This window comes from Ursus americanus, chromosome X (assembly GCF_024610735.1).
Source record: "Ursus americanus isolate L20-20 chromosome X, mUrsAme1.1.p, whole genome shotgun sequence".
NCBI classification, from domain to species: Eukaryota; Metazoa; Chordata; class Mammalia; order Carnivora; family Ursidae; genus Ursus; species Ursus americanus.
Window position 1 is genome coordinate 91,088,273 of NC_142164.1, and position 64,646 is coordinate 91,152,918.

General features: G+C 42.3%; 1 protein-coding gene across 1 annotated transcript; it reads right to left on the reverse strand.

The window, feature by feature from the left end:
• Positions 1-18,360: 18,360 nt before the first annotated feature.
• XK (X-linked Kx blood group antigen, Kell and VPS13A binding protein) lies at positions 18,361-60,558 on the reverse strand. Its single transcript, XM_045790467.2, has 3 exons — positions 59,617-60,558; positions 52,445-52,707; positions 18,361-22,248 (listed from the first exon to the last, which is right to left on the reverse strand). The coding sequence occupies exons 1-3, from the start codon at positions 59,859-59,861 to the stop codon at positions 21,422-21,424; spliced, it is 1,335 nt and encodes a 444-aa protein (XP_045646423.2). The 5' UTR covers positions 59,862-60,558; the 3' UTR covers positions 18,361-21,421.
• Between the last annotated feature and the right edge of the window lie 4,088 nt (positions 60,559-64,646).

The window sequence follows — 64,646 nt, forward strand, 5'->3', positions numbered from 1 at the left end:
TAGGTATAATACAGACCAGTGAGTGACCCCAGATTTAGCAACAAGTGTAAGTTATCAGTGACCTCAGTAAGAGGTTTCAATAGAGAGCGTGACCAGTAGACAGAGGTGATCTCAGGGGAGCCAGATGTTAACGGGCTCAGATGAAGGATCGGAGTCACCTGAAAATGGCTGGCTTTGATAGGGAAGAGAGAGCATGGCTGGAATCAGGAAGAAATGTGGACACCAGAGAGATCTGGTTTTCATTTTGTTTTTAATTAAGAGCTCGTAAGTGTTGTTGAGAACGAGCTAGGACAACGGGAAGGAGCTACACACGGAGGATCATTGATAGAACAAGTTTCCTGAGTACTTGGAAGGAAGGAAATGGAAGGAGCCTTAGGCAGGAAGGGGAGGGGTTCTTCTCTTGTAAAAGGAGGTGCAGATGCAAAAAGGTCTGTAGGGCTGGTGGCAGGGGCTCAAGGGACTTCCTCTTTGTGGTTTCCATTTTCTTTGTGAAAGAACAGGAAGGGTTTTCTGTTGAAAATGAAGTGGTTAATGGACATATCAGGAAAATGAAGAAAGCTTTCAAGTTTTGTGTCTGCTGTTCAGACGTAGGGCTCGGCTGCAGAGGAGAAACTGATTCAAGACAGAGTTAAGAACCCAGCTGGCCCTGATATCAGCAGTGCTATGAATCTGGGGTAATTTTCGTAGCTCTCCTTCCCAACTTATGTGCAAGTGTAGAGGAAGAAGGCGGTTGAGGCGATCTTGGTTGGGTTTTGCCTGACAGGGGGTACAGAAGGACAGTGTGTGAGGGAGTTCAGGACGTGTGCAAGAGAACACTGAAGTGATGGATGATAGAGTCTAAGATGGGTAGAACACCAGGAAGTGAACACACAGGAGGGAGGCAAAGTCAAAGAATCAAAGAGAAACCAAAGGTTTTGATGAGGTTGAGATAGTCACCTCGGGTGTGAGTGAATGAAGAAGAGAGAGAAGCAGAAAGTGGTGATCCAAGGGGTCATGTCCGAGATGGAAACTTTAGAGGTGGCATACCTCTGAGAGATGACCAGGCTCAGAGCATGGCTATGAGACAGGGTGGGTGAAGTGGGGGGGGGATGAAGATTTCTGAATGAGGAGGCAAAGGAAGAGTGAGGCAGGGTTCTGAATCCAGTGAGTCACCCAGAATGAAGGCCCTCCTCTAGTAGCAAAGGGGTTAATGAAATTGCATAGACTTCGTTTGAATCCAGACCCTCTATGTAAAGCTGTATGACCTCAGTCAACCTATTTCACCTTTCTTACTCTCTGCTTCCTCATCTGAAAAATGGAAGAGGGGTATTAATACCCACTTCATTGGTTGAGGGGATAAAAAAGGGCAACAATGCACACAGCACAGTGCTCAACGATGCATGCATTTGACCTCCCTTATAAATGTGGTGCACAGAACTGAGAAAAATGTTCTAGGCCTCGTCTGACTAGTCAAGGGTGAAGGGGGATCTTGACTTCCTATGTTTTAAAGATAGCATGTCTGTGGTGCAATCTCTGGCCAATTGTGCTACCCTTTTAAAGACTTGCCTCACATTATTGGCTCACACAGAAATGTGCAATCAATTTCAACCACCAGACCATTTTAATAGAAACTGCAACAATTGAGGTATGGGATAAAAAATTTTAGGTCGAGTATGTATAAACTGTGAAGCCTCATGGGAGGAAGGGCTGTTGTATTAGGTGGCCATAACAAAATACCACAGACTGGGGGCTTAGATAACAGTGATGTACTGTCTCACAGTTCTGGAGGCTAGAAGTCCAAGGTCAAAGTGCTGGCAGAGTCCGTTTCATTCTGAAGCCTCTTTCCTTGGCTTATGGGTCGCCATCATTTCCTTTGTCTTCACAGCCTCTTCCCTCCATGCGTCCCTGTGTTCTAGTCTCTTCTTATAACGACACCAGTCATACTAGACTGGGGCCCACCCTAATGGCTTAATTTTAACTTAATTGCCTCATTAAAGACTTTATCTCCAAATGCTGTCACATTCTGAGGTCCTGGGGGTTAGCACTTCAACACAGGAATTTGGAGAGGGACACAATTCATCCCATATCATTAGTAAATGAGAATTCTATTTTAAAACACTACGAATTTGTCAAGGCTTCTGGTCATATTTTAAGACACGTTAGAAACCCACAAAAGTAAAAATGTTGAGACGATATGAACTAAGTTTCAGTAACATGTACTACTACTACTAATATAATATTCATACCAAAAGGGGAAAACCTTGAAAAATTATTCACTGAGGGAAGAAATAAATAATGCATCCTGCTCCATACAGATAAAATTTATAAACTGTTGAGTCTAAAAAACAAAACAAAACAAGACAAAACAAAACAAATCACGTGAGCCGGTGGTCTCTCTCTCTGCATTTAAGATCTGGGCTGGTGTTTGAACACATTTCTTCTTGGAAACGTGGGTAGACATGTTTCTTTGGAGTTGGAGCTCTGAAAGAAGTTCTGCCAAAGAGCTTCAATGATGGTGCTGCTGCCCTCCAAGGAGGGTGCTAAGAACGGCTGTCAGAGGTGAGAAGTCGATTGCACCACATTATCTGAATTCTCTCACCCACTCCTTATTTGAAGGTCACACAATTTCAAGATGGCCACATAGATGTGGGAAGGAAAACAACACTGCTTGACCATCAACTACTGGCAGGGTCTGTGATAGGTGGTCTACATTCATTAATTCAATACAGTGCTCACGTCAAGATTAAGAAGCAAAGAAGAAGTCAAACTGTCTCTCTTCACAGATGACATGATACTCTATATGGAAAACCCAAAAGAATCCACTCCCAAACTATTAGAAGTTATAGAGCAATTCAGTAATGTGGCAGGGTACAAAATCAATGCTCAGAAATCAGTTGCATTTCTATACACGAATAATGAGACTGAAGAAAGAGAAATTAGGGAATCCATCCCATTTACAACAGCACCAAAAACCATACGTTACCTTGGAATTAACTTAACCAGAGACGTAAAGGGTCTATATTCTAGAAACTATAAATCACTCTTGAAAGACATTGAGGAAGACACAAAACGATGGAAAAATATTCCATGCTCATGGATCGGAAGAATTAACATAGTTAAAATGTCCATGCTACCCAGAGCAATCTACACTTTCAATGCTATCCCAATCAAAATACCAATGACATTTTTCAAGGAACTGGAACAAATAGTCCTTAAGTTTGTATGGAACCAGAAAAGGCCCCGAATCTCCAAGGAACTGTTGAAAAGGAAAAACAAAGCTGGGGGCATCACAATGCCGGATTTCGAGCTGTACTACAAAGCTGTGATCACAAAGACAGCATGGTACTGGCACAAAAAATAGACACATAGACCAATGGAACAGAATAGAGAACCCAGAAATGGACCCTTGGCTCTTTGGGCAACTAATCTTTGATAAAGCAGGAAAAAACATCCGGTGGAAAAAAGACAGTCTCTTCAATAAATGGTGCTGGGAAAATTGGACAGCTACATGCAAAAGAATGAAACTTGACCACTCTCTCACACCATACACAAAGATAAACTCCAAATGGATGAAAGACCTCAATGTGAGACAGGAATCCATCAAAATTCTAGAGGAGAACATAGGCAGCAACCTCTATGACATTGGCCAAAGCAACCTTTTTCATGACACATCTCCAAAGGCAAGAGAAACAAAAGTTAAAATGAACATGTGGGACTTCATCAAAATAAAAAGCTTCTGCACAGCCAAGGAAACAATAAAAAAAACTAAGAGGCAGCCCACGGAATGGGAGAATATATTTGCAAATGATGCTACAGATAAAAGACTGGTATCCAAGATCTACAAAGAACTTCTCAAACTCAATACGCGAGAAACAAATAAACAAATCATAAAATGGGCAGAAGATATGAACAGGCACTTTTCCAATGAGGACATACAAATGGCTAACAGACACATGAAAAAATGTTCAAAATCATTAGCCATCAGGGAAATTCAAATCAAAACCACACTAAGATACCACCTTACGCCAGTTAGAATGGCAAAAATAAACAAGGCAGGAAACAGCAATTGCTGGAGAGGATGTGGAGAAAGGGGATCCCTCCTACATTGTTGGTGGGAATGCAGGTTGGTGCAGCCACTCTGGAAAACAGTGTGGAGGTCCCTTAAAAAGTTAAAAATTGAGCTACCCTATGACCCAGCCATTGCACTACTGGGTATTTACCCCAAAGATACAGACGTAGTGAAGAGAAGGGCCATATGCACCCCAATGTTCATAGCAGCATTGTCCACAATAGCTAAATCGTGGAAGGAGCCAAGATGCCCTTCAACAGATGACTGGATTAAGAAGCTGTGGTCCATATATACAATGGAATATTACTCAGCTATCAGAAAGAACGAGTTCTCAACATTTGCTGCAACATGGACGGCACTGGAGGAGATAATGCTAAGTGAAATAAGTCAAGCAGAGAAAGGCAATTATCATATGATTTCTCTCATCTATGGAACATAAGAACTAGGAAGATCGGTAGGGGAAGAAAGAGATAAAGAAAGGGGGGTAATCAGAAGGGGGAATGAAGCATGAGAGACTATGTACTCTGAGAAACAAACTGAGGGCTTCAGAGGGGAGGGGGGTGGGGGAATGGGATAGGCTGGTGATGGGTAGTAAGGAGGGCATGTATTGCATGGTGCACTGCGTGTTATACACAACTAATGAATCATCGAACCTTGCATCAGAAACCAGGGATGTACTGTATGGTGACTAACATAATGTAATAAAAAAAAAGAAGTATTTCTTCTCATTCCCATTCTACAAATCAGTGTGTTGAGGATTAGAAAAATGTGGTACCTCATCTAAAGTCTCATGATGGTAGTCAAAGAGGTAGGATTCAAATTTAGGGTGGTCTAAAGACAAAGCATTAGTACTTCCGGTAATACCAAGCAAAGGGGTCTAGACCAGTACTGCCCAATATGGTAGCCACTGGCCACATGTGGGTCTTTGGATTTAAAACAATTAAATTTAAATAAAATTTAAAATTGGATCTCTCAGTGGCACTAGCCAGATTTCAGGTGCTCAATAGCTATACGTAGTTAGTGGTTTCCGTATTGGGGAGTACGGTTGTAGAACACCTCCATTATCGCTGACATTTCTATTGGACGACACTAATGGGCCCTGGCATAATTTAACTGTATCATTGCTTCTGTGAACCTTTCACTGACAAGATGTTTTACAGAAACTAATGAAAATGTAGATTTTGAAGGTACCAATTTGATCATTTTTGAAAATCTCTTTAAAAATCATGAAAGATGCATATCTGGAAGTGCATATAACATCAATGTACAGGGGCTCCTGGGCGACTCAGTCGGTTAGGTGTCTGCCTTTGGCTCAGGTCATGATCTCAGGGTCCTGGGATCGAGCCCCTCATTGGGCTTCTCTCTGCCCTCCTGCCCCTCTCCCTCTGCCCCCTCCCCACTTGTGCTTTCTCTCTCAATTAAATAAATAAAATCTTTTAAAAAATCAATGTACAATTTAACTAATAATTTTGAAGTGAACACCCATGTAAGCACCACCAGGTTTAAGAAATGGAACATCATCAGTACTCTGGTAACCCTCACTTGGTCTATCCCTTCCTGATTCAAGTCTAACTGTCTTCCCTTCAGAGGTAACCAGGTGCCTGACTTCATGCAATTATCATTTTCCTTCATGCTTTTACCACCTATGGGTTAAGTCACAGAGTTTAATTTTGCCTTTTAAAAATTTCACATAAACTGAATCGTAAAGTAGGCATTGTCTCATGTTTTTATGTTCAAAAGAACATTAGTAAGATTCATCCATTTTGTTACAGATAGCTATAGTTCATTCGCTTTCTTTGCTGTATATATAAAATTCCCTTTGTATAATTACACAATTTATTTTTCTTTTCTAGCATTGGTGGCTATTTGAGTTGTGTCCAGTGTCTGACTATTACAAATACTATCCTTCTCTGAAAAAAAGGAGGATTTTCCACTCTGTCAAGGTGAGACTTGGGTTAAGAGATTTACAAACATTTCTGACCACAGTCACAATAAGAACACATTTTATGTTGCGACTCAGTATACTCATAAATGTATAGAATGGAAACAAAAATTCCCCAAGAGAGTAATTGACGTGATATGTGCAATGCACTTTTCTATTTTCCTGTGTATTCAATTCTAATCTATTTCCCTTTTTTTAAAAAAAATTCTGACTGTGGTCCCCTCTAAATTGATTTGGGGATCCCTTGGTGGTTTGCAAGCCACAGGTAAAAGAAGTCTGGAATGTAAGTTACAAAAGATATGGATGGCAACACTAGGCTAGTGGGCCCTTCCAGAACAAGCCTTCCACTACTCATTTTTCAGGCCAATAAAGCACCATGCAGTGAACCAGCACTAGCATGGCAACCTGTTTCTTCCCGTCTTCTTCATCAGAACGGGGAGGTAAATGCAGCACAAGACTACAGCAGCAGGCATGCGGAATCCGTCGCCAACCTTCGTCCAAGGCATCATGTCTCAGAAATGGTGTGTCAACCTACCTCACCCAGGCTATGGAAGGGCTGACCCCTTCCCTCACCTCAGCAGCCACTTGGAGGATAATTTCTTTATTTCTTTATGGGCCGTTTCAGGAGCTAGCCCTTCCCCAGGGTGTGGGGGAATGACTGGCTTACTCAGAGAGGCCAAACCCTAGCCCTGAATTGGCATGCCTCCTTGCAAGCCGCCCTTTATGTTTTCCCCATATTTCCAAGTTCACCTGGCCTCCTTCCGCACTGCAGATCGTGAGTGTCACCTCCCTCACCTTATGCCCAACCACCTGTTGCCATTGTGTTAACTTGCCTATGTGCGGATTATAGGGACTCTTTCCCAGCTTGCTGGAGATGGGACCCCAGGGTAAAGGAGCACAGCCTTTCCGGAGTGGCAGGCCAAGTTGCCAACTCTGATTTTTCTGCAGAGCTGTGAGCCACGGGTGGTGAGGGAGAGTGACATCTGGCAAGTGTGGGTGTGGGGTGGGCACAAGGGTGATGGCAGGCATTGTTCTACTTTTGGCCGCGGAAGCAAGAACATGTGATGTGTTGGAGGCCCTCAAGGGAGTGGGAGGTTAAGAGCAAGGGTTTTCAAGTCAGATGGCCTGAACTCAACTCTGGCTCTTCCACTTCCTGGCTGCATGACTTAGGCAAATTTTTTAAAAGATTTATTTTATTTATTTGGGGGGAGAGGGGCAGAGGAAGAGGGAGAGAGAGTCCCAAGCAGACTCCCTGCTGAGTACGGAACCTGAAAAGGGGCTAGATCCCATGACCCTGAGATCATGACGTGAGCCGAAATCAAGAGTCAGACACTTAACCCACTGAGCCACCCAGACGCCCCTTAGACCGATCGTTTAACCTCAACCATGGTTTCCACATGTGTAGCTGCTACTTCTCAGCCCTGTTTTGAAGATGAAATGAGATGACGCATGTGACTCACTTAATGCCTTGCACAGAGAATGGGCTCATTGGTGATCATTGCTGTTACGAATGCTTTGCTATTGTTCTCATATTGGGAAAGAGAAATGGAACATCATTTGGAGAGGTCTAGGCAGAGGCCCTAAGGGCAGGATGTAATGCCTGGGAACTGCACGTATACACCCTCAAACCCAGAAACTTGCCCTACCTAGGACGGCAAACGTGGGTTTGTCCTGCTGGCCTGTTGTGTACTGGAAACTTCCTGGAGAGCTGTGCTGACAAGGACCCTGAAGTCATGGCAAGTGTCAGGATGACAACAGATGTCATGATTGGCCATCTTAGCCTGCTGTGGGCTTGGAATGGAGGGCTGAGTTTGGAGTGGAGAGACCGGCTGAGCATTTGCCTTTCCTGCCCCTTTACTGATTGAATATTTGATGACTTACTATTGAATTTTCCAGAATTTTCAAAAGCAGCTCTTTTTGAAAGCATTATTTCTGGTAGGCACCTTGCTAGCTGGTATGCCAGCCTCAACCATGTCTCTTCACGGCCACCGTCTACAAGGTGCATATTTGAGGAGGTGGTTAGATGTAGAACACAGGCGGGTCAAGCAGTCCAAGGGAAAAGAAGCAGAAGGAAAGGAACAGCCCATCACAGGACACGGAGGGAGAAAAATTAGGTGTGTGACTTCCAAAAGAGAAGGCTAAGCTCAGGCTGGGCTCCAGTGTTAAGAGGACTGCCATCGCTTTGTACCTGGCTGAACAAACACCGCCACCTGGTGGCCAAGGTGCATGTGTCAGCCGAGGAGTCCGTTCGGAAATGTGAGGAATCGGGTGAATGAATAGAAACCGTAAAATATTCAAAATACCGTGTTTCACCACGGGAGGGTAGATGCGGGGTCTAGAAACCCGAGGCTGGCAGAAGTGGCATTAAAAAGTAAATGAAGAAAATGCATCTATTTTTGTACAGCGAACATGTATTGCATATTCACAACACGCCAGGCGCTAGTCTAAGGTTGAATGTCAACCTTATGACATAGTACAACTGTATCCTGATTTTACAGGTGTGGAAACCGAGGCACAGAGGGATGAATGCGGGCAGCGCTAACACTTCAACCCTAGCAGTTCAGCACAGAGCCCACTGCATATATTTGAAATACAAAGGAACCCAGAGATGGCACGTGACTTTCAAAGATGTTAAGAGTAAGCAAGCAGGGAAAGGAGCTGAAATAACAACGAAGTCACAGAGATAATTTACCTTTTTGCAAGTGAATCACTCCGCAAATTTACTGAACTAGTACTCCGCACTTCCTACATTGCGGGGAGGGGGGGCTGCGAGTCTGATGTAGAACGCCCCCCCCCAGGAGTTCCCAGTCAAGGTGAGGAAGTAAACTGCGCATGGAGGACGCAACCAGAAAGCAACATATAATCGCATCAAAACATGTTGTAAATTGTGTAGGGCCAAGTATCGGTGATGGCCGGGAGAAATCAGAAGGCGGTAAGGAGTGAGTTCCCAGAGTGGGGACGGGAGCGTTGCATAATAAACAACTCTAGGTTAATGGAAGTGTCTGGAATTCAAAAGGGCCTGAAGCAAAGGATTCAGAGACAGATTAAATACTGTGGGGAGGGGGCGCTTTACTGGTTGATAGCAAATACAGTTGAAGTTGCCTTCCCAAGCGTTCATTTCCTTTTCAAATATTGTACTCCAACTCCTCCCAGGAGGCATTTCAGTAGAGAGCTCTCTCGGGTCTCCCATGTGGAAAGAATGCTTCCTCGCAGTTTGTCACCTTTGTGTCTCCCAAGAAGAGAAATGAAGAGCCGCAGAGGGGAAGGGGTCGGTGGAGGGAAAGAAGAGCTAGGGTGGTTAAGAGCATGGACTCTGGAGCCAGCCTAGACTCAAATCCCTGGTTGACCTTGCCAGCTGTGCGACTTTGGGCAAGTTACTTAACCTCTCTGTGCCTGTTTCCTCATTAAGTTGTCACCAGGATTAAGATGATTCTGATTCGTGTAAAGCCCATAGAAGAGGGCCTGGCACTTAGTAAGCTGTTCCTATATAATTGTGGTAAGAATAATAACTATATCTTGAGATGCATATTAATGGACTTTTCCATTTTGCATTCCAGGCGGCTGACCCTGTCCCTAGTCACCCTGAGGCAGCATCTGCTTGGGATGGGGGGATTAAGGGATGTAATATGGGCTAGAACTGGGGAGAGGAAGGCAGAGTGTTTCCGTTTGAACTTGGCAAAAAAGATTTTTTGAGTCGAAGATATGATCTTGAAAGTCAGGCTTTGTTGTGAGAGACAACCGTTTTCTAAGTTCCTTTGGCTCTCACTGAGCACGTCAAAAGCAAATCCTAGAGGGCGGGGGCCACCCTGCTCTTGGAGAGCACAGAGGACACTCTTTCAGCGTGGGGCAGGTAGAATGGGAGAATGCTGCCCCAGAGAAGGGAACAGCCCAGTGCCTGGGCCCAAAGGAGGGAATGGTATGGGCTCTGGCGTCTGCAGCTCACAGCGAGCCAAGGAAGGCCGAGGAAGCAAACAGAGGACAGCCCCCCGCCCCCCGCAGCTGCAGACTCCAGCAGAATGTGTAGGACCCAGGTGTGAGCTAACACTGGCTGACCTGGCCTCAAGACCAGCCTCAGACCACAGGGTCCTCTGCCATGAAGTCACACAGTCTTTCTCCCACACACATGGGTGCTGCCATCTTAGTAAAGGAGGAGGGCAGGGCGGGCATTCTGAAAGAGAGCATTTTAAGTCTAACATGTGCAGCTAGTTCAAAGAAACTTTAATTTAGCAGAGAAGCCAAGCTTAGCAAGGTTTTGTGGGTAGTGTGTGTGTGTGTGTGTGTCTGTGTGCCAAATGGGGATTGGGAATCATGAGGAAGTTCAGATCCATTCTATTAAAAAGATACATTTTATTCGGACATCTGAGCACAGTGTGGGGAAATCAGTGATTTCGCTACCTTTAGACACATATATCTAATGAAAGATTCACCTGTTTAAGCCCCAGACACCTACCTCTGCTTATAAAGTAAGATTTCTGGAATACTGGAGAGCCCAGGTACATTGTAATCACCTAGGGAATGGAGAAAAAAAAAAAAAAAACAACCCTGATCTCTGGGTCCCACTCCCAGACATTACCATTTAATTAGTCTGGGTGTAGCCTGACTTCGGAATTTTTAAAAGCCCCCCAGGTGATGCTAATGGACAGCCAAGTTTGAGAACTGCTCTATAGAAAAACATTTTCCCCATTGCTCAGGGCACTCTCTTTGAATACAGAAATAATAGTGAGGAGTACCTGTTCTTACTGTAAATACAATTTTACTCACACAGGGGAGGAAAATGCCAACCAAGGAGCAGACCTGGCTGATCCGGCATTTTTCTGGTGCGCTTAGCATTCATCGTAGAAAAGCAGGTCTTCAATGTATCTATCCAAATGTCCACAGCAACATTGTCCAATATAACACGAACCACAAGTGCCAGCCACATATGACATTGAAAATTTCATAATAGACACATCCTAAAAATAACTAGAAAGAGATGAAATCAATTTTAAGACATTTTATTTAGCCCAATATATCCAAAAATGCTATCATCTCAGCATGTAACAAAATATAAAAATTATTAATAAGATATTTTCCATTCTTCTTTGTACTAAGTCTTGGAAATCTGATGTGTCTCCCTTATACTTAGGACAAATCTCAGTTCAGACTAGGAACATTTTCAGCGCTCAGTAGTTACACCTAGCTAGAGGCTGCTAATCCTGGTCAATGCTGGTGTAGACATCGGGTGGCCACGAGCATTGGATGCCTTATCAGAGTGCTATCTAAGGAGATGACATTTTAGCATAAAGTGTATTTCCCTTTGGAAACTTGTCAACGATATCGGGGCCCGAGAACGTAATGTTTGTTTCCTCCTATAATCCCAGGTACCCCTGTCAGGTACAGATCCCACCTTGCCTTTAGTAGTTCTTTGGGACCTAGTAGAAACCTTGCTCATCCCTTCCCTTCAGAATCAGTTCTCCAGAGGAAGCAGAGAATGAATTCAGGTGGGAGAGGAATGTAAAGCAATCCCAAGGAGTTTCGAGACCTAAGAAGTGATGTCAGCGTTCAGGCAGGAGAATTAGGATCTTTTTCTCCCCTGCCCTGTAACCCATGGTACTAGAGATACGTCAGCCCGGCCGCTGAAGACCACTCTGCCTCCTTCGGCAGCGCCTGGGAGCCACTCTGTAATTTAAGATGTCCAGAGCCAATTGGTCAGATTTCTGGGCCAGGATTCGCGCACATGAAATGCTTTACAGGTGATTGAGCTGTTCGGCCTTGTAATTCTAAGAGTTGAGTATTGGCAGTGAGAGGAAATACACGGCCTGCGGTTAAACATTGCAGCTACTTAAAACGTTTCTACTGTGGGAAGAAGGATCTTTCCAGATGTGTCAGAGCAGCTAACTAGAGTTCCGCATCAGGGTTGGAGGAGATAATGAAATGTCTTCCTTTCTTCTCCCGGGAAACACTGTCCTCGGGGACTTTGAAGAAAGAGGTGAATGGTCTGGGTAGAAGTTGAAGTATTTCTTGTTCCCTGGCCTGACACCATCAAATGCCATGGAACTATGACCCCTTGATCCAACTGCCTTCCGCCGCAATGCAAGCACTTAATAGTCTCCCTCCTAAAATATCAGATTGAAAAACTTTTTTTCTAATCGATCTATTTAAATAGTGGTAACCTTTTTGGTTCCAAAGAACAAAGAACCAAGACTTGATAAACCAGGTTCTAGGCTCAGGTGTGCTCTAATTCATCAGCTGGACTTCGGTATGTCCTATCTGTTTTTCCAGGAAAAGAGGAGTGGCCCTGAGCACGAATATTGTAGAAGAATGGGATTTCAACCCCAGAGTTCTTTCCTCTGGGACCCTCATGATTCCAGGCCAGTGACCCCCTCATGGCCCTTCAGAGCACAGCTCCAGTGCTGGGATCTGTGGAGGGCATCCTGGCAGGAGCAAGTCCTCCCTACTAAGTAAGGGCTGCCGTACACGTGTTCCTGCTCCTTTCGTACCAGGATATCCCAGGAAACGCCAGCAGGCTTGCTTCTTCCCTCAGTCTCTGCCATCTGCCAGACCTAACCACATCTACAAATTGGGCACAATTTAGGAGCCACGAGAGTGTAGGAATTAAACACTTGGGCTTTGGCACCAGACCTGGTTGGGCTTGAACCCCAATCCTGCTAATTTCTGTGCTATCAGAGGAAAGTTCCTTTAGCTCACTAGTCTCAGCTTTCTCTTCTACAGAACGGACATCACTGTAGTAACTGCTGCATCGGAGGGTGACGAATAGAAGTGACCATGTGCACAGGACACTTAGCGTAGGCCTGGCTCATGTCAACACTATCTTCCCTTCTGCCGCTCACCTCTCTCCTATGTCCCAGCAACACAGACCTATGGCTGTTTTGCTGCTTATAAATGTCCTTTGTACTGATACCAGGCTTTTCCATGTGATGTCCCTTTTACCAGGAACATTCTTTCCAGTGCCTTCATCAGGCAAATGCCTCCTCGTGATTCAGATCTCAAGCAGGGCAGATCCAAATTTTATGGTGCCCAAAACAGATGATTTGGTCTGGGGAGAGGCTTTGAAAAACAATCAAAAAAAAGCACGAAAAAAGATTAATTTCAAATTTGGTACAACATGAAAGAACATTCAGAATGAAACAGGAATCACAGCAAATTACTTGGAGATTCAGGTCCCTTCCTTCTGTGCTCTCTTCAGACAATGTGGCAGAAATGCTTAGTAGATATGCTTTTCCATTGCTCCCTGACTTCTCCTGCCCACCCAGAACATGCTACACCTCCCAGCATTCACTGGGGGGCCTGAGGCTTAAGCTTTATAGACTTCAGGGTAAATTTACCCCTGGTCTGAGATTTTATGTCACTCTCTCTTTGTACCTCGTCTGAACCTCCAAGACCAGATCTGGACTCCTCATCTCTGCCCCTAGGACCTCCCAGGTACACCGCTATCATAACTCTGACCTCCGTGCATTGAAATCATCAGGTTGGATATCGGTCTCTTCAAATAGACAGTGAGTTCTGAAAACCAGATGAGTTTCTTGCTCACCGGTCCACACTCAGTGCCTAGGGCAGTGTCCGGCACACAGGAGCACTCCATATATGTTGCAACTAATGAATGAATATCTGGCTCTCCTCACTGAACCCCTGGGGTTCCTGATTCTCCCAAGCTGAGGAGAGGTTTTCTTCCTACTCCTTCTAGAGGCCCACAGCTCCATGATTTCAATCTTATGACACTGAGACAACCCCACTAGTAGGCACCCTCACGGAATAACCGGGTGTATTCGTCACTATTTATTCAATACATGACTTCTCCCAGAGAGCTTCTTAACCAGGGACACATAATGTAAGAGGAGATAAGTACAGGATTTTTCTTTTTGGAAAGAGGGGATAGGGAGCTTTTGCATTCTTCCCCAATTCATCAGCGTAGCTGAGTCTCAATTTTCAAAAATGTCAACGAGAACTTACACAACTGAACACCAAAAAAAAAAATCCAATTAAAAAATGGGCAAGGACTGGAATAGACATTTTTCCAAAGAAGACATACACGTGGCCAACAGACACATGAAAAGATGCACAACATCGCTCATCACCAGGGAAATGCAAATCAAAACCACAATGAGATACCACCTCACACCTGTCAGAATGATCAGAATCGAAAAGACAAGAAATAACAAGTGATGGTGAGGATGTGGAGGAAAAAGAACACTTGTGCACTGTTAGTGGGGCTGTAAATTGGTGCAGCCACTGGGAAAAACAGCGTGGAGATTGCTCAGAAATTTAAAATAGAAATACCATATGACCCAGTAATTCCACTCCTGCATATTTACCCAAAGAAAATGAAAGCACTAATTCTAAAAGATATCTGTACCCATATATATTGCAGCATTATTTACAATAGCCAAGATATGGAAGCGACCCGAGTGACCACTGATAGATGAATGGATAAAGAAGATGTGGCATATATACAATGAAATAGTACCTGGCCATAAAAAGAGTGAGATCTTGCCATTTGTGACAACATGGATGGACCTAGAAGGCATTATACCAAGTGGAATAAATTAGAGAAAGACAAATACCATATGATTTCACTTATACATGGGACCTAAAAAACAAAACAAATGAACAAGCAAGCGGAAACAGACTGTCAAATACAGAGAACAAACTGGTGGTTGCCAGAGGAGAGGCGGGTGGGGGGATGGGAGAAATAAAGGGGATTAGGAGGTACAAACATCCAGTTATAAAATCAAGTCATGTAGATGAAGAGTACAGCGCAGGGAATACAGTCAATACTATTGCACGGTGACAGATCGTGAGTAGTATTGAGCGTTGAACAGAATTGTTGAATCCATGTGTTGTAACCGTGAAACTACTATAACGTTTCATGCTAATTATACTTCAATTTAAAAAGAGCCACTGCAGGTTGCCCAGCAAATGGCTATTTCCCCCACTTGCTGTTGTTAGCAGAACCCTGTTTTTATGGGTATTCGTCCTCCCAAAAGCTAATGGGTGGTGGCCCCTTTGCAAGCCTCCGGGGGTGAATGCAGAGTGCGTGCGGTGGTCTAGGAAAGCGTGGCAATTGCACTCTCCTCGCCGGAGAAAGCTTTAGAGGTGGGGATGTGACTCAAGCCCAGCCAGGAAGAAATGGGGGAAGTTCTGCTGTAGGTGCTGGGGGGCTTCTAGGAAAGTTTTTTCTCCAGAACTAATAGAGCTGCCCAAAGGGAAATCCCCTTTCTACTTCTGGACTCGGTTGTGTGAATGTGAAGCCTGCGACTCAGGTTGCCGTCTTGCAATGAAGGAGGCAAGCGTGAAGGTGAAGTGACAAGTTGCAGACAGCAGAAGGGAAGCTGGAAAGCCTCTGGGGCCTGAGGCTGTTGGGCCCATTGGAATCTAGAACCACCTCTCTCCAAACTTCTTGTTAGGTCAGATATCAAAATCCTATTGTTTAAAAACCATTTTTAATCAGGTGTTCTACAAATTGTAGCTGAAGGTACCTTGATATAATTCCTAATAAGTCCAAGGAGGTGACTTGGGAGGTGAAACTGAAGAACGCACAGAAATCAGTCCATCATTGTGATGATTATTCTGCTAACATATACACCTATTAGTGCTTTGAAAGTGTAAACACATTTCACCTTGATAACATACTTTGTGTGAAGGTGGATAATTTGTGAAGGTAGAACATTCACATTACATTTTAAAACTAAAACTATTTTCTCATCTCCTGAATCAAGCTGCAAATGAGAGAAGCCAAGTGATCTGCATGTGAACAAGCTTCATTTCCAAAAGAAAAGAGCATAAGTATACTTGAGAAAATATTCCAGCAGAGCAAAACCAAACCAAACCAAACCAAAACAACAACAACAAAAAACCCCAAACAACTTTCTAGGGTAGTAATTCCCGACATTTCCAGTTACAAAGGAGGTCTTTTAAGGTCACCTCCCACAGGACAGTGAATTTTTAATACCTGTTCATGGTAGTGGCTGGGGGGATGATGACAAAGTTACTTTAAATACAGCAACACATTTAATCAGCCCTGTGCTATCACTGCCAACAGCAGCCCCAATGGTTTGAAAATTAACCACACAAGTGTGTGCCAGACATCTCTAGTTAGCGTGCAAACATCTCTCATTAGTGTAGAGGAGGGCAATGCCTGCCCAATTCTTAAAGGTCTGCAGCCCTACGGCTGGGCACGTTGTGCTAGAAAATTCTGCCACTCCGCTTACTTACAGTCACCTTGTTACAAGAAGGTGACACCAGGAAACCATGGTCCTCTGCACGGGGTGCTGGCAGGGATGGTTTTTCAGCACCGCTCCAAAATAGGCTTTCCTAAATCCTGTTGGGTTTCTTGAGTGCTATCGCTCCTGAAAACCTGACTCATGAACTGTACAGCGTAGGTAATTAAAACAGGAAGCTGACTGATAGGAAACGAAACCAGTATGCATAATGCAGATGTCTAAGAGGGATGATATTCCCAGGGCTCGAGGAAGCAGGCTAATCAGGTTTCAATCAGGAACCCATCATTCAGAGAGAAAGAATTAATTCAGGATGGGAGGCAGGGAGGGAGCAGAAGCACAGGCAGAATCTCAAGATCTAACTGGATGAATCTGTCCTTGGGAGGAGGCAGACCGTGTCACGCGGGGGTGCAGGCTGCAGGGGAGTCCAGCTGGGAGGGTTCCGGATAGCCCGCTGCAGGAAAGTGCTGTGGCATATACCGCTATATATTCCACAGACGCTCTGGCTCCTGAAACCCCCGAAACCGACACTGCTTTGCCCGCCCCAGCCTTATCACATCCAGAGAAACAACCATGCAAAGGGGGTGACAGGAGGAGAGGGGCATTCCCTAGGGCAGGCTTTTGCAACAGACACACCTTCTTAGCAGGGTAAGCGCCTAGCCTGATAGGGTTTGTTGTGTGCAGGGAATGACAGGATTGGGGATGTTTCTGAAATCCCAGCTCTGTATAAATCTCTGCTGCTATGAAGTGCCTCTTTCTGGGGGGAAAAAAAAAGGTTCAAAATGTCACTCGTTTAATTACAGTTTAGAGTTGACATTTCTGAGCTCTTTACCATTTGGAATGATATGCATAGAGCATATAGTCTCCTGGAAGGGGGGCACCCAGAGGAATATGGCCCTAGAGGAATCACATTTATTTCCCTCATCTCCTTCCTCATCTTTACAAACTTGGGCCTAAACACTGTAAAACAGAACTATCACGGTGGGGTGGGGGAGGGGAATAAACTACAGGCTCACATACTAAGCAGCAAAACTTGATGCCTAACATGGACACATCCCTGAAAAAATTACTCAGTTTAACAGTAAACATCCCAAATGTATGGTTTTAAGCTATTCATCAGTACTGATAACACGTCCCAGTGTTCACAGAGAAGTTAAAACTTACTCATAACTTTAAATAAAGAGACCCCCCCCCCAGAAGAGGACTGCGTAGATTCACATCACTGGGGAAGCTTTGTGAAAACAAACGAAGTGATTGGCACCATTGTTAAATGGACTGTGGACGCCAGATTAGGTAACTAGTATTGTGTCCGTGCTAAATTTCCTAACTTCGGTCATTGTACTATGCCTTTGCTCTTAGGAAACACACATTGAAGTATTTCAGAAAAAAAGGGCAAAGTTAATAGGTGGATCTAGGGACAAATATAAAGGAATCCCTTGCAGTGTTCTTGAGGCTTTTCTCTTAGTTTGAAATCATTTCAAAATGACACATTTACAAACACCAAATAAAGTAATTTTAGGTTGACCTACTTAAACACTATACTTGTTGACATTCTAGTTTTCTCAAGGGGTTGACTGAACGCCAAGAGCTCTCTTTGAAAAGATTTAACCTACAGCTAAGTCTTTCCAAATTGCAGGCCATCTTCAGAAGAAAAGGAATTACTCAATCCACATCTGTCTCACGCTCTGAAATGACCCCTTCAATAACTGATAGTTTTTCTACCGAAACTATCAATGGATAGTTTGTAAATGGATTGTCATTTACATTTGATTATTTATGTTAAGTCACCCGTTTGTATTTCTGAATCAGTATACCTTTTGTGTTTGTCTAGAAGAGATTTGTATTGCCTCTCTTTTTTTGGTATCACACACAGCAATCAACAGACAGCTGAGCAGAATCTTAGTATCCAGCAGTGCAGCTTCAACAGATGGAATAAATGCTTATAAAACAGAGAGGGTTCCATGAACTGTTGGTGTCTTGGAAGTCACGGTCCTAGCACTCTCAAATTTCCCAGCCTGCAGAAGGAATTTCCAGGTGAGGTGACAAAACCATAACTAATCACGATGAAACCATTTTCAAATTTCTGTTTTTAAAATAGTCCCTGACATCAAAAAGCCAGGAAAGGACTGTATAAGGAATGAAACACAAGGGGAAACTGAAAAATTAATTTATTATACGAAGAAACATAAACAGTATTTATTAGAGTTAATGGCTGCATAGCAGCAGCCTGCAAAAGCTCACATCCACAGTTTATTGACTGAGAAGTACTGACACAGAACACTCATAACTACAGCTCTAGTGTTCTAAGCTGGTTGCCAAGGAAATGCTGTATTTGACAATTTTAATGTTTATTTTCCCATTTACAAGACTGAAAAGATTAAACCCACATTCAATTAAAGTCTAACAAGATCAGGCATTCAACTTGTAAAGCACAACAGTCAAAAGACACTAGCTACTATGTCCTTCATGAAAGATGAAAGATACAAAAATGATAAACTCATGATCACCAAAAGCAATTTCTCAGATTTCAATGGGTTTTCTTCCTCCAAGTATCATGTGTTTGGGTGCTAATTTTTGTAAGCAACCGATGGCAAGACAAAGGGCAACTGCTGAGTTCTCTCCAAGAATAAAGACCATTTACACTTGCCCTTCCCTAAGGTCAAAGGCCAATGTATTCACTCAAGACATGCCTGTGGATGATACTGCTTGTTTCTTTTCTAACAGTAAACACATAGTAACAACCAGTTTATGGACTTGAATAACTATGCTAACAACTCCTTAAATATGCATGGCACTTTAAAATATTTTCACAGCATTTTCACATCTATTATTTAATTTGATCTTTCAACCAACAACCTTGTGAGGTAGGCCGGACAAGTATATCATCCAAATTTGGTGGGTGAAGAAACTGAGGCATACAACAATTAACTAACTTGTGGGGCTACACGGGGAGGTGCCAGTCTCTACACTGTGCTGTCTCCAGTAATGAAGAGACAAAGCCTAAATGTGTTTGATGATCTTATTTCAACATATTTTGATGAAATACTTCACCTCCATTGAGTTAAATGATCAGGATTCCGTTGGAGCAGCTGTCATGACAAGTTACGGCATGCAATTAATTAGACAAAGCACGGAGAGTTTTAAAAATTGGAATTATCAGGAAAAACACTTTAACTCTCAACACATGAGGGAATTTGCTTGTTTGCTTGTCTTTAGGGCAACCTAGCTCTGCAGTCTGAACTATCACTTTATCATTTCAGAGGTATAATATAAATAATTTTAAAACAAAAATTCTCAGAGTTCACCATGACTTAAATTTTTACCATACAGAAAAACAACCAGTGGTTTCTCTCTCTCAAAGTGAATGGACACACAGGGTCCCAGAGCAGGGATATCTGTCTATCAAGGGTTAAAAATGACAAAATGTCCAATTCAGTTAGCAAACCCCTTTGTCCTTATAAATGTGGCTTATAATTGGGTTATGGGAGCCTGACAGACCATCACTGTTAGTTTGGTTTGGGGTCATTTAAGATGCTTAGCTATCTTCTATATTAAAATGATTTAAAATACATTTGAAGGCTCAGATTTCGTAACGGTTCTTGAGACAGGCTTCCAAGCCAAGGTTGGATGTATCCGTTCCTCCATCCCTGTCGAATTCCGACCACGGTTCCTGCTCAGACTCACCATGTGTAACCTGTCTCCTAACAGACTGCCTATTAGAAAATGGGTGGGTCAGAAAGTCCAGCCATCAGGGGTCCTTAGACCATCAACCCTGACTGCCCTGCAATGTCCAGCCTAGTCAGTGACAGGTCACCTATTTCCAGATATTTCATTATCAAGGTTTTTATGGTAGACATAATGGCACTAGACCCAGACATTTTTCCGAGACAACTGAGGATATGCTATACAATTCTTTAATGAAACGAATATGGTTCCAGATTAAAGGAGAAATTATACTGGAGACAGGAGAGCATAGGAGCATAAAATTGGACATACCATTTAAAAAACTCATAATCATGCCAAATCAAAGTACATTCAGTTAAAAACAAAAATCCTCTGGTCATTTCATCTCTTTGTATAATTTAAAAGTTTCTGAAGTCAATATCTAACTTGGGAGAGGAGACCCTTTTCCTTCAAATAACGAAAAGTAAAATGCCCTATATAGTTAGGCCTGGTTGAGAGATTTCTGAGGAGTTTTCTAGAAAAACTTAACCAATGTAACTCTTGTCTAAAACTTCTCTGACAGGCAAGGAAGAAGAGGGGAAGAGAAGACTATGAGTTTTATTTTCTTCTTTGTTAAGAAGGCAAATCCTAGCAAATTCAACTAGAGTTCCCAGAATTGTAGGATGGGACTGAACCTTGAAGAGGTTTAAACCTACCTTCCAGCAGATTCATCTATCTTCAACCACCCCAAGAAGGTAAGATTTCTGCTTATAAAAGTCTACATCATTTTGATATTTTAACAACCCTCTCAATCCAGAATTTCTTGAACACACTGAAAGAACACAACTTTCCTAAAATTCTAGGGCTTCCATAGCCAAATTCAGAATTCAATTTTGCATCCATGGATCCTTGGAAATAAAGTTTCCAAGTCTAGACTTTCGAACCAGTCAGAGATAGCAGGCCAAGGTGGCTACAGCTGGTTATGTACAAAGAGCCCTAATGAGAGAAAGTGGAATACCTGTCTATTCAAAAAGCAAACTTGAACAGCCCTCTCTGAAAACTCTGACAGGAATGATATTGCTGATGACAAAACCGCAGTAACCTTCTATGGTCATGAGGACAGCTCTTGGATGAAAGCTATGCTCCGACACACACACAAAAAAAAAACAAAAAAACCCAAGAGGCTACCTACACCAGCAGTTCAAAAAAACCTAGAAAACAAGAAAGGTCCTATCTGCATTCTACCTGATGGATCTAACCAGCCCAACTCAGATATCATGGGGACCTTGTCAGTGAAAAGGCCAGTAATGCCTGGGAGAACAAGGTCAACTACAAACGGTGGTACTTTGGGTTCCCCTCCAACGCTCAGGGGTTTCCTTGGCTTCTCTCCATAGTTGCCACGTGCCCAAGAGCTCTCTAAAGGGGAGCAACTCACAAGGAGTTGGGAGCTAACTTCCCTCTCTGTTAACTGTGCAGGGCCCATCACTTGTATAAAGAACAAGGATCAACCCAGAAACCAGTATGTCTGAACGCTGAGAGACTCAGGTCCTATTAAGCAGAGCAGAGCTCATCAGTATTCAAAATCTGGCTGGGCAAAGAACTTATTTTACTACTAGAAGGTGTCTCATCTCTGTCTTCGCTTGACCTTAGATCCGTCTTGCCTGCAGACTCACGGGATTTCTGCTGCCTGCAGTCACAGCAAACACACTTCAGCCACTCTTGAAAGCCTTCAGAAACACTGGAGGAAAAGAGCTTTTTGCAAGGGTGGAAGAACTGATAGAACACAAGCATGAACAGGATGGCCGTGCAGTAGCCAATGAGCAACTGCAGGATCAACAGAGGCGCGCACACGTACATATAGATGTCGGTCTTGTAAAGATACCACATGAGCAGGAGGAAGGCGTTCTCAATGAATCTCAGCATGTAGTACACCAGGAGCCGGTACCAGTTCTGGGACTTGCTGATGAGGTCAGGGTTGTTGATTTTCAGCTGCACAGCCGACCAGCAGAACATATTGATCCCGGCATAGAGTAAGGTGAGGAAGCACAGCACAATGGTGGTGCCCACCCGACTGAGGGCCTTCTCGATGTTCTCGGGGAATGGGGAGCCACTGCACCAGAAGAGGATCCAGGGATAGAGGAAGAAGCTGAAGAAGTTGATGAGGACAACCATTACCACCCAGGCCTTCAGGACGGAGGTAAAGAGGACCAGGACAATGACTCGAGTGGCAATCTCGAAGCTCCTCCAGAGGAAGATACACACATAGGCCAGAGGCTTCACTTTGACATCGTATTCATCGTACTTGATCTTGATGGCTAGGATGTTGCAGCGCAGGGCTCCGTACACAATGGACAACAGGGATAGGACCATGAAGAGACCTGGGGAGAGGAGAGAAAGAGCACTGTCGAGTCTCACCTGCACCAAGAATCCGGCTCTCACAGACAATCTGGCGTTCCTTACCCCTCTTCCTTGGACCGCTCTCTTTTCTGTTCACAGGCTGACTTCCAGCAGTCCGTATCCGCCCACTGTGCCTCAGGGCTTTTTCTAGGGCTTCGCAAGGCTGCTGCGCCCAGGGGCGGGGGAGGCTTACGGGCCAGAGAATCCGTATCCCTTGGAGAGCCCTCCATACCCTAGTCTAGCCCTGATAAGAGCGAGAACAGAACTACCCTGGCTCCCCGACACCTTGGGCAGCATAACTCCAAGGCGTGTGTCCTCTCCTATTTACCAGTGTTTCCTCGCAGGGCTACTTTCCAGTCACCCGTGCTGACGGCCGTCCAATCACGCACCCTCTGTTGGCTGCCTTGCCTGCCTTGTCTTAGTCCCTCCTCCCGGGCTCCTTACACCCTCCTCTAAACACAAGCACTCAAAGCCTTGTCTCAGTCTGCTTCAGGGTCAGCTCAGATTGAAACGCCTTCCTAATGCCATCTTGCTCTGTCGGAATACGTAAGGTCCTTCACATGGTGTGTTCTGTTTCCTCACTTAGCTTAAAAGCTCCTGCGGAGTCGAGAATGACCAAGTCTGATGTTCTGTCTTGGTGCCTCTCCACGTATGCCAGCGGTAGGTACACAAACAGGTCTCGATAGCAAATTGCTCACCGCGTTCCTCTATATCTGCGTGACCTTTGCAACTTGTATCCCAACTACGGAACGCTCCCTTTCCTTTACTCTTAGTTACACTTAAGCCGATACTGCGGACTGCTGAAGAAACGAGAACCTCACCATTAATGACAATCCTGTCTTGGGCTGAAAGGCCTTGGTGTTTCAAGAAGTCTCAACTCGAGCTGCTTATTTCTTAAAATGACCTATGGTTAATGGGTTTATTCAATTTATACCAAGCAGAAGTTTGGCGTGGGGGAGGGACAAGATACGGCTCATTTAAAATGGGACATGGTGGGGCGCCTGGGTGGCTCAGTCGGTGAAGCGTCTGCCTTTGGCTCAGGTCATGATTTCAGGGTCCTGGGCTGGGGATGATTTGGGCTCTCTGCTCAGCGGGGAGTCTGTTTCTCCGTCTCACCCTCCCTCTGTTCTCTCTCTGTCTCTCTCAAATAAATAATAAAATCTCAAAAAAAATAATAAATGGGACATGGTACCGTGTACGAGAGCACAACACTGTGGCTGTGAGCTACTATCTCAGAAATGTGCCGCCAAGCCATGAATACAAGCTGTGTGGTCGAAACTGAAATACAATCCCTTACAACAGGCCGGCACCACCTCCAAATACTGGAGCAAGGAGAGACTGGAGGCAGGGCTTGGGGTTAGGAACCAAGAGTCTGGCTCTGGTTTTAGTCTTATCCCACCAGGCCACACTAGGGAAATGGTGATCTCTTTGGGTTCTCTTTTCTCACCCATAAAACTGAGACGTTAATACCTTCCATGTCTGCTTCATAAGGTGCAATGTCCATATAACATAATTGTTGCTACCGAAATGTATGACTTAAAATGCATGGGAATAAAGGGTTTTTTCCTTATTTAAGTTCTAAATCAATCAATGGAAAAACATCTATATTTGGTGGACATAAAAGCTCTGAAGCCTTGGTACTTATTTGCCCGGGAAAAGCTCAACTTTACTCAAAGCATCGACTTTTTTTTATAGTCTTTTGGCACGGATTTAAATCATCAAATTCATTCACTGGAAAGACTGTCATCTACTGATCGAATTTAAAAGATAGAAACACTATCACGGGAGTAGACTGGGCAGCAACTGGACTGAATTATTTTTCCTGAGAGGCTAACGCAGCGGAGCATTGCAAAGCAGTACATATCAGTGATGTATTTTTATATGCTTTATATATTTTCTATTTTTACAAATTTCTACACCCTAAGGATCTAACATTGAATCTTTTTCTTTTAGTCCTTCTGTTTTCTCCCCACTATAAGAAAAATACTTCATATGCAGAAGATGAGCTAAGCATAAGTAATTAAAATGTCAATTGTGTATTCATACACATACAATATTTATATTGTTATATTTTTGGTACTTCAAATTATTTATTACTTTCAACAGTGCAATGACCCAAACGATTTTTTAAGCATTTACCCATTTTTCTCTTGTTAGATCAATTATTTCCAAATTGCATTTATTTCTCTACGAAGAGAATGAGCCAATGATTACCCAGTTGATGCTCAATGGCAATCGCCCCCTGAAGCCTTCTGAGAATGCGAAGAAATTGTCATAAAATCACTGACTTCAATCGTCACTCCCACTGTTGGGTGCTCACTGCAAAATGTCACAGACAGAAAGAGGTCCAAGAAGAGAGATGCACTTGGAAGACGAGAAGCTTGTTCAAAATGCTTGGAACGCACATTTCTACCTCTTGAATTAAGCTATTACCTGATGAATGGCTAGGCTGACGCTCATGCAAATACCTACTTATTCAGACTTAAATGGAAAAAAGTTCGCTGATGCCACTTCCCAACCTTATCTTCCCACAGTCAACACAAAATGGGATCTGTTGGCAGTCCTGCCCATTTAAGTGGCACGTCATAGAAGTCTCACTTCCCTTAAGAATCCTATTCTCATTTTCTATGCGTGTGGGGGGGTGGCATTTTGCCACTCTCATCTTTTATTAGAAGGAAGACATCACCTTAGGTAAAGCTGAATAGAAGGCTTTGGCACTATTCCAAACTCTTGCCACACTTATAAAGCTTCTTCCCACTCAATTCCCGCCAAATCACCTCCTTCCAAACAAACTCTTTCTCTATTTCACAGAGAAACAAGTTGTTATTAGGCATGAATTTACTCATTTCCTGACTTGACACCAAAAACTGAATCTCTATGTTAAGTGATGAAGAATATTTTATTCCCCAGGATTCCTCTTAGGAGGGGAATTCTATACGCAGGAGGAGAGGAACAGCTGCTCTCTTGCTTTGCAGAGGTAACAGAGGCTGCTGCCCAGATGGAAGACGGTAGATGGCTGTTCTCTGTGATGTGACCACTCTCCATGGACACTGGGTCTTCAAATAAAATGACTAAACTTACAAAATGTTTACGTGGAACAGATACTTCCCAAAAAATTAGTGAATGACTTCAAGGAAGGAACCGAGGCACCCTGAAGGTATATGGTGGCAGAGGGCAACTGAAAGGGTCAGCACAAGAAGCTTCCGAAAACTGGAATTTCAAGCAGATTTCTTTTTTTTTTTTTAAGATTTTAGTTATTTATTTGCCAGAAAGAGAGAGAGAGAGAGAGCCCAAGCAGGGGGAGCAGCAGGCAGAGGGAGAAGCAGGCTCCCCACTGAGCAAGGAGTCCCACGTGAGACTCGATCCCAGGACCCTGCGATCATGACCTGAGCCAAAGGCAGACGCTTCACTGACTGAGCCACCCGGGGATCCCTTTAACCAGATTTCTGAAGGGCAGTACTTTTTAACTCTTTCTTCCGACTCAGTAGCTGAGAAGTGCTTTCCTTACTGTCTGGAGCCAAGCTCTCCGCCGGTACTGCACTCCACCGCTTGCCTCCTTCTCAGAAACCTTGCTCCATCAATTATCGTCTTTCTCTTCTAAAATTGCAGCTGTTCCCTCTATCTTGGCTCTGTTTCTTGAGCGTATGAATATGCCTAAGTCAGCTGCTTCTAAAAAACCATTCTTCACTTGCAAAAACCAACATAATTGTAGAAGCTGTGTGGTGGATATGGGTGGCTCATTACAATAGCTTTTCAATCTTTTCTCCTGCTGCAAAATCGCTATAATAATAATGCTAAAAGGAAGGAAGGAAGAAGAGAGGAAGGGCGGAAGGAAGGGAGGGAAGGGAAGGAAGAGTAGGGTGCGGGAGAGAGGAAGGACCCCTCCTTCACCCTGAACTTCTCTCTACTACTCCACTCTCCTTGACACTTTGCAGTCAATCCTCTTGGGTTATCTCTAATCGAAACACTCACTCTAATTCTCAACTCCTTGCCATCTGGACTCTGGTCTGGGTCCTTCCTGATCTCCCTGTCACATGGGATGTTGCTTACTCGCACCTTCCTGAAACTTTTCCTGTAGAAGTGACCACACTGTTTGCTCCTAATCACCCTCTCGCTTTCCTTGCAGCCTCTTCTCAACTTCATTCATAGCCCCATCGTTTTCTCTTCCACTCAGGAACCATGGTTTTATGGTCTCCTTCTATCCAAGGGCCTACTAGATTTCTCTTCCTAGATATCTTACAGGTGCCTCAAAACAAAACAAACAACAAAACAAAACCACAAACAGAACAAAACTTCTTTTTCTGAAAACTCCTCTCATGTTTCCTCTTAACAGCCCATGACCCCATCACCCCAGGTCACCCTATGCAGAAATCTATGTATTCAGGAGGACTTTTCACCTTCCCCTCCCCTCACGGCCAAGTAGATCTCTGAACTGTTGCTGCCCTGCGTGGCTCATGGAGCAGCAGCATGGACGCTGGGAACTTGCCAGACGTGCTCCGCCTCAGACCTGGCGAATCAGAATCTGTATTTTAACAGGATTTTCCAGGGGACTTGTATGACCACTACAGTTTGAGGAGTACTGCCGCAAGTTCTTTTCCTCTTGCCTCCCTGGTTCTATCACTTGTTAAGTCTCGTACGGTGCTTGCCACAGGGTCCTAACTCATGTCTTTCTCTGCCAGCAGTCTTTCTTTTCTCCTTGCCTGGATAAACCCTACTTGTTCTTCCAGGTTCAGTTAAAGTGTTAAGTCGCCAATGATGCCTTTCCTCAGCCTTTATTTGACTACATTTACTCTTCCGAGCTCCATTAACCGCCCCTCTACGGAGATCCCGCAGCCAGCACCTACGCAGACTTTTACTCCATCACTTCGTATCTTGGGTTTGGCACGATCTCCTAGGTGTAGCCACTGTTTCATACAGATTTTTTTCATCAGCACCTGGCACAGTGACTGGCACAAAGCAGGTAATGGATACAGTATGCTGAATGAATGAATGAATAAATGAATTAAAATTGCACAACCTGTGAAAAGCCTTTTTTTCAGCGCTGAATATGGAGTTTAAGCTCCAGCTCTCTCACAGACTTATAATTGAAGTGAGCAAGGCGAATTCTCAAAGCCCCTTACCAGAGGGTGATTTCTGCGCTTATGGGCTTCCTATGCAAATACATCTGCTTCTACGTGCCTTTCTCAATCAAGAAGTGGCACCTGTTTCCAACATTTCCTGAGGTCGGCTCCAAATTAGAAAATGTCTTTGAGATTCAAGTCTACGTTCTGAAAAAAAAAATTCTCTTTGAGGTACACGAGAGGCCTGCAAAACAGGGAGATGTAGGAACAGTGCGCTATGCTCTGACCACAGGCGGGACTAAGGAAGCTAAGCACCGCTGCAGCGCGTGGGGCCCAGCCAGAAGCCAGACCATTCTGGACGATCTTGGCAGCGCTGGGTTTTCCTGGCCACTTATCTAGATCACTGTTCTTGCAGGATTCCATAGCTTACTCCTGGGAGCGACCCCTGACCACTTATTCTAGAACCCAGTGTTCTACTTTATTATTTTTTGTCCAGTGTGCTGCTCTAATTCCACCCCAGGCCCTGACAACCGGTTACCAAACTGTCCATCAAGAGGCTGAGGAGAGAGCTCGTCACCGCCATGAGCTTGTATCCGCGTCCGCCACCCTCCCTCCCCAGCTGCTCCCACAAATACTGCTTTGGTTCTTTATTTTAAAGGCTTTATTGAGATATAAGTCGCACACCGTACAACTCATGATCTAAAATGTACAATTCAGTGGGGTTTTTTTAAAAGTCCATTCACAGATATGTGCAACCATCGCCAGAGTCAAATTTAGTACATTATTATCACTTCAAAAAGAAACCCAGTGCCCGTTAGCCATCATTTCTCCAAGCCCCTTCCCCTACTCGGCTCTAAGCACCGCTAATCTACTTTCTGTCTCCATAGATTTCCCAATTTCGGGCTTTCATGTGAATGAAATCGTGTAATATGTGTCTTTTGTGACTGGTTTCCTACACTTAGCATAATGTTTTCAACGTTCATCTATATTGTAGCATGTATCAGTCCTTCGTTCGTTTTTATGGTTAAATGATATTCCATTGTATGGGTATACTACATTTTTTCATTCATTCATCGACTGATGTAAATTTCCATCATTTCTGGTTATTGTGAGTAGTGCTCTTACGAACATTCATGTACAAATATGTTCTCTTCAGTCTATCATACGGTGGGTTATATGATAACTTTATATTTAATTGTTGAGGAATTGCCACACTGTTTTCCAAAGCAACTGCACCATTTTATATTTCCATCAGCAGTGTAGGAAGGTTCCAATTTCTCCACATCCTTGCCAATGTTTGTTATTATTGACTTGAATTTTTATTATTATTAACTTTTTTGATTCTAGCCATCCTAATGGGTGAGAAGTAGTATCTCATTGTGATTTTGATTTACATTTTCCTGGTGACTAATGATGCCAAGCATCTTTTCATGTGCTTATTGGTCATTTGTCTATCTTCCTTAGTTGCTTTTCGTTCCTAACTGTAGAACAAACTCATAATAGATTTCACACTGTCCCGTATGTATCCCGAAGAGTTTGGGAAAATTCAAAGGCCAGATCTGCACAGACTAATTTAAGAACAATATATTAGCCTTACCCAGAGCCATCAATGAGCATTTTAAAAAAAGCACAATTCTATCTTTTCATGCTTTTTAAATTTCCTTAAAAAAGGGACATCAAAAAGCAAAAAGAGGATTTTCATGCTGGCAATGGTAGATTAGTTTGTTTTGGTCTAATATTTCTGCCAAGAACAACGGGAAAAACATCCACTCAAAGGCATCAGATAACTACCAAAGCAGTGAGTACTTCTGGTGCCAAGATCTCAAAGAAAAGACCCAAGAAAAATTCTGAAGCAGCTTTTCCCCTCAAGATATTTGCCCATATGACAGCGGGTACTATGAGACTAGGACTCTGAACACAGCTTTCAGCAGTGTCTCAAAGCTCGTGGGTGTGGGAGCAAATACTGACATTGTGGCCCTATAACGGTGCTGGTATATATCCAAAGCTTTCTTGTGGGAACCCAAAAGACTAGATGCTAGGAGTATAGGTGACCAGAAACAGATCAGCCCTCACAAAGAATGAAGTACAGAATTCAACCAACCCAAGTTGTAAGTGAATCACGTTCATTTGTATCTAATCCAATTACCTGCTATAAACAAAAGTTAAATCTTCCTGGGGGCGCCTGGGTGGCTCAGTCTGACTCTTGATTTCGGCTCAGGTCATGGTCTCGGGCAGTGGGATCGAGCCCCAAGATGAGCTCTGCACTAGACATCGAGCCTGCTTAAGGTTCTCTCTCCCTCTCCCTTTGCCCCTCCCCGCCCAACCCCCTACCCCCACTAGCTCTCTCAAAAAAAAAAAAAGTTAAATCTTCCTGGAGAAAGATAATTCATCCAGAGCCTCAAATCATCTCTATTTCTAATACAAATAACTGATATTTAATTAAAAATAAGTTGGCATGCCAGCAACAAAACCAAGAAATGATCAAAACCCAAGAATGAAAACAGATGATAAAAACAGACCAATAAGAGATATAAATATTGGAATTACCTGACTTGGACTTAAAAATATCTGAATTAATACATTCACAAAATTATATGAGAAGATGGAGAATTTGCCAGAGACTGGAAACTATTTCAAAAACTAAACTGAAAAATATAGAACTGAAAAATACAGGAAGTACAATTTAAAAATCAACAAGCAGGTTTAACAGATTACAAATAGCTATAAAGATAATTAGTACCAGGCAGAAGGCAAGTCAGAAGAAAATGGAGAAACAAAGAGGATGAGAGACTTACAGGAAAGCGAAAACGTCAGAGGGTGGGGAGAAAGAGAAAAAAGAAAAAGAATGGGTCAGAAGCAATATTTAAAGAAATGAAGGCTAATAATTTTCCCGAGCTGCTGAAATATAAAACTAAACCCCCAATAGGATAAATACAAAAACTACACTAAGCATATCATGTTAAAATTGCTGAACACTAAAGTCAAAGTACAAACCTTAAAAAGCACTCAAGCAAACAAACAGATTAACTTCAAAGAAGTAACAAGGACATCAAGCATCTCAACAGAAATAATAGAAGCCAGGGGTGCCTGGGTGGCTCAGTCCTTAAGCGTCTGCCTTCGGCTCAGGGCATGATCCCAGAGTCCTGGGATCGAGCCCCACATCAGGCTCCTCTGCTAGGAGCGTGCTTCTTCCTCTCCCACTCCCCCTGACTGTATTCCCTCTCTCGCTGGCTGTCTCTCTCTATGTCAAATAAATAAAATAAAAATCTTAAAAAAAAAAGAAAGAAATAGTGGAAGCCAGAAGACAAAGGAATAAGCATCTCAAAGTGGGAAGAAAACAACGCCTAAAGGTGAAGGTAAAGGAAAGACATCTTATGACAAAACAAAAATGAGGGAATTTGTCACCAGCAGACTTGCTCTAAAGAAAATAATAAAGGTGATATTTTGGGTCCAATGAAATTGATCCCACATGGAAGGAAGCATGAAGATACAGGAAGGTCTGAACAGGGACCAAAAGGATAAATACAACTCAATTTTTATAATGGGCAAAAAGACCTGAACAATCACATCACACACACACACACACACACACACACACACCCCAAAATGTCCACTAAAGATGTGAAGAGGAACTCAAGCTCATTAGTCATCAGGAAATGCAAATTCAAACTAAAATGAGACACTACTATATACCAATTAAAACCAAGTGTTGGCCATTGGAACTCTTATACACTGCTTGTGCGAATGTAAAAATGGTACAACCACTTTTGCGGTTTCTACTAAAGCTAAACAAAGGCATTCCCTAAGGCCCAGCAATTCTACTCCTGAGTGTAGGCGTAACAGAACTGCATATGTATGTATACTAAAACACACGTACTAGGGTCTTTTTAGCAGCATTATTCCTAATAATCCCAATCTGGCAATAATCTAAATATTAATCAAGAGAAGAATGTATCAGTTCCTTGCGGTATATTCATACAATGGAATGCTACACAACTGCGCCACAGAACAAACTTGTGCCACAAGCACAACATAAATAACTCTCACAAAGACAGTGTCAGATGAAAGAAGCTAGGCCTGATTCTATTAATTGGATTTTTTAAAAACAGGAAAAGATAATCTGTGATGTTAGAAGTTTGCTTTCTGTTAGTGATTACCTTTTGGGAAGGAGGCTTGGGAAAGTGATTGAGAAGGGGTATAAGGGAGGCTTTGGGGAGTGCAGGTACTCTTCTGTTTCTTAACCTGGTCGGAGGGCTACATGGGTGCATTTACTTATAACTGTGATAATTCATCAAGCTTCACCCACATGATGAGTGTAATTTTCCGTATACCTTCTATACCGCAATAAAAATATTCACTGAAATACATCTAGATGCACTACTACTATACTTACTAGGCACTCAATGTTTATTAGATTACATTTTTAAAAGGCAAAAAGACTACTCATTCATTATTGCAATGAAGTTGTTTCAGAAAATAGTTTCCTTCCCTATGCTGGCAAAATGCCAAATAGAAAACATAGTTCAAACCCCTACTTAGCTCACTTTAGCAAAACCGGTTCTATCGATGTTACCAGAATGACACCCTAATACTGTAAAATACATTTTAAAGTTCTAGTGACTAAGACCTTACTGGTACAAAATCTCACTTGAACATCTGCCAGTGTACCAGATGTTTGGTCAGAAATTGAGGACTTTCGATACGTATTTATATCTAGTTTAGTACTCAGAATTGTCAGAATATTATGGCCCATCATTCATAGCACGTGTGATGTGATTATTACCATTTACAATCCCCAGAGATCCTGAATGATTTTGTTTTTCTCCCCAAAATATTTTGATTTCTTGCCTAAGGAAACTGGATGATAAAATCTCCTCCAGCTCATCTCTTTTATGATAAAAAAAATTATTTTACTTTTACTTCATGCCAGGGACTAGTATAAATACCTTATAAGCACTAATCACTTCATTCTAACAATTCTATTAGGTAAATACTCTTATTATCTTCATTTTACAGATGAGAAAACAGATACGCAAAGATGCTAAATAGTTTCCCAGAAATCATTCAACTAGCAGAGCTAAAATTCAAACCTAAGCAGTCTTGTTCTAGAGTCTTCGTCTTAACCAGTAGGCAATTCTGCCTAAATAAATATAATGAGGTCCATCTCCCTAGCAGTGGTCTTAGCTTCACTTTTCATCTCTTTTAACAATGGGAGGCAAGAAGCAGGAATCTGCTACCCTTGAAATTGCCCAGGGCCTCAAGGAATATGGAGAAACTCTCCTGAGTATCTGGGGAGTTGTCCAATCATTCCTTGCTTCCACTGAGCCCAAATCTCAAACCTATTTTCTATTACATGAGTATTTCTCTACATAAAGACTTCCTGAAATCATGCTGTCTAGGCACCTGGGAGTGGGCAGGCCTCCCTGCACTAAGCTGGTTTCTGGGAATCGCCTCCCAAGGCACAACAAATGAGCGGGAAAAGAGTGAGGCAGGCTCCTCTATCTGCCCTACCAACTTCCTTATCATCCTGCCTCAGGCAGGGACAGGAGGCGTCCGTGAGTTGGGCTACAGAAAAGAAAACCCTTGCCCTCCATAGCCAAACAAAGGAACTTAGTAGCTGACCCATGCGCAGGCCCCTATATCAGGTTCTTTAACAGAGCAGTGCTAGCAGGACCCCTCAGAACCCCAAGACAGAAGTTCTGCGTTTTGCTGCACCTTCTCAACCAAGCCTTCTTAAAACACAGTTATTCACGTACAGTGAACTTTGTAAATAATCAGGCATGGCCACTTGACCCTCCACAACTGAAATAATCTTCCATTTTCTGCCTTAGCCAACACTTGAGCCACAGACACTCACACGACTATTTGCACACACATCCTGACCTCCACTAGTCTTTTCAACTCCCACAATGATTCTCAGTATAATTTTCCCCAAAATCTATCTTCCCTTCCCTCGTTTCAAATGCTTTTCTGTTCTTATTTAATGGCCTTCGGTTGTATATGCTTATGGTTGTAAATAACATGAAACCCTTTAGAGATATGTAGAATATGAATAATAAAACAATGGATAAGTCAATGGCTTCGACTTTGCAAAGAACACCTCAGTTCTTCTGTGTGTGATTATACCTGCTCAGTGCCCCCAATTCTAAGCTGTACTTTGACCAAGACCTACTTTGCAGAGATGTGGATGTGGAATCAGAAGGGCCTGTGCTGGAATCTTCAAACACAGGCTCTAGAAGGAAACCTGAGAAGCTACGTCAACAGCACGGCCATCCTCCAGTGAATCCAAGCACAGCCTTGACAACATACTCTTACAGGGGGTTGGGGGGAGGTCCTTCCCACTGAGTAGCATTAAGTAACTTCCCCTGGCTTGTGGCCAGAGAATCCAGAAAAGAACATCGAAGCCTACACCCAGACAGAAGCCAAGCCTGCATGAAAAGTTTTGGGGGTACACAAGAGCATTTTTTCCCCAGTGCATTCAGAGGTGAGTTCAATTTAGGAGGAATGGATATGAATGCACCCTCGAGTCTTCCAGGCTTTGTATTGTCATTTACATTGACATACACCATTACATGATCACGTAGACCACTGTCTAGACTGCTATAACAGCTATGTATACTATACTGAATACAGCCAAGAATGCTCTCTGATGCAGAAAAGTATTATATATATTATCACTTCTTTGTTGGATTTGCAATGGCTAAATAAATTCATCTGGTTACAGGATGATGAGAGCATTGTGTAGTTCAAACACAAACATCTAACATAGAGCCGAGGTTTAAGCAACTTCAATACTGGAGCAAAGTCAATATAACACGCCTAAATCAACTGTCGGGTAAGAAGAGAACAAGCTGTAGTAATCTTTTACAGCTTTATTGAGGTACGGTTGATATACAAGGAACTGCACATATTTAATGTGTATAATTTGATGAGTTTGGACATATGCAAGTAAAGTTTTTAGTAGCTAAAATTTAAAATAACCACTAACTTCAATGAGCCTATATTTAACCAATTTTCCAACTACCCAATGCTCACTTTAAGGTAAAAGAGAAATATGTCTAATTCATAGCCTAAGAGAATACAAACTCAACCAAAATACAGACCCTGTTTTGTTCACTGACGCCTGGCACCAAGTACAGTGCCTGGCATGCAGTGGGTGTTCAACAGATATTTGTTGAAGAAGTCAGGTGATAACAAAGATTTACTATTAAATAAAAAATAATGTATTCAAGCCAGTATAACATATCTTCTTCATTTGCCAAACCATATGCTACAAACCTGTTCCAATTAGTGCACCATCCTCAATCCTTCAAGAATGTTTCTAATACATACGAGATCTTCTCCAAAGAGAGGCAGAAAGATAAGATATATAAAGCTGAAAAATACATGAGTAAAATAGGTTTCTGGAAGGCCCCTGTTTACCAGAAAATCAAATGCCCAGAAATCTCCATTTCCTTCGGACTGTTTACCTGAGTTTCATGGCACATTTGTTTTGCCAGTCACTGTTATTTTAAAAGAGAAGAGATCAGTTTACCAGCTCTTTGCTCAATATATTACTATCCTTTTTACTAAGCATTAACTAAAATAATTCAAATGCCCTTCTAAAAGGTTTAAAAATGAGGAAAACTTTGAAATCAAAGAATTAGCACACTTTCTAGATTCTTTCTAGATAATTCATCGCCCTACTCACACACACATATGCACTTCCTTTAATTAACCCTGACATTTGGACCCTTGTCCACAGACACCAGAACAACTCAGAAAACATTCACAGAAGCAGACAGTAACAACAGCATGCCCTTCAGCTCAACTCGAAGTAGCCAATTCTCGGAAGTTCTGAAGTCATGAATTTATTGTCTTACTTTGTCCTAAACACAATGAACATATGCCACTATAATAACCTTGTTATAAGATGCTTTGAATTGATGCTTAATAGTATTTTCCCTAGAGAAAATTCAATTTCATTCTATCCACCGATGCCAAATTACTTTGAGGTCTCTTGAGGCACAATTAGAAATACCAGATATAGCTTCCAATCTGAAGTAAGCATTAAAAACTACTTAACTCTGGAAATATCAAGCTTGGCTCTCTAAATCTTTCTGTCTCCTACATGCTGAAAAAGTGCAGAATCAGCCTTAATAAAAAAAAAAAAAAAGGCCAGCGATACCAGTGACTATTACCCACATTATAAGACAGTTGTGGCGGCCAGTTTGACCCTTTCTACATGTTCCCCTTGCCCATCTGCAAATCTCCAGCCCTTAGCCAACCTGCTATTCTCCCACTCAGCAGTCAGGCTGATCTCTGCAGAGGACGAGGAAGGATTGAGTATGTCACACTCGAGAAATAAAAATGTGAATTCAATTCACCTTTCTAAAAAAGTCTTTAGTATGTTCACATGCCTGTCACCAGGCCAAGCGCTATTAGACATGTGCTTAAGGAGGCGTTTGCAGTAACGTATGATGAATACTATTATTTATGCATATTTTTCTCAAATTGAAGTTCCTATTTTAGAATAGTTTTAAAAGCAGACATACAAAAGCTGGTTCTTTGAAAAAAAATCAACAAAATTAATAAACTCCTACCTGGACTGATCAAGGAAAAAAAGACAGAATATGAATTACCAATATCAGAAATGAGCGGCTATCACTACAGACATTAAATGTATAAGGAAATATTATTAACAACATTTGCCAATAAATATAGTAACTTAGGTGAAATGGACAATTGCTGGAAAAATACAACTTACCAAAAGTGACACAAGATGAGATTAAAAATCTGAATAGCTGTCTATCTATTAAAGAAATTAAATCCAGGTGTGCCTAGGTGGCTCAGTCGGTTAAGCGTCTGCCTTTGGTTCAGGTCATGAGCCCAGGGTCCTGGGATCGAGCCCCATGTCAGGCTCTCTGCTAAGCAGGGAGCCTGCTTTTCCCTCTCCTTCTGCCTGCCGCTCCCCCTGCTTGTGCTCTCTCTCTTTCTGTCAAATAAATAAACAAAATCTTTAAAAAAAATTAAATTCATTAGCAATACCTTCCCATGAAGAAGAATTAATTCATCACTGTTTTGCATCAAGACCAGAGAAGGAGCCAAAACACAGAATCCAAACTCACTTGAATCACCTTTTATAAGGCTAAAACCTTCACTAAATTAAAATCCATTAGAGTTACCAATGCTATTCCCCCCACCAAAAAAAAAGTAGGCACATGCCCCTTGCAGTCTTGCTATCTAGTGTAGTACCTTCCCTAAAAGGGGAACCTCCACAAATAAACAATTAATAATATAGTAAATTAACCTCTAGTGAGCATCTTAACCAAGGGCTTGTACCACATGCCAATGTTTTCCGCTTGTCTTATTCAATTTTCACAACAATCCCATGAAGCCTGTGTTGATAGATGCAGTTTATAAATTAAGAGACAAAAGGTCTCTGAGGTCAGCCCAGTTACACTATTCAATAGCAGAACAGGCAATGAGCCCAAGCTCCTGATTTTAGTCCCAGAGGATTTAAACAAACTACCAGCTGTGTTTCAGCTTCGAAGTTGCCCAGAATGAGAATGCCCCCTGAATTTCCCAGCACTGATGCCCCAGAGCTGTGGGGAAACCTCCAGCGAGAATATAATACCCCACTGCTTGGGCTCAGACCTCCCCAAACCCAAGCTGCCCCACAGGATCTTCGTGTGTGTCTTGACCATCTAGGTTTCTCAATGAGCTCCCAGATCTCTTCATGGAAATTTAATTCAGAGCCTGCTTGGGCCAACAAAAAGGAAGGAGAAGGGAAGGAAGAGAAAGAAAAGGGAAGTGGGAAGGGAGGAAAGGAAAAGAAACAGCCTTTTAACATTTCAAAGCACTTTCAAATCCATTATCTGCCTTGTCTTCCTACTGTCCTAAGGAGGTAGGCAAGAGAGTCATTGTCACTTCTGCTTCATAAAAGAAACTGAGATCACGGAGGCCATATAAAATCAAAAGGAGAATGGAAAGGTAGTGAGTCATATGGTAGAACAAAGGTTGGCAAACTGGGTCCCATTTTTGTACAGCCCAACAGCTAAGAATGTTTTGTACATTTTCAAAGGGTCGGAAAAACAAACAAAAACAAAGAATAAGTGGCGCAGACCATGATGGCTAGCAAAATCTAAGCTATTTACCATCCATCCCTTTACAGAAAATTGTTGCCTGCAAAAGAACACTTCTAAGCCACACACACAAAATAAACTAGCACTACATTCATCAGCATGCACGGTTCCCAAAATATTAATTATGTGGGGCAAAAATGCAAATTTCAAGATGATGTTTGCAGTATGATAAAGATTAAAGACCTACAAAATCAATATATGGTATTTATGGATACAGTACAAATACAATTAAGTTATAAATCGTGCATGAGAATGATAAATTTTGAAATCATGACGAGGGTCACAGGGTGCTCCAATTATACTGATATGTTATTTTTTAGAGAGAAAAAAAAAGATAATTCTGAAGCAAACATGTCATGTGCGTATCTGATAAAGTACATAAGGAGGTATGTGGGTGTTTGTTATATTATTCTGTACTCCTGTCTATATGCTTTCATATTTTACAATACCAATATTTTGAGCTAATGTAAAAAGGAAAACATATCTGCAGTTAGTAAGTGGGCAGACAGTGAAGACATTGTGTGTCGTTTTTAGCAGGCTGCCGGAAAAACACCAAAAAAGCCCTCATGACATCCTTGTGGGCAAGTCACAGAAAACCCATATGCTAATATGAGTGCAGTTAGATGGATTTGTAACTGGATAAGCGAGCGGTACTCATACTCTTCACTACTTCCGTTCAGGCTAAAGGGCATTTGTCGAGGAGCTCGAGGCTTGTGACTTTGGGGCGGTCCTAGCCTCACATTCTTGTCGACTACTGAAGACATACACATATAGCTGGGACAAAACTGGGAAGACAAGAGTATCATGATTCAAAATGATCTCAACAGGCTGATAGCCTGGGCATGAATCCAAGAAAAGGAAATAGAAGAAGAAAAATATCAAGCCCTACCTTTATATATTTAAAAACATACTGTACAGGTACAGATGGGTAAATCTTGGCTTAGCCACTCTCAGTATGACAAAAAAAAAAAACAAAAAACTGGGAGACTGTATATCCATCCATATAAACCAATTGTATCATTCAGCTCCTCTCGAAGCTATAACATTTGGGCACATAAATAAAATCACGGAGTTCAGATTAAAGCCAAAAAATAAAATAAAATAAAACATAGTCCCACTACTATCAGCTTTTGTTGAAATAAGTCTGCAACATCACATGCAATTATGAATGCCATGTTTTAAGGAAAAAAAGTGACAAGCCAGATTTTATGTTAAGTACAGGAACCTTGATGGCTACAAAGCATTCCATTAGAGAAATGACGGGAAGATCTGGAGAACAGAAAAGAAAAAGGAGACAGTTGTGAATATCTGGTGGTCTGCCAGGAAGTAAGGGGGAGTGGATGTGTTAGTGCTGCTTTAGTGGGAAAAAATCAGGTCTAACCATGAGGCTGAAGGTGAAAGGAGGCTGATTTCCATACAACACGAGTGAAAAATCTCTACTTAGTAGTGTCAGCTTGGTGGGGTATTATTGTGAAAGGGATTTATTTCCCCCCACACACACCGCCCAATCTCCTCCCAACTGTGCTCTGCGGAAACAGAATGTGGAAGAAGTGACAGTGTCCCAGTTCTGAGCGTAGATCACAAAATGCTCTGCAGCTCTGCAGGCTTTGACTCTTCCCAGAGGCCCGCAAACAGCAGGCTGGCCTGCTGCGGGAGTAGAGAGGACCTGTAAGCGAGCCATTCCAAGAGCAGGCACCGTAGACCAGTCGTTGCTGAACAGCTCAGAGGCTGAGTGTGTGCTCACAAGCAAAGCTCAGCCACGATAAACCGGGCTGGCCCAGGCCAGAACCGCCCGGCTGACCTGTAGACTCAGGAGCAACAGGAAATGTCCTAGGTGGTCTGTGACTTACAACAGCTGGCTGCTATCAAGGAGACAGCTTGACCCCTTTCCTGGCACGTGCTACCTTGGTCTCTACTCACCCCAGGCTATTCCCTCAAGTCTCCCACCTTCAGAAATCTATCAATGACAATCAGGCCTCAGTCTTTACACTTGTGAATACTCCCAAACCCCAGGGGCCACACGATGAACTATTTCAGGAGAACAGCAGCGGAGTGGGGCTGTGGGTTCCCAGCTCAGAAGGCAGGAAATGAACTGCTTGCTACCCATGTTGTGAGCACTCTTCATCTTGAAATCCCACTTTAGGTGGCTTCTGGGAGGGAAAGTGAGGGAGTGGCCTCTTGCCACGTATATTATAGAAGCTCCTGGTCTCTCACCCCTTCCCTCAGGTGTTTCCTTGTAAATCTGAGGGTGGGGATGTGGGGGCTGATTGTGGTAGGGCTGCTTTATCACCCTTGGAAAATCTTGAAGAAACGAATCTGACCAATTCTTAGTGGCTCCCCCTCCCCCCGAATGTGGCACATACAGCTCCTGGGCCTGATGTCTTCTGGGGGAAAAGGAAAAGTCTCACTTACTATACAAGGTAGAACATACTAACAAGAAAGTTTTATCAATGGAACAGTGTCCTTTGAGTGCTGAGAGCTCTACCGCTGAATATAACCACCTTTAAGGGACACCAAAGAAGGGATTTCTACATAGAGTGCAAAGTCAGACATGATGACCTCCTAAATCCTTTCTACCTTGTAACATTCTCCATCTCCATGAGAAGCAGTGTCGGCTAAAAGACTAGCAATGGGCCAAGCATCTAAAATCCCGGGTTTCAGTCTTGGCTTTGGGCCCTTAAACTTCCTGAACCTTGGTTTTGCAGATACGATGGGCCTCCCACTTAACTGATATCCTTCCCTCCTCCATTCTTCCTCGAAGGCAGAACTCTGATTACACGCTCATGCTCCCACATGTTCAAGGAAGATGCTCACAGGTTTGGCCCCTGGAGTAAATCTAGATTTGCATAGACCAGTCTCCTACAATTTTTGTCACAAATGGAGAAAATGATATTTGCATGGTATATTCACTGGGTTACGTAGACGAAGTTGATCTATCTATTGCAGGCCCCACCTGGCTGCTCTTCAGGGACAAGGGCATCTATACCTTTAAGGCATCTGTAATTCTCTATCACAGTGGCTAAGGGCTGGTTTAGCCTGAGCTATGTCTGGCCAATGAAACCTGAGGAGAATTCTGCTGAACGAAAAGGTGTTCCTCCCCAATAAAAACAAAACAAAACAAAAACAAACAAACAAAACAAAAAAAAACCACCACACACACACGAAGAAGCATCTCTCTTCTCCCTGACTTGGTCATGCCTACCTGTGATGTCTAGACCTCTAACAACCTGTAGATGTTTTAAAACATGGTGTCCAAATTCTTTGATATTCTTCCCATTAAGAAGTAGAGTCTGTGTCTCTTCTTGAATCTGAGATCTAGTGACTGATATGGCAAAGATGACTGCCAGTTTCCGGGCAAACATACTAAGAAACAGAAAACTTCCAGTGCATGACTCTTAGAACAGTCATTCTTAAGACCTAGCTGCCATGCTGTGAGGGAGCCAAGGAGAGGCCCACATGGAAAAGAACCACGGCCTCCGGCCCTCAGCCCCAGCTAAGCAACCATCAGGAAACAGAGAACCAAACTGCCAGCCACGTGAGTAAGCCGCCTTGGAAGTGGCTTCTCCAGCCTTCAGTCAAGCTGCTCCAGCTGATGCCGCATGGAGCACAGATAAGCTGACCCTGTGGAGATCGGCCCAAATTGTAAGTTCGTGGGCAAAACAAATGACTGTTGTTATTTTAAGTCACTAGCTTTGTGGTGGTTTACTGTGCAGCAATATATTATGAATACACAGTCCTCTTGCAATCAGGAGGGGAAACAGACACAAAGATGGAAAATGCTTCGGTCCTTGATGACGCTGTTGTGCCGATAAATCAGCCAACCATGGGATCATTCTGCCTCTGAATTTATTATACAAGGTGATATATGTAATATATATTACATATATCTTTAATTTTTATATTTTTATTTATTTTTAAGCCACTTTTAGTTGGGACTTCTATCATTTGCAATTGCAACGTCTTAAATGATACCCTCTGCCCTTTCATCTGTAAAAATGAAATTAATACAACTGCCGTGCTCTTCAGTTTTCACCATTCACGGACTATACAATGAGAACCCATATGTGCCAAACTGGGCATGCACAAATGAGTAAGACAAAGACCCATGGTTAGACCAGTAGATCAGGCCTGACCACTCTCCCCACCCCCAACAAAAACTTATAAACATTCATTGAGGAAGCATGAAAAACACAGATAAAGTGGAAAGAAGAAAAAATAACCCATAACCTCACTATCTCAAGACAACTAAGTAACATTTCAGTGTATTTCCTTTGAAACTCCTTTTGAAGTTTTCTATTTGTGTATGTGTGCGCATATGTGCATGTGTGTGTATACACATGCAAAAAACCGAGATGTTGTGGCAGAAACTTATAAACTTATATAAAGCACTACACGCACACAGAGAGCTATCCTTCAGCATCCCTTCCATGTGCCGCTAAGAATGTACGAATTATAACTATCATCTTTAGATTAGTTCATAAAACACAAATGGTCCTGGAAATAGGTGATACATTAAGGAAGTTTTTTTCCAAAGCTGGGCAATGTGTCCGGCCAAGGTACATCTCTGGGAAGTGACCTGATTAAAATGAAGGCGATTATGTCAGGTTACCAAAGTTCAAAGAACCGTATTATAAAATTAGACCAGTGAAGCCTAGCCTCTTCAGCCTTTCCCCAGATACGGCAGAAACGAAACAGTAGGGGTGAGTTACAAACACCTCTGAAATCACTAACTGAAACATCCTATGCTAACCACCACCTTCCACCCATTCAACTACTTGTCTAAGAACTACTCCAGCTGTTTTTTTATATTCTTATCAAGCACTCACATCAAATGAACCCTTGATTTCCCCCCATCCAGCTAAGAATCTTTGATGCACAACTTCATTCACTCTCTTGCACAAACCTCAAACACAGGCGCCCCTCCATTCTCCTGCAGCCTCTGACAGAACTTGTACCCTGGAGGAATCTAGCTGCCTTTTCCACAGCTGCACAAGCCTGGCCTGCTGTGGTTCAAATTACCACCTCTATTCAGATGACTACTGTCAAGCAGCAGAGCCTGAGGCAAGCATTTGGATGCAGGTGGATCATCTGGGGTGTAAGCCGAGGAAGCAAAGTGAGGGAGTGAAGGCAGCAGGGCTAATAAAGACTACATGAAGCTGGCTACCACTGTGGCAAGCAGGGCTCATTGAATCTGGGGATTCGCAGAGGACTGTACAGTTTGGACCCCAAGTTATCCATCTTAAGGACAGAGGCTGAGGCTATACCCATTGACTACCACCCCCTTTAGGTTGCAGGTGGCCCTGCAAGTGTTCTGCCATATTTCTCATCTATACTTGAGCTGCATTCTTTGGCATAGGAGAAAACCTGGAAGCCGGAAAAAAAGAGAAATATCACGGTGTGTGCTGGGACTCCTGGCTGATGTGGGATGCTGGCAGTGCATGTGGAACTCTTCCCCACAGCTGCACTAAAATCAAGAGGGCCAAGGAAAAGTGGCTCAGAGTATCCAAGAGCCTGCTATGGGCCCCAAATTTAGCTTTCCAGACTATACATCCATTCTTGCTTGCAAACTGAATCTTCAAACTCTATGATGATGTCCCACAGACACTTCCAACTCAAAATGACAGAAACTGAGAGGAGTCAGAAGCATACCCATGGAGTCAAATCCTTTTATAGCATTTGCTGATGACAGTAGCATAGGGCTCCCTCAACTGTGAGTGGGCTTGCCAGCGGATGAGGCTATGAGGGCCCTCGCCAGGCTCTAGAACACCGGCATCAGCAATTCTTCCTGAATCGGGACATGTCATCAATTAGACACACTGCCGCATCCATCCCTAAGGAAGTGGTAGAGCTCCAGGTCTGGCACTGCCCTCTCCACATATTGTGAGGCGATGGTCACGGGCCTTGTTGCTTGTCAGCTCCAGGATATAGGCTGTCACGTCACGGACACACATGCAAAGTGCATGGTCCAGTGGAGCTTCAATGGTCTCCCCTCCCATAGCGTAATAAAACCAGTTTTATTCCCAAGGACATCTTTATTTCAATGTTCCTAATCAACTTCCCTTTGTTCTCTTTTGAAATGGTTTTTAACATCTGTCCACTTTTCGTAAGTAATAAAATCTTTTCACATGTATCTGTATGAGTGACATGATTTTACCTTTTGAAAAATCTTTTCACTGCCTTGAAACTTACAATGAGATGCCCAACAGGCACACCTGTCAGAACCAGGTAAACTGTTCATGGAGAATGTACCTCATGTATAGTTAAACCCAGGAGTGTCTTTTCTTGGTTCTCCTAGCTGAAGCCGAAGTGCCAACAGAACTGAGTTGTCTGCCTTTTTCTGTCTTTTAAAAAATTGCCTCTATACCAATGTAGTTCTGTTTTGTTTTTGTTCATTTACGGCCATTAAGTTATTCCCCATGGTTGGCAGAAATGGATGGGAATTTGGTTAGAGGATCTGACCATCTGGAGATCTCTTTACATGGACTCATGGTTTGTAGAAATCTAGCCCCTGCTGGGTGAGAGGCAACAGAGAATCTGGTTTGTCAGTCTTTTTATTAGTCTATTTTTGAGCTTAAATCAATTCAGAATTTCATGCCCTTTGGGAGAGAAAGAGCTTTTTGAAATCTGGACTGGGAAGATTTTGTTTCTGTGTTTGCTCTTGATCCATGGCTAAAATTGCAAAATTGAAGCTGTTTCTCTGGAGCTATATGTCTCCATATCTGTAATTCAGAAATGTCTTCACCTCTGGTTGTGCGTGTGGGTGCGTAACATTTTCTTACCTTGGGCTGGTATTAATATATTAGATTTTAAAGTGTCTTTTTTAATTTAAAGGAGCTCTGTTCTAATTGGCATATGTAAAGTAATTGCTTATATAAACTGAATATAACAAAAATTTCCTAAAATACAGAAATTAAATATTTTAAATGTGCTAAATTTGAAAAATATATTTTAAGAATTCAAATTTATATGGAATTTATGCAAATCTTTGACAATTTTAACTAGTATAATATTTGTCATTTAATGAAAACAACTATGTTTTCTCTGCTATATATTTCTGTGAAATATAATACAAGCATACATTTTTATGCCTCTTGGATATATTTTTGCTAAACTTACACAGGTTTATAATCAAATGGGCTAGAATTACCTACTGAATGTTTAAGATTACAAAAATATCAATGTATGTTTAAGCAAATTGAATCATTGTTCTGACGAACTTGCATTTCCACAGTAATGAGGTTTTGTAGTATGTTACCTCGAAAAGTGTTTCCAAAATCTTTAGATAACTGAAGAGCTTTGACCGATATTATGAAATAGTAGGCACAGAATGGACATAGATCATTGCTAAGTAAGAATATTAAAACATTCATTACTAAGCATAATTTTAGTTTATACACTTTTGCTTCTTTATTTGCATCTGCTACAAGAAGGCTGTATCTTTGGGTTTGTAGATGAATGTGTTCATTTCTGCCATGCTGTGAAATGTATAAGGGAATCGTGTCGCTGAATAAAAGCTAGGTTGAGTGTATTCATGAGCTCTGCTAAAATGACAGAAATTCACAATTATCCACCCCCTTGTTTCCTCTGTGAAATGCAAGTGCTTAAAAGTTATAAGTAATAAATATGAATGAGACTATATGTGACTGAGACTCTACTAGGAGTCTCAAGATAATGAGACATGGGTATTTTTTTTAAATTAAGGGCCAAAAAGAGAATGTTTCTGTCTGAAGTAAAATCACTTGTTCCAGAATCTCCTATGGCTGCTGCAACAAATTACCACAAACTTGGTGGCTTAAAACAAAGCACATTTGTTCTCTTACAGTTCTGGAGGTCAGAAGTCTGAAGTCATGTTAACTGGGCTAAAATCAAGGTGTCAGTAGGGCCCTGCTCCCTCCAGAGACCCTAGAGGAGAGAATACCTTTCATGGCCTTTTCTAGCTTCTAGAGCTGGATTCCTTGCATTCTTTGGCTGGTGGCCCTTTCCTCCAGCTTCAAAGCCTGCCTGCAATCCTCACATTATCTTCCTCCTCTGTCATCAAAACTCCTCCTGCCTCTCTCTTATAAGGACATTTGTAATTACATTAAGGGCCCACCAATGTCATTCACAGGTTTTAGGGATTAGAACCTGAATATCTTCAGGGTCCTCATTCAAGTTCCCACCTCACCTTCTATGTAACCTGTCCAAATAGCACAGACTCCGTATCTCACCACAGGAACACTTTCTTATGACTTTACTATGCCCTTGATTATTCCCTTTAAAATAAAAGAAACCTGCATTTACAAATGCGTTAGTGATTTCTGTATGTTTATTTAAATATTGTATTGTTACTTTACTTCATAAATGGCCAAGCTACAATCATTCATGCACTCGGTCAGGCACCCATGATCCCATCTTAATTCTCAAATCTCCTGAGAAACTTTTCAATTTTTACCTTCTGAGACCGAATCCAAAATGAAAAATGAAATAAAACTTAACAACACCTTTTATACTCAAAACTGTCCCTGAGATCTCCTAGAGATCCCTAAAAGTAAAGAAGATTTGTTCTTTTACCTTACAGAAAATTAGAAAAAAATAGCTCAATTTGCTATGTTAGTATTGATTAGTTGCATAAGATAAAGTCAAATGGAAAGAGGTATTGAGCCTTCCATAGATTAAAGCTGAGGAGGGAAAATATTATGAATATCAATATTTCAGTTCTATGCTGCTGCAGAGTTTCTAGAGATTCGTCAGCGCCCTTATTGTCTATTATATGTTTCATTTTTTAAAAAAGATTTTATTTATTTATTTGGCAGAGAGCTAGACAGCACAAGCAGGGGCAGAAGGAGAAGCAGACTCCCCGCTGAGCAGGGAGGCTGATGCAGGGCTTGATCTCAGGACCCTGGGATCATGACCTGACCGAAGCAGACGCTTAACGATGGAGCCACCCAGGCGCCCTATTATATGTCTCTAATTGTCGGATTCCTGCTGCCGCTTTCCCTGATGATATTAGGCAACGAGCTGCAGCTCTCCATTAGCCACACGGACCTCCTACTGTAAAAAAGGTCACTAAATCCAGCGCCTGAGCTCACGCACGCCTGTTTTCCTTGCAGGCATTCTCCAGGCCGAGGCTGCTGCCACCACCACAAGATGCGCATCACCCCGGAGCACATGCAGAGGGCCCTGGGCAACAACCAGCACCTGAGCCGCCTCTTTGAAGACAACACCTCCCCACTGGCCGCTGGCCGGAGGGGCGCCCCAGCCCCGGAAGTGCTGAAGCCCGGGGACCAGAGCCCACAGCCTCCTCTAGGCCCCAGCACAGATGAGGGAGGCCTACTCTTCTGGCAGCACAAGCCATTAAAGGATTCAAATCCGGTGCCGTGCTTCCTTCTGTCCTTCTGAGCAGGAGGTATCTGTCAGACATTCTCTCCCCTACAACCAGCTACTCCCTTTGGAGTAGTCTTTGATTTTGAATGTTATGGAAACAACAGGGTTTCCTTCCAGCAGAGACAAAATTTTAAATGGTACTTACGTCCAAAATTTATTTGATGCTCTACTCCTGTCAGGACCTCTGGCTATTATTAAAGCCCCTGGTCATTTTAAGTCTGACTCTCTGGAAGCCAAAGGAAACCACCTTGCTGATGTCTCTGCAAAAACGCCACTCTTATTGGATCCAAAGACCAAACCACTGTCGTGGTCCAGAAAACTGCCTCCCCTAGTGACAACCCAAGAGATTGAGCTAGGGTAATACAACAATTGGTCATTGAAAAGGAAAAACAAAACTGGAAATCCAAAGGCTGTTGGTGTCACGAAGAACAGAAATGGTTCGGACCCAATAACAAACCAGTCCTGCCAGAAAATTGAAAACTTCCATATTAACTACCATATATGAATTAAATCACTGATTAACTGATAAAACAACATTCATGAATAATACTGGTGGGGAAACGCTGACAAGGCCGCAAAAAGCACTTATCTTCATTGCTCTATGTGCCCTAAATTTAACCCAGGGAAACTTATCCGTACTGTCCCAGATGTTTTAATTTGCCCCGTGGACCATTCAGATTTGGCAAATGGATTTCGTACAATTGCTCCCATCTACTGGACAGAAGTACATTCTGGTAATGGTTTGCATGTTTTCAGATTGGACTGAAGCTTTCCCATGTAGCTAGACAACTGCTTCTTCTGTACCTAAATTCCTACTAGAAAAGATTATTTCCACTTAGGGAACCGCTTTGAACTTCATAGTGATTGGGGAACCCATTATACGGGTCAAATACCTCGATAAGTCTATGCTGCCTGGCTAGTTCGGCAGCTGTGTGTCACTTCGTTACCGTCCTCAGTCTTCAGGACTGGTGAAATGTACAAATGGAATTACTAAACTCAATTAGGTAAATCAGCTGAAATCTTCCAAATACCCTGGCCAGAAGTCTTACCACTGGTTCTTCTAAACCTTAGATCTACTCTCTTCAGGATACATAAACTTTTGCCTTTTGAAATTAATTACAGAATGGCCAATACGCTCAGCCCCCACTTCTTTTGACCCACAACTAATAAGGGGGGTGGGGAGATGTACTTCAGTTTTGCAAAGGCCTGATCAAGTCCCTAGAAAGTAATCACACTCTGGTAGAACAATCTTTCCACAGTGAGCTTCTGGGAAACAAAGACATCAAACATCACACCTTACAGTCTGGACATTTCATCTACCGGAAAAGACATTTCCCAACAGACTCCCTTCAAACTCACTGGAAAGGCCCCTACCAGGTGTTATTAACTAACTTCTGAGCAGCCAAACATCAAGGAATAGATTCCTGGATTCGTGTGTCTCATCTGAAAAAAAGCCCGCAAATCTGAATGTACTGGCACGTCATCTGGTGACCGAATAATGAAAATTTCTAGGAACTGAAGCAGATGGCATCAGAAGTAGACAGCGTACCCAAGATGTACGGACCAGGCCTGTACTGAGGTTTTTTTCCCCCCTTCTCACTCTGTGTTTAATCTTGTCATTCAGACCTTCTGTTGTTTCTTGCCTAGTTTTCCTACTATCCTTTTCTTTAGCTTTAAAGCATCCTGTTAGCGCCACCTCACAAAAACTCTCTGATTCTGCTAAACTTACTGATTTCTAGGGTAAATAATACTCATGACGAGGAACCTAAATTGCTGGCCTGGCCACTGTCTTTAGAAGGATGGCAAAACCTACCTGGCAAATGGGTAGGATCTTCCTTTGGTACCTTTGAAACCACACATCTTCCCTCCCGGAAAACTGGCAGAAAATATTATGGTTTTCCACTGGGTACCCCTGACTCATAAAGCAATACTCTCTCTCAGGTCTGAACTCTCACCCAAAAATCTTTCTGTATGACCTAGATGAACATGAATTCACTCCCTGTTGGAATCCAGAAGACTCTATCATCTTCCCTATGGTGGGGCAATAGAAATTCAATAAGATTGGAAAATGGGAAGCTAATGTGCTCCCACTCAATGGTACTTCACTGGGGACTGACCAAATATCTGGTAAAAGATGGAAACTTAATTTAACTTATTTTTTTCCTAGGGATCTCCCAGACCATAACCAAAATCTTACTTACACTAGATCAGCTCATTTGTTACTTGAGATCTATAGAAATTTAAAGTTCTCACATAATCATTCGCAACCTGCTAGTAAAACAGATTATCATATGTTCTGTATAATAACGATTATATTTCTGATTATGAGATCTTTTGTTTCATTCCAGGGGAAAGAATCTGGGCAAAAGGACCCAATGATGCCTTATTCTTAGAAGACATTGGGTACTTCTTTTTATGTGAAAGAAACATATTCTACCCTATCCCTCAATTAAAAGGGATGTGTAGGGATTGTTGCCTTACCCTGATACCTAAATTAGAAAAAGCCTTCCCTCTTCTGCTTACATACCTAATGTAGGGTCTTTCTCCTATCGACTTAAAAGGATACGTTGGAACTGGGAAGTTTATAATTATGGCTGGATAGCTACATATAACCCTACAGTGGACAGAACAAGTTTGGGGCATGCTACCAGAGCCTTTCTTCCCTGGCTGAAGTAGCGAAAACTAAAAACAAAAACAAATAACAGTAATTTGCAATCTTTCTGTAGTCCTGTCCACTACTTCCAATGCTTCTGTCCAAGCTTTTGCCTATCAAGAGACCCAAATCGATAGCCTTGCAGAAGTAATTCTACAAAACTGCAGGGCCCTAAACGTCCTCACTGCTCAGCAGGGGGAACCTGTGTCCTACTCGGAGAAAGTTGTCTTCACGTTAGTAAGTCAGGGAAAATAACACAAGAACTAAAAATAATGAAGGACAATATCGAGCTGCTAGCCGAAGCTGGCCAAGCTCCCGGAACACAGGGCATTTTTGATCTAGTAAACAGGGGCGTTAGGGAAACTGACTGAGAAGGGCATTTCAATCACTAGCTATCGTTGGGTTTTTTGTCCTCAGTTTTAATCTTTTTAATTAAATTTCTACTGTTTCGTATTAATAAGCAAATGTCTTCTTCCCAAATGTATGTATAAAATAAAATTCTTTTCCTTTCAAAAGCTTTTCCTGAAACTCAAATAACCATGGAAACTAAACCATCCACCTTAAAGCGGCATACCTGAGATTATTCATTTCTCAATCCTCTTATTGTTCAAATGAGGCCATTGAAATTCCGTGTCATTCCCCTCCTCCACGGGACAAGACACCTGAGGATGGGGTTCGCCTCAGCTCTGAGGAAAGACAACTGAGCATGGCCCTCAACTCCATGGGGAAAGACACCGGAAGACCACTCTCCTCAGGTGGGGAGACATACAATACAATCTACCTATAAAGAACTATACTTTTGACAAAAATTAATAAATACACCTCAAGGTGTATTTCAGCATTGTGTTCTGTGAAACATTCAGCAAACATTCAGCAATGTTTTCTGTGAAAGATCTTGATAAAAAGAGGGCGATGTAAAAGAACTTCAATCTAAATTAGACCCAGAGGATATGAAATGGAAAATCTCACACCTGTGCCCTAAGGAAAACAAACTTAAGGACTGAGAGACTCCTTTCCCGTTAAGTGTCTGATTTACAACAAAACTGATAATACTGGAATTTTCTTAATGATAGGGAAGTAATCAGGAGTTACTTCATACCAACCTGGCAAAGCTTTGCTTATGGTTTCCCAGAGGCATGAACAAGAAACTACCCAGGTTGGCTGGTCTCACAAAATGAGCTGAGTTGACCTTTGTAAGACTGGACTGGTTTTCTCTGCTTGGGGAATTTGTAAGGCTGGTCTCTACTTGTTTGGATTGTAACAGACTCCAACTGAACTCTCCCCTCTTTGCATTCCCTGCCCAGAAATACGGCCTATCCCCAGCCTTCAGAGGACTTGCCTGCAGCGTGCTAGAGTTTGTGGGTCCCAAATAAACTCATCTCTTTTTAGGATTTTGACCTTGCCTCTTCTTTTAGGTCAACAAAGACAATCTTCATTTTCTAAAAACTTGAGGAAAAAAAACTGGATCAACTGGCCGAAATCAAATAGGCTAGCACCACATCTGGTCTCTTGCTGTGGCCCCATCACGTGGAAAAACCAAGAACTGGGCAAAGGGTGGAGGGGCATGCAGAGGACTCACCTCGGTCAACGACTGTTCCAGTTATAAGTCCCTAGAGAACAGGATGCTGCTACATGGACTGAGCGCCTCCTGTCTGCCTGGGGCTGTGGGAGGCATTTCACATACATGTTAATGGACCGAGGTTCAAGAAGCTCAGCTTAAGGTCCGACATGTTTTAAGAATCGTAGTCACTCTGAGGTGATGTGAATAAGCTGTGCCATGCAAATGCCTTGTGACCCTGCAGTAAATTAAGCCATTTTACCAGCGAGCCGAGATGGTCACATCTAGCCGAGGCAGAGAGAAAACAATGCTGAGGGAAGTCAAATTAATTCAGAGTGATTTATTTCTTTTTAATTCCAATTTCAGTGTTCTCTTAAATATGTATTTTTTTCAACTTAAGGCTTTTAACTCATTTTTGCTTATCTATGTAGTGAAACTGACCAGCATATCTGGTTTTTGTTTACTTATAATATTTGGGAGGAGTTATTTCCTCTCCCCATACAAAGGTTTTTCACTAGTGTCTTAGGCATGTAGAGGTTTTTGTTCGTTTTTTAAACCTGGCTTCACCAAAACCTGCCCTCAATTTGATGATGTGAGAACAGTCCAAAGGTTACACAACTGTGTTCATTTAAAAGCTGAGCTACCTCTTAGAACTTCAAGAAGAGAGGAGAGTAATCTTCATTCCATCATTCATCCCTAGGAACTATTACAACCCAGGGTCTCAGCCGGTTTAGAACCATCACTGAAGGATGGAGGCAAAATCCCAAAAGGCCCAGCTTCTGCCAGGTAGATTTCCAGCGAACAGCAAGCTGTTTTTTCCAACATGGTCACGGCCATGAATTTCCAGAACTCTACCGTTCCCCATCGAGAGTTAGTTTCCTCCCCTCCCCTTCCTTTGAACCTGGATGGGGTTTTTGACGGCTTCAACAAAGAAAACACAGCAGAAATAATGTCACATAACTTCCGAGCTGGATCACAAGAAGTGATACTCTTCCACCTGCCCTTTTTTGCTCCAGGACACTGCCCTTGAAAGCAGCCAGCACGCTGGGAGGAAGCCCAAACTAGCCCACAGACAGAGACGAAACGGAGAAGATCTGACGCCCTCAGCAACAGCCAGCAGCAGCCATAAGCAATGCGAGGGAATGAGCCCTCAATGGACTCCAGCCCCCGTCTTTGAGCCACCCCAGCTGATGTACAGTGAAGCGCAGGTGAGCCCTTCTGGCCGCCCTGCGCAAATCGCAGACTCATAAGCAAAATAAACACTGCTAGTATTTTAACCAAGTTTTCAGCTTAGTAACTGGAACTCAGACTCAGAACTGAAGGCAGATATGAATGAATTTCACATAAACCAGAATAAACTTTATGTTTTACTCCCTACTTTGACCCCTGAATGCAGGCAGAAATGAAAAACGTACGTACATCTTCCAACAGTGACGTCCTGCTGCAGGGTGCTTATGTACAGCTGCAGAGTCAGCTGGGGGGCCGAGCCCAGGAAGGCCTGGATCACCGACGCGCGACTGAACGCAGAGCGGTGCGTGAAGAGCTTGCCCTCCGCCTGGCCCACCTCCTTCTCAACTTCTTCTGAGAAGCCATTTTTTGGCATCTGTCGCTTCTTGGTGATGCTGACATAAGGCTCTTCGACGTGGCCTGATTGACAATAGATGCAGAAGACTTCAAAACACCTGGAAACAAATCAGCAAGTCATGATGATCAGAGAGAGACAGGATTCTGCCTTTCCTCAGTTACCCGGCTTACTTAACCTGATTCTCAAAGCTTTGACTCGGCTACTCTGGACTACAGGCCCTTCTCTCAAAGCCTCCACTCCAAGGAGTTCGGAGCATGAAGTGAGTCCTCTTGCGGCCCTCCAGCAGCTCAACTGAAAATGAGTGTGAGCCTAATTGAGAGATGACACCAAAGGCCACCAAGGCAAGGACACAAAGTAGGGGATGGGAAGTGGTTCAGGCTCCAGAGCCACAGAAGAAAGCTCAATTTCCCTTCACGACACGTACTAGCTGTGCAGCCCTGGGCAAGTCATTTAACCCTTGAACCCTTGCCCTCAATTATAAAGCAGAGATAACACCTACTTTGCCACACTGTTATGGCAATAATACAGTATATGGGTGTGATGTTTGTGTGTGTACTGATGTGTGTGTGAGCGGCTTGCCATCTAGCACTCCCCTAAAAGGACCACAATATAGGACCTAGCTCTCGGCTCTCATAAACCCTTATGGGACACGACTACAGTCAAACCTGTCTGGAGGTCTGTCAGCTATGTCTTACTTATGGATTAAGCCTGCCCTAGGGATGGAGCCTTAACCAGTCACTTTTCTAGACTGACAGAGTACCTGGCTTTTAAAATCAGATTTTCCAGGTAATGATGTGGCTACCACAGGGAGGAAGAGTACTGATGTGCGTGATTTACTATGAAGTGTGTGTGTGCGCGCACACACACACACACACACACACACACGGACTGATGGATCAACTGAGGGATGGGAAGATGTAGGAAGCAAAATGTTAACTGTAGAACCTAGGTGGTGAGTACTTGGGTGTTCACCGTACAATTCTTTTAAGTTGTCTTCTGTGTGTTTGAAAATCTTCATAATAAAATGCTGGGGGAAAACGGGTTTTTCTTAGAAATAAGAAAAGTGCTCATGGCCTTAGGTTTAAAAATTGTTAAAGGACATTTTTTTCTCCCAACATGCATTTTTTTAAAAGATTTTATTTATTTATTCGACAGAGATAGAGACAGCCAGCGAGAGAGGGAACACAAGCAGGGGGAGTGGGAGAGGAAGAAGCAGGCTCACAGCGGAGGAGCCTGATGTGGGGCTCGATCCCATACCGCCGGATCACGCCCTGAGCCGAAGGCAGACGCTTAACCGCTGTGCCACCCAGGCGCCCCGCCAACACGCATTTTTATAACAACCTTATAATACTGCCAGAAGGTTTTATGGCTTCATCTATTTTATTGAAAGTTGTTAACTTTGTACTCTCACCCGAGGCAACTATGGCAACAAGAATACATTTATAATTTTAAATAATTAAACTTGATGTAAGAAAGGAAATACAAGAGCCTCTCTGATGAGTACAAACTGGACTTATTTTGTGACTACTGTCTTTGTTCATTTCTTCCTGGGAGGAAGAAGGTACATAGCAGTGTATGTAAGAGAAAGAAAGAGAAGGTGGGGGAGACAGGTTTGTCTGGTACATTTTATCCAACAGGGTCAAAGACACTTTGATATAGTACATAAAAACAGGTAAAAAAAAAAAAGAAACGGCCTGGGCCAATTTGTTCAACTGAAAATAATGAAGTACAGGTTATGTGTCTAAGTCCAGCTAATCCAACTGAATTTTCTCTGAGAAAAAACTCAAATCTATAAGAACTATTTGAGGCCTAGCAACCTCACACAACAAGGACTACAAGACAAAATGAATTGACCATCATCTGAATTCTCAAATATGTGATGAATGCAGATAGACTTTGCCAGTGCTGTGGGAAATGCAAAGACAGCTGGGGTACACCTGCCTCATTCAGAGGTGCTCACAATCTAAATGGAAAAGGGTACATATACATAATGAGGATAATAATGAACACAACTAATATTTATATAGCACTTTTGGTTTACAAAATATTTTTCATATATTAGAAAGCCTACTGCAAGAATTTGAGTCATAGCATTATTTGCAATAGCAGAATTCTGGGAATACTCTAAGGGTCCCAAAATAAAACAGTAATTAAATAAATCATAATATATATATATATATATATTCAATGAAGTATTACCTCATCCTTAAAATTGATGGTATAGACATACATCTACTAATATATAAAAATGTTTACTATATTTGGTAAGAAAAAGGAGTAAATTAGAATGGAAAATTCCATTTTTTGAAAAAAAAAGTCACATACATAAAAACATAAATCACACATACACATAAACACTAGAGTGCTTGATTTTGCTCATACTGACTCAAGAGACTGTTAAATAGTTAGGAATCATGTGAGCCAGTTGTTAAAAAACTGGTAGCTTTAAATAGGCCATGATGGGAATATTTACATCACAGAAACCAGCACATTCTGCAATTCAGGGCTTTTCCCCCCAAGAGATAGTTTACCAGCTTACTGCTATAAAAATATTAGTAAGGATATACAACAAAATGGTAAAAATTGTTCTTTTTAAACAGTCAAATTAGGGTTTTTTAAATTTTTTAATTGTGTGTATCTGTTTTCTGCTCTTCTGTCCTTTCAACAGTATGTTTTACCTGAATAATGAAATCAAGCTTAGAATTTCAGCACATGCTAACAGGTGAATGAATGAAAATAAAGGTTCAGAGGAGAAAGCCAGTCTCTTGATGCTGAGGGGGGTGCTGTATTAAACAGGAAGCATGTACTGAATTGTTGACAAACTGAAACTTCAAGGTCTACCAATAGGGATTATAGAAGGTTCCAGAATGGCTAATGACACAGGTGGCCCTGAAGCCCAAGTGGACACCCTCACAATCCACTGTTTTTCCCAATTAATACACTTATCTCAGCACAGAGTTTTACACATAGTAGGTGTTTAATAAATGTGTGTATGGTACTAAGACTTCCCCTACTTGCCACTACCAGTTAAGAAAACTGATAAGAAACAAACTACCATTCTTTTTGGAATTCTGCAAGACTTATCCAATTTTACTACAAATGTGGGGGGTTTTCTTTTTTTTCTTTTTTTTTTTCTTGAGAGATTGTCTAAGTATAGCTGTAAGTTAAATATTTTCATCAAAATCCTTCAAGGCTGTTTTTCAGTATCAGGTAGGCCAAGGAGTGGCAACCATTTTCTGTAAAGGATTTACAAAGAGTAAATATTTTAGGCTTTGCAGGTCACAGTCTGTATCCCAACTACTCAACTCCACCACTGCAATGCAAAAGCAGCCATACACAGTACGTTAAATGAATGAGCATGGCTGTGTTCCGATAAAACTGTATTTACAAAAACAGGTAGTGGGGGGATTTGGCCTGTGAGGCATAGTCTGCCAACCCATAATGTAGATAATCAGCAGGCGGATCCATTTTTTTTCCCTTCACCCCATTTTCAAGTATCAGAGTGGAAGGAGTTTATCCCTTAGCTGAAACCATGCTTGTTGGTGTCTGCACAAATAACCTGGGATACCAAAGACCCTTTAAAGTAGTTAATAAAAACACGTTTTCAAAAGAAATACTAGGATTTCCTACACACCATGGTTGTCTTCATGTGACACACCTGCGCTTGATGAGGCTACACAAGAACCAACCTGGTTACATAGAAAGCACCATGTGACCTTTGAAAAGCCACTCGCATAATCTCCCTGAGCCTCAATTTCTCAACTGTAACAAAAAAGAAAATGACAGCTCTCAGGGTTTTACAGTGGATGGGATTAAATACTGTATGTTAAGAGCACTTTGCAAACAAAAAAAAAGCTCTTCAAATATAGGCTATTATTATTTTAAAGTCTTCTGAAAGCTTATTATCCAAAGAAATACTATGATGAATCATGTTGCAATGTTCTGTAAGAAATTACTAGAACTTCTTAGCTTTCATTTTTATCGACCCAGATTTTCTTCATTATACCAGTAAATAAAAATGGAGGAAAATTCCTTGAACTTGAAACTCATTTATAGTTATTCCTTCTCCCAATTAATTTAAAAAATTAACATAATTGTAAAAGGATAACAAGATTCTGTTGTTAGGTGTTTTTCCCTCTCTGGTTTTCCAGAATATCTACTATCATTCACAATAAGATCGTCCTTAAAATAAAAAAATAAATTCAAGATACTATTCAATGATCGTATCATTCAAACCTAGACTTAATAAGGAAACAACCACACCAACTACAACTACGGTTTTAAATATAAGACTGATAAATGAAATATGGTGCTCTCCCAGGGCTCACCTAAAGGAAAGAAGGAGCGGGCCTAGTTTTTAGTATTTAGCCCATAATTATTACAGTGTAATGCAATGCAGTTTAACTGAGTGAACTCAAAAACCAGCATCTCACCTAAAAAGAACATGAGTTTGGCTAGTTAGTACCCAACCAAAAATTAATTGAGCTAAATTTTCCAAAAACAATTTCAAAATATTAGTAAGTCAAATCAGTGAGGAGGGGAAAGAAACAGACCATGACTCTCCTTTGGGCGAAATAATTTTGATCTTTAAGTAAAGCTGATGTCTTGGAGTTAAAATAGAATCAAAGTGTCAGCAGGAAAAACTTCCAATAAGATATTAAGTCCTGCGAATACACAACAGCAAATTGCTTTTCTCTTAATCTAGAAGCTAAGAGATTTGGACCCATTTTTTGTGTACCTCAGCTCTAAAATCATGGGTCCAATATCTCCCTGAAATAAATGAGCTGCATTAGAATGAGAGTCCTTGTTGACAGAAGGGGGTGGCTTGTTGCTTTATTTTTTATGTCTTACTGTTTTTCCCCCAAGAAGACAATGACCCATTCAGAATTTTCTGGAAATAGGTCTTTTTATGGTGTTGAAACTTTCTGTATAGCTGAAAAGTTATCTTTTCAAAGTACCAAACTTTTTAAAAATAAAGTTAGAATATTTTTACTATAAAAACTGAAAAATGTAGAGTAGTATATAATAAGGGGGGAAATGATACACTTTTCTGTATTTTCCAGGAGATAATTAAAACCGCCCATAACTCTGTCATCCAGAAATTACCACTCTCTACAACTTGCTATATTTCCTTGAGCTCAGGTTTATATGAGCCATCCTATTTTTATACATATAATGTCACTAGCTTGGTCTTGGGTCACTCTTAGTATTTAGAAAGATTTTAAATGGCAGTAATGATAGAGATCACTCACCCAGATAGCTATTTAGGTCATTTGTTTAGATTTTGCCAAGATGACCAATTTAAGATGGGACTATTGGTAAAATGTACTCCACACTCTTCTGCTTTCTTTCAGAGTATACGGAACATAATTAACCAAACTCGATTTCTTTTTTTTTTTTTTTTTAACCGAACTCAATTTCTAAGAAGCTTTGTGAACATGGTCTGGGGTGTCATTTTCCTCATCTATAAAATGGTAACAGTGACATCGACTCCATGGGGAGGATTCAGCGTACTGAGGGATCCTAGCACCTACCAAACCATCTAGCACAAGCAGCACTGAGAAATATCAGTTCCCCTTGATCTGTCACTTCATTTAAACATCGTGAGCAATGATTTTCTTTTCACAGATGAGGTTAATAAATAATGAGTGCCTTGTCCAAAGTCAGATCACACTGATTTTTCTGAGCGGGATTTCAATCAGGATGCTGTGGCCTACTTGGCCAGAGAGGACTAACTGCTCACTAAATAGCTGCAAGCTGCACGACTTTGAAAATTCTTCTTTCTCTCTCTCTCTCTCTCTCCTTTTTTTCCCCCTAACTCTTCCCTTGCTCTCACACGTCAGTAGCAACGCCTTAGTTCCGCTAGTATACCTGTTTCTGTTCCTTTCTAGGATTCTGCGCCTTCTGGAGGCTGGGAGACTTGTTCACCCAGTTTGTCCTGACTGTGTGTGAACTGCAGGTCAGTATTGTGCGTGTCAGCTGGAATAGTTGTATTTAAGGTGAAGTGCAAAGTTTTATAATAGGGCTCTCTCAAATCTGTCTTGCTACTGGACTTTTCTGTCTCTGTGTGTGCTGGGGCAGGGGAGATACTGCCTGGTAAGGAAAAATTCCTGGCTAGCTGAATCTTCTGGCAGCTGAGCTCTAGCCTTTCTATCTCTTCCAATTCATCTATCACCTGTGTCTAAATTCAGTATTATAAATTGCTTTCTAATACAGATAAGAATCCTTTGTTTTGCTTTTCCTGTGGGGTTGAAAGTTGTCAAAACAACACATTTTAAACTCTCTTCATGGTCCTTAGATAAGCCAGTCTACTTCATTACCATGCATCCTACTTGCTTTGTGTTAATAGAAATTAATTTCCAGAAATGTCACTAACGGTTTTTTTCTTAAGGCACCAAAGTTTCTGTCTTCACGGCACACTGTGTTCCAGCTTCAATGACTATATTTGTAAGTTAGGCAGGGCCGGAAGGCATTTCTACAACCCTGCCTGTTTCCACACCAAGGGAATGATGCGATTTCTAGAGCTCTGCACGAGAATTAAATAAATTAGTATTTGTAAAGCGCTCAGAACTGTGCCTAGCACACAGGAAACTCCACGTGTTTCATAAATTAAAGATTAATCTGCACACGCTTTTGCTGTAAAGGCGATTTAGCCCACACACTTTTCAAGGGTTTGTCACGACACAAGCCAATCCTGCCAGCGCCCACCTGACCCCACAGAAGGCTTGTATTTTATGAGGTCGGACTATATGCAACTGTCATTTCTGTTGGTCAAGCTCAGTTGAATATTGGCAATTTCATATGCGAGAACCGAAGAGGAAGGCGGTCCGCCCCGGCTTTATTCCCACTCTCCCTGGATTCTGTCGCATTCGCGTGACTGGAACGGTGGGGCCGAGGAGCAGGGCGGGCGGGCCTGGGCCCGGCACCCAGTCCAGCCACCCGCTCCTCCCGGAAGGGCGCCCCTCGGCCAGGGCAGGGGGGAGGGGACCCGGGGGCCCGCACGCACCTGAAGAGCGGCCCGAGTTGCAGCAGGTGCAGCAGCAGCACGAGCGGGCGGTCGCGGCTGAAGTCGCGGTGCACGAAGAGGAGCGTGAGCTGCACGAGCGCGCAGGGCAGCAGCGAGAAAAGCAGCGTCAGCGCCTGCCACATGCCGTCGCCGCCCGAGCGGTAGGTGCTGCTCAGGTACAGCGCCGCCGTCGTCTCGGCCACGAACAGGAACACGGACGCCAGCACGGAGCCCGGGAATTTCATCTCCGCGCGTCAGCGGCGCGCACCGGCGGCAGACGGGCGAGCGGCGGCGGCTGCCCGGGGGGGGCTCCCGGCATGCCCTGGCCCCGACTGCTCGCGCGCCCTGCGCTGCCCGCCGAGGGCACGGGGCCGGCCCGGAGGCCCGGGCGCTGGAGCTGGGCCTGGGGGCGACCGGCCCGGCTGAGGTGGGGCGTGGAGCGCGGCCCAGCCGAGACACGCCCACGCGCACCGTGCGCCGCCCGCGCGCTACACTGCCCGCTGCGTCTCTGCGGCGACGGTCCTCAGGCGGGCCGCGAACCTGCGCCCTGCGATTGCTGGCGCCGCAGCCCCAACGGCTGCGGCGGGCCCTCCTGGCCCCGCGCTCAGCCTCTGGGTCCTAGAGCCCTTGGCCCACGCTCCGGTTCACAGCCCTTTGAAAAAAGGCAACCAATGGGGCCCAGAATCCGGGTCTGGACTTCTTTCCATCCCAGTCTCTATTTTGTGGGCCTAGGGAACGCCTAATTCCTCAAAGGACCAGCGTTTCCGGTCACTTAAAAATAACCAGACCACACAGATGCTTTTCAAAGTACAAGTGGAAAGTCTTGTATCCAGGATTTATGGTTTCAGTGGGCCAAATAAGCATGCCCTTCAGTCTTCCAAATACAGTGGTCTAAAACGTTGCTTGCAGTGGTTCAAGAGCATCACAGACAATCCTTAGGAGTCGATGCCTTCTCTCCCAGAAAAACTGCCTACATAATCTATTCCTCTGTAACTGTGACTGACTCGCACAGAGTGAAGACCTAATAAGGAAACGGTTTTCTAGCCCAAGGCATACCTCTGCTTGCTAGCGTGTGCCAGCCCCAGGACTATCTTAATTCCTTTTCACTCACTGCGCTTGTGACAACCTTGTGAACATCAGGATGGGCTCAGCCCACCCCTTGTCCCTCAGAGTTTGAGCAAGTCACTGAATCTCCCTAAAACTTTGGTCCTAACCTGTTCCATTAGGGATTAGACCTTAATAATTACGAGTTCCCTTTCCCTGCTGAAATTAGCTGATTCTATCAATCATAAGGCATATCTGTCATTCTTCTATTTAGGAAAATGATGGCAACACAAATAGAATATGAAGATTCAGAAGAAATCAAGACAAAAATTGTAGAGGGAGAGAACATGAAGGGCTGTTTTTCTTCATTCTTGTGTGGCATGGGAAAATCTATTTACAAGGGTTAAGGGGAGGATTCAGCCGACAGCTGAGAGGTAGCAGGCCCATTCTCTGAAAGGATTACTAATATCTATTTATAGAACCCAGCAGGCCACCATGTCCTGGATCAAGATACACACACTGTCACAAATACAGAACAGGCAACACTCCACAGAATATTTGGGTAATATTTTATTTGACACTGTATTAAGCTTTAAAGGAAAAAATTAATTTGTAGCTTAGAATTATTAATTAAAGCACACTCAATATTTAGCATTGGATTTTATTTTAAGGCAAAGGATTATCACAGGTTTCATATTATTAAGCAGACTGTACATAAATATGGGGGAAGGATAAGCCAATAAATAACATTGCTTTAAACACTATAGAGTCCAGTTTATGGTGAATTATTTTCTACAGTACAAAACTAATACAGAAAACACATTTGGAAAGATCACAGTGTTTAGAACATTGTAACAGCAGTTTTTAAAACAGTAAGGTGCATCTCTAAGTTTCTGACTCAGTCTTGCCTCTAAAGAGATTTCATTATACCATACCCCCCCCCCACACACACACAAAGGGGAGGCAAGATCAATTGACTGTAGCACTTCCCCCTCCAGGAACAACCAATAGCAAAAGCTAAAATCTGATGAGCATTTGCAAGTTGATCCTTCTCAGTGTGCACACCAGCTAACTTGCCCCAGTGACCCTGTCTTTATGTATTATCATTTACTGGTTTGTCCTTGAGGATAACGTATACATTCAAGCCTATGATTGCTCTTTCCCTGTAATACCTAAATGGATTTTGACTAAAGATCAGTTTAATGTCATGTTTTGCATTATACTTTCTTCCTAGGACTGAAATACCCATTTTTTAAAATATTATGTACATAATAACAGACTTATAGAAAGTGGTTTTTTGGTATAATAATATGTAACATATCAGAATACTTGAGAATTTGGTTCCATTATAAAATACAGTACTACAACATTTTGTGATATAGTAAAATATCTGGCAGAATGTTCTGCTCTAAATTTAGACCTAACTGCTAATGATACGTCTTTGAATGTGTCTCAAAGTACCCCTAAAGAAATATAATATAATTAGCAAGAGGTCGTAGAACCTGTTTTGACAAAAAGGCATTTTTGAAGAAGCCTCTCATTTTGTGTGCAAGACTTTCAAAATTTTAGTCATATGCAACATATAACTGGTGTTGGATTCAATGTTAATGGAAATTTACAGTTTAAAGTAATAACAACTAATCTATTACTTGGTGTTTTTTTAATAGTTTTATGTTAACTCTGCATTTGTGCTGAGGCAAGTGTATTGCAAAGAGTACAATTTTATTAATAATACTAATTTATTGATCAGTTCTTCAAAATTTAATACTACTTTAAATAATAGTATGTATTCATTCCTAGATACAATTAGGAATAAGCAATTATATTCTGTTGACAGGATATTCTTTTGTATCCCCTAAAATAATAAGGAATTGCACTAGTTTACTAGAGAATGTGGAATGTATCATTAGGCGGGTGAGCTTTTTCTTCTCCATTGATACAATCACATTTCTGTAAGTACTGTGAATTGTGCAAAAAATCTTTTTGGTGAAGTAAATTCTATTCACTTGGTAAATGCACATTCCAACACTAATATGTCGTGCTTGACTATTCCCCATTATATGGCTTTGCAAAGTGTTTCCTTAATAATTGGATTCTACAAAATCCATTTTAAAAATGTTTGCTAATTAAGCGCCCTTAAATCCATCAGATTAAAATTCAGACTGCCTTTCCAAGTACAGCTCCCCAAGATGTTCAAAGTTGGGAAAGCTGTTACCTTTTTAGAGAAGGGGCTGTCCTTCATTATCAGACAGATTCTAAAACCAAACTCTTGCATTTCAAATGTTCCACTCCTACTCCTGGAGAGTCAATATAAACCCGGTGGTATACTTTGCATTTTCAAGAGCAAAGGGATTCTGCTGTTAGTTTTCAGACGACATTTCTAATATTGAAATACTATAGTCCTAAAAAACAGAGACAAAACTGATCATTAAGATCAATCTTCTTATTTGAATACATACACATTAGAAGAGTTACTGCAGTCAACTTGGACCAAATTCAGCGACAAAAGTTGATAATTGGTAATTGCCACTTAAGCACAGGTAGCAAAACAAAACTTATGGGGGCGGCATCAGAGGTCCCACTAAAACAAAGGCAAAAAGATAATACGCTGAAGATTGACAGCTGTTAAGTATAGTTTATATCTTCTTTAAACGGATTGCTAACACAGCTACTTTACACGCTTTACAAAAACAATACACATTAAAGCATGGAAATCAACACCACACACAAAATATAAAAAGAAAGCAACAGCAGGGCGGTATTACTCTACTTAAGAGACTGTATTCTGTGTTTACACTATACACGTTCAGATGTTTCTCCCCTCATCTTTCTGGAGTGCTCATAATTTCTGAAAGCATGAGAGGAAGGTGTGTGTTTCCGTACTCTCTGAAGATCTACGTCCGTGTGCAAGACATTAAAGCCGTCTGGTGGTTTCACTTTAGTAGGTGGTTCGAGAACAAGAAAATGAATCTTGGCTCTCGGGTGATTCTGAATACAAAGAATAAGTAGAGATAGGCTCCAAGAAGAGTGGAGAAGGAGGGGAAGACACAAAAGTTTTTCTAGTGTAGAGACACTTGTGGCAATTTTCAGAGTTCTTGTCCTCAAAAGTGTAATAAGGAATGGCCTCAGGTCTCTGTGAGGACAAGATAATCAATAGGGATTAATGCTCTGGAACAGAACTATTGTTCTGATATCTTTAATGGGCCGGGGTGTGGGGAAGAGTATTAAGCCTCCTGTAGAGAAAAAACAAATTTTATAAGTATACCATAAACATAGCATGCCAGACTAGCGATGTTTTTATAGTGGCAGCTGGGCGACAGCAATGAACAGGAGGTTGAACCTTACAGACACAACTCAACAACTTCAAACAGGTTTCTTTATCCAAGAGGGTTTTCTCCAAGTCTGTGATATGTTGATACACCATAAAAATCTCCAAAAAGGGGGTAAAAGAACCGAACATGCCCAACTTATTTAATCACAAAATCTATTTTTCCCCAGGGCAGCTTTTGGTATTAGTGTTCAGAATTTGGGGAAACACCACAGTACTCAAATGACATGCAGTGTTTTGTCTCCGTTTCCTCTCATAACGACAAAAACATACATCAGCTGTGGGAAGACCTCATCAGTACTGTGAAACAGCAGCGGGGTGCTATACAGTAGCCAGCCCACACGGGGCTCATGAGCACTTGAACTGTGGCTAGTCCGATTTGCGACGTGCGGTAAGTGTAAAATACACACCAGATTTTGAAGACTCGGGACAAAAAAAAAGGTAAAATATCTGATTAATAATTGTATACTGATTACATGTTGAGATGAGAATATTTGGGATACGCTGAATTAAATCATATACATTATTCAAATTAATTTCATCTTTTTAGTTTTTCCTTTTTAAACGTGGCTACTAGAAAAATTTTAAATTGCACGTGACTCGCATTTGCAGCTCTATTTGTGAAACTCACATCTGTTATCTTCTACAGTTGGCTACC

Coding starts and splice junctions, on each gene's coding strand:
- XK (XM_045790467.2), bottom strand. CDS start 59,861: ATGAAATTCCCGGGCTCCGTGCTGGCGTCCGTGTTCCTGTTCGTGGCC. Junction 52,708..59,616: donor CAACTCGGGCCGCTCTTCAG/GTGCGTGCGGGC, acceptor ATTTGTTTCCAG/GTGTTTTGAAGTCTTCTGCA. Junction 22,249..52,444: donor GGACGTCACTGTTGGAAGAT/GTACGTACGTTT, acceptor TCCTCTCCCCAG/GTCTCTTCATGGTCCTATCC.